General features: G+C 54.7%; 11 protein-coding genes across 11 annotated transcripts; 6 read left to right on the plus strand and 5 right to left on the minus strand.

Annotated features, from left to right (window-relative positions):
- Window positions 1-215: 215 nt before the first annotated feature.
- Window positions 216-4,073, plus strand: BESB_064480 (prenyltransferase and squalene oxidase repeat-containing protein; the record flags this gene model as incomplete). Its single annotated transcript, XM_029364843.1, has 6 exons — window positions 216-835; window positions 1,093-1,512; window positions 1,910-2,067; window positions 2,318-2,469; window positions 2,953-3,101; window positions 3,734-4,073. The coding sequence occupies 6 exons, from the start codon at window positions 216-218 to the stop codon at window positions 4,071-4,073; spliced, it is 1,839 nt and encodes a 612-aa protein (XP_029218426.1).
- Window positions 4,074-5,439: 1,366 nt separating this feature from the next.
- Window positions 5,440-5,985, minus strand: BESB_064490 (uncharacterized protein; the record flags this gene model as incomplete). The annotated part of the gene is made up of 1 exon (XM_029364844.1): window positions 5,440-5,985. The coding sequence occupies one exon, from the start codon at window positions 5,983-5,985 to the stop codon at window positions 5,440-5,442; it is 546 nt and encodes a 181-aa protein (XP_029218427.1).
- A 2,492-nt stretch (window positions 5,986-8,477) lies between these two features.
- On the minus strand, window positions 8,478-13,576 carry BESB_064500 (subtilisin SUB3; the record flags this gene model as incomplete). Its single annotated transcript, XM_029364845.1, has 6 exons — window positions 8,478-9,457; window positions 9,583-9,810; window positions 10,605-10,735; window positions 11,165-11,266; window positions 11,537-11,781; window positions 12,293-13,576. 6 exons carry the CDS (start codon window positions 13,574-13,576, stop codon window positions 8,478-8,480), a joined length of 2,970 nt encoding a protein of 989 aa, XP_029218428.1.
- Window positions 13,577-16,769: 3,193 nt separating this feature from the next.
- On the plus strand, window positions 16,770-17,525 carry BESB_064510 (uncharacterized protein; the record flags this gene model as incomplete). The annotated part of the gene is made up of 1 exon (XM_029364846.1): window positions 16,770-17,525. The coding sequence occupies one exon, from the start codon at window positions 16,770-16,772 to the stop codon at window positions 17,523-17,525; it is 756 nt and encodes a 251-aa protein (XP_029218429.1).
- Window positions 17,526-20,022: 2,497 nt separating this feature from the next.
- BESB_064520 (uncharacterized protein) lies at window positions 20,023-24,724 on the plus strand (the record flags this gene model as incomplete). Its single annotated transcript, XM_029364847.1, has 12 exons — window positions 20,023-20,334; window positions 20,807-21,118; window positions 21,302-21,443; window positions 21,742-21,967; window positions 22,339-22,399; window positions 22,538-22,618; window positions 22,788-22,849; window positions 23,033-23,180; window positions 23,510-23,657; window positions 23,956-24,110; window positions 24,237-24,289; window positions 24,559-24,724. 12 exons carry the CDS (start codon window positions 20,023-20,025, stop codon window positions 24,722-24,724), a joined length of 1,866 nt encoding a protein of 621 aa, XP_029218430.1.
- Window positions 24,725-26,435: 1,711 nt separating this feature from the next.
- Window positions 26,436-28,906, minus strand: BESB_064530 (uncharacterized protein; the record flags this gene model as incomplete). The annotated part of the gene is made up of 3 exons (XM_029364848.1): window positions 26,436-26,671; window positions 26,985-27,413; window positions 28,660-28,906. The coding sequence occupies 3 exons, from the start codon at window positions 28,904-28,906 to the stop codon at window positions 26,436-26,438; spliced, it is 912 nt and encodes a 303-aa protein (XP_029218431.1).
- A 1,363-nt stretch (window positions 28,907-30,269) lies between these two features.
- BESB_064540 (hypoxanthine-xanthine-guanine phosphoribosyl transferase HXGPRT) lies at window positions 30,270-30,962 on the minus strand (the record flags this gene model as incomplete). The annotated part of the gene is made up of 1 exon (XM_029364849.1): window positions 30,270-30,962. One exon carries the CDS (start codon window positions 30,960-30,962, stop codon window positions 30,270-30,272), a length of 693 nt encoding a protein of 230 aa, XP_029218432.1.
- Window positions 30,963-32,638: 1,676 nt separating this feature from the next.
- On the plus strand, window positions 32,639-33,842 carry BESB_064550 (uncharacterized protein; the record flags this gene model as incomplete). Its single annotated transcript, XM_029364850.1, has 3 exons — window positions 32,639-32,722; window positions 33,234-33,392; window positions 33,780-33,842. The coding sequence occupies 3 exons, from the start codon at window positions 32,639-32,641 to the stop codon at window positions 33,840-33,842; spliced, it is 306 nt and encodes a 101-aa protein (XP_029218433.1).
- Window positions 33,843-37,331: 3,489 nt separating this feature from the next.
- BESB_064560 (uncharacterized protein) lies at window positions 37,332-45,665 on the plus strand (the record flags this gene model as incomplete). The annotated part of the gene is made up of 13 exons (XM_029364851.1): window positions 37,332-38,172; window positions 38,550-38,631; window positions 39,046-39,391; window positions 39,828-40,016; window positions 40,417-40,502; window positions 40,930-41,046; window positions 41,641-41,719; window positions 42,452-42,644; window positions 43,095-43,231; window positions 43,460-43,566; window positions 44,182-44,347; window positions 45,091-45,220; window positions 45,550-45,665. 13 exons carry the CDS (start codon window positions 37,332-37,334, stop codon window positions 45,663-45,665), a joined length of 2,589 nt encoding a protein of 862 aa, XP_029218434.1.
- A 3,076-nt stretch (window positions 45,666-48,741) lies between these two features.
- BESB_064570 (rhomboid protease ROM1) lies at window positions 48,742-52,084 on the minus strand (the record flags this gene model as incomplete). Its single annotated transcript, XM_029364852.1, has 5 exons — window positions 48,742-48,893; window positions 49,127-49,303; window positions 50,021-50,290; window positions 51,215-51,409; window positions 52,012-52,084. The coding sequence occupies 5 exons, from the start codon at window positions 52,082-52,084 to the stop codon at window positions 48,742-48,744; spliced, it is 867 nt and encodes a 288-aa protein (XP_029218435.1).
- A 2,856-nt stretch (window positions 52,085-54,940) lies between these two features.
- BESB_064580 (WD domain, G-beta repeat-containing protein) lies at window positions 54,941-57,586 on the plus strand (the record flags this gene model as incomplete). Its single annotated transcript, XM_029364853.1, has 1 exon — window positions 54,941-57,586. The coding sequence occupies one exon, from the start codon at window positions 54,941-54,943 to the stop codon at window positions 57,584-57,586; it is 2,646 nt and encodes an 881-aa protein (XP_029218436.1).
- Window positions 57,587-58,676: the final 1,090 nt, after the last annotated feature.

The raw sequence follows: 58,676 nt of genomic DNA on the forward strand, positions 1-58,676 counted from the left end.
TTGGGGCAAATGAACCCAAGTCTTGATGCTGGCTGGTGGAGTTTTTTCGTCGCAACACCTTGGACGGCTACCGAAGACACAACAAAGTCGAAATACGGTTGCTGAGTTCGAGGCAGGGTTTTCAGTGAGACCGCAGTGCAGACACTCTGCATTGCATTATTCCTACAGAAATTCAGCTTTTTCTCTTGACTGTAGCACTGGATCTTCTTCCAAGAATGGCATCGTCGGGGGCTTGCGTCACGTCTTCTCCCCAGGGGGGAGTAGACCGGGAGGAGTCCGCTTCGGTTCCTCTCCCCGTATCGTGTGATCCTTCGTCTTCGGCGGCGGCCGCAGCAGAGAGTCCTTTGTACTTCGAATATGCTATTCCTCAATCTGCGTCTCTCTTTACCGAGACGCAAGTCGATCAGCAAGAGACGGAGCTCGCTTGTTTGAATTGCTATCGGAGCTTCTTCCACGGCTTCTGCGCAGACGCGGCGTCGGACTGTAGTTCTCCACGGTCTGCTTCTTCCCCTGCGTCGCCTCGCTTGCGGATCCGTCCGGTGGAGACGTCGGACACCTCAAGCGACAATGGAGAGGCGAACGAGTCGCCCCGGCCCGAGTCTCCTGTCTCTGCACAGAGCGGTAGCGAGTGCCAAGGCCCAGATGGGAGCGGCCCTGAAAACCGACCGCTAAAACTCCGAATGCGGGATCATGTTGCGTTCTCCAAATGTCACCTCGACAAGCCATTCACTAGCGGCATGATGGAGCTCGACGCTTCTCGCTGCTGGCTTGTCTTCTGGATGACTCACGCCCTCGACTTGATGGGTGCCTTCAATGCCGCGCGCTACCGAGACCGGTAAACACGGGGAGCCTGCAGACTTTGTTGCCTCGTCAGCAGTGGGGCTAGTCGACCATACACACTGAACTTCGGTTGAAATGGAACTCCAAGGGGAACTTCTCAGTCCGCGCACGGTGCTTCCGCAGACCTTGCGAGTGCGCTGGCCGTTCGCGCGCGGATGCCGCTCAGACCTCACCCTCAGTAGACTCAGGCGTACCACATGTTCTTCGCTGGCCTCATCTCCTCAGGCGGTTTGGCGTGCTTGTTGTATGCAGGATTCTCTGCTTCTTGGAGGCTGCGTGGGACCGTCAAGCTGGAGGCGGATGGGGAGGCGGCCCCGGGCAGCAAGCGCATCTGGCGCCGACATATGCGGCGGTGGCCACCATCTTTGTGTGCGGTGGAGCCGGCGAGTGGTGCGGCAGAATGAAGCAGGTGCTGCAAGCAGAACGCAGGGAGAGGCGCGGAAAGGGCAGAGCAGACGCAGCGTCGAAAGATGTTCCTAGCCACTCGGCAGGAGGCAGCCGCAGTGAAAAGGAACGAACTGACCCGCAGGGGGAGACAGCGGAGGGAGAGCGGAAGAGCGTCGAGGATGCGGACGATGCGGACCCTCGCCAGCGCATCTACGAGTGGCTCATGCGCGTCAAGAGCCCTCTTGGAGGCTTCCGCATGCATGTCGGTGGCGAGATCGATATGAGGTAATTCACCGGCCTTTCCTCTGGTGGACAACGGTTTAGCGGAACAGTTTTCTGATTCGTGTGGCGCCCATCCTCCGAGCTCCCAGGGCTTCATCGTGTTCTCCAGTCCGGGGTGTTGAGAGACTGCTAGTGGGGAGTGGAGGAGGAACCTGTCTACGATATGCGTTTTCCTGGTGCAGGCGAGGTAATTTCGCCCTGATGTAGTGAAGAACGTGTGCGATGTTCTGTCACACCGTTTGCCATCGGGAGATGAACTGCACTGTGTACGTGTGAATATTGCAAGAGTCTGGGTAGCAGTAGGCAAAACATTGGGCTGTTTCTCATGCGGCCTTGAGACTGTGTCTTCCATTCGGGAGTGTACCGAAGCCTCAGCTCGGGGGTGTGCTGATGCGTGTAGAGGAACCTATTGCGCAGTGGCGACAGCATCCATGCTTAACATGCTGACAGACGAACTCGTCGAGGGCGTCGCGGAGTATGTTTCAGGCTGTCAGACCTACGAAGGAGGCATTGCAGGGGAACCTGGTCTCGAAGCTCATGGCGGCTACACGTACTGTGGTGAGATCTGGCGCGTTGTTCTTCCGGTTTGTTGCTAGACCGCTGTCTCCGTGCGCTTTTTTTGTCACGCTTGACGATATTGCAACTCGCTCTTGTGTTCGTTTGTTAGTTCCTTCATGTCGCAGCCTCCTTACGCATGTTTGGTGCCACAGCCCCTGGGGTGTCAGTGACGTTTGAGCCGTCTCCTCGGTACGAGGCACCCGGCAAAAAACCTGAACTGCACGTCGGCCTGCGGTTGGATTCTGGTCAGGTTTGGCGGCTCTTTGCATTCTGGGGAAGGCCCATGAATTTCTGGACCTCGACCGTCTCCTGCACTGGGCAGTGATGCGGCAGATGGGATTCGAGGGCGGCTTCCAGGGACGAACGAACAAGCTTGTCGACGCGTGCTACTCCTTCTGGCTGGTGAGTCTGTGCCTGTGGACCTGTTGTGCGCGTGTCGTCCTCTGTGTCATCGTGAAGCTCCGCTAAGAGAAGAAATGAACCACGAAAGGGTTGAGGTTGGGCAGGCAGGAAACCGCGAAGCGGACGTGCTCCGGTCTGGGAAGCGGCGATTCGGGTGAAGGCATCCACGCAGGGGAGGCAGCACGCAGGCGAGCGAAAGGCGGCGTCTGAGGATGTCGACCTTTTCTGCCCGTAGCTATCCATACAGAGGTTTCTTGCGTGTGCAGGCAAGGCTAAGCCTCTAGACGTGCATGTTGCTCGCTCCTGTGTGCTTTGTAACCCTCCGATGTTTTGGAAGGGTGGAGAGGGGCTTTTTAGCTCTTGGAGGCCTGCCGGCCTTGGTGCCCGTCTGCCCTCCCTCGTTCCGCCGTCAAAGGAGACGCGCATGAAGGACGATATGTATGCGAAAAATCGCTACCTCCGTGGTTGTCTCTTTTCCCGCAGTCAGCTCTGTTCCCCCTGGTAGCCCACGCTTTCGAGCAGGCTGGTCGCACCGTTCCGGAGGAGCTGTGGGCGTCATCGTGCCATCTGCAACAGTACATCGTCGCCTGCTGCCAAGACGCCCGAGGCGGCTTGCGAGATAAACCTGGAAAGTGAGACGACACTCTAACCGGTCTTGGCAGTTTTCCCCCCCCCCCTTCGCCCTCTTCTTGTTCTAGAAAATATGAGCACGAGACACATTTTGGATCGTTCTCAGCGCGCACATTCGACCGCAGTGGCGCCTCGAGCCGGTGTGTCTTATGGGACCTAGGTATAGCATAGTTGCCTGCGTATGCGTGGAGACAGGCGTGGACGCGTGCACAGATACATGCGGTTGCATGTGGCTGCCGCCGGAGGATCGACAGCAGACTCGCAACTCCACGCGAGTGCTAATTTTGCGTCTATCAGTCGGGATGGCATTGTCTCCAGGTGAAGCTAGCTCCGATGAAGTCCGCGTCCTCCTTGTATTTGAACTAGAAATCAGACCCAGTTCTACCCGAACGAAAGATATTGGGGAGTTGTTTCTCTTGAAATAACGATACACACGCAGACATCTTTTCATGTACTCTCGTACCCAGTCTCCGTACTGGGAATCCAGAGAGCAGTTGGCTTTTGATTAATTTCTTTCGTTAGCATATTCACCATGCGGCATCGGTATATGTTCTTACCGTTTTCTCGGTGACAGTGGGATGTATTCTCGACGCGCGGTATTGTTTTGTTTTCCCTCCCGTTCTCCTCGTCTCAGGTCTGCGGATTTGTATCACACATGCTACGCGCTCTCGGGGCTTTCCGTGGCCCAGCATGCACTCCTGCAGTCTACCTTTTATTGTTCTCCGGCCTCTCCCTCCGGAGAGGAAGGCGTAGACGCCAGAAGGACCGATTCCCATGTTAAACAGGTGGCACGCACAGATGTCTTCTACAACGTAAGAATTGAAAGAATTCTCGTGGCGCGGCGCGAGCTGCTCACCGCTCTCCCTGGGTTTGTGGAACGTCGCACGGGATGTCACGGCTTCGAGGGACCCGGTGTTGTCGCATATTATTCCTCGAAGTCTCTCCATCCGCAGGAAGCAGAACACGAATTGTGACGGAGCAGCAGCTACCGCGTGGCGGGAAACCGGGCGCAAGAGTTTCAAGTGATGGCGCGAGTACTGCGCCACATGTTTCTGTGGCGTGGCACCTAACTGCCAAAGTTGGGTTCAGCGGCAGGTTCGACAGCGTTTAATAGGAGCGTTTACTTACATTAGCGCTTGCGTGTCCTTGCGCGCGTAAAAAATTCAAAGTTCACAATGTTCAGGAGGCCGACGGGAGAGCAGCAGCAGTGTCAGGTCGACACACTGAAGAATCCGCTGAAGCTCCGACCATGGCTCCACGGTATCTGCATCACGCTTCACAAGGCATGCAAACGCGTGGTTTTGTCAGTTTCTTGCGATTGGAAAATTCAACAAAGTGATAGTCTCTTTTCAGACAAGACAAACAGTGAAAGACGCGTCAACATGTCTGGAAGTCAACCACCACAAGACAAACACCTCTTGGGTAGAGTTCCGGCGTGCTTGCAGTGCCGGCACGATATCACGTGAGCGCACACTATCCACTACGGAATGACTGAACCTCCCGTAGATTTGGCTTGGGACGAAAAGGAGAGAAGACAAAAAAAAAGGTAGTCGCGTTACTATGACTGTTCAAGACTGCGCTTAGCGTTCAGCGCAGCCGAAATGTAGCCCCCAAACTTGACATGAACGAAAATGTGTCGTATGAAAGCATGGCCCTGCACAAAGTTGACGGACTATACCTAGCGGTACTGGCGCCCCGGTAGACCCTCTGCGGTGTCCACGATAGCGCTCCCTGCCAGAGGTCAAGCGACAAGCGCACGTGCATACCACATGGGCGACATGGTTGCCCGACGGTGCGAATCGGTGCCCAGAGGGGCGAAATCCCCGACTCCTTCCCGCGCACAGGTGATTGGTGGTCGTGGAGAGTCACGACGGGAAGCGATGCTAAACAAAGACCGCCGAACACCCCCTCTTCCTCTTCGAAACATGTGAAACACGCACTCCCACCTACTCGAACCCGAAGACACAGGGGAGCCGGCGTAGTAATGTTACAAGTTTTTGCTTTGCTGGCCGGTAGAAAAAACGGTAGAAATTCACCTGGAGCGAATCCTTGAAGCCTGGCCGCGGCGAAACCTCTTGACGAGGCAGGTTGCGAGGGTAGTCCTCGATAGAACCGCTGTATGATTGCGAAAGTCCCACAGTTTCGACAGTCCAGAAGAAAGGCAGTGCTTGTGCTCCAGTTGAGGAGTCATCAAACGCACTCGCCTTATATATCACCCAGTGGAATGCGGCACCTTTAGGCGGCTAAAAAGACATCCACGACTGAGGCACGCTTCCTGACAAGCGATTCAGTACTGTTCCAGGTACTCCTACTTGCCACAATCCCGAGGTAAAGGTGAATTCAGAACCTTTTACGCCACCACAACTTCATCATGTCTTTCATATAGCGTGCTCCACCAACAGCGGCAAACACCAGGGCAGCCAGACGAGCGGCGCCGATAGTTCTTGTAGCCGCAGACATCCTTTCGTCGTACTCAAGATCGGTTACCACGCCCTCATTGTTCCTATCGTAATAATTAGCTACCTCGGTACCAAATGCCGCCACCAGAGCTAACGTCGCCGCAAGTTTCAGCGTTCTCGTACCCGGTCTCTTTCCTTGCTTCTGCGCTCTTCTGGTGCTTCGAGAAGATCCTGCCGGATCTCCCTGTGCGCTATCGGGAAATAAGTACGGCATGTGGGCGAGTTGATCAGAGCCACCCGGAATCCAGAGTGGAGGCAGTATCGTGAATGGTGTGCCTTGGGTACCCAGTAATGTGGGTCCCAAATGGTGGAAATTCGGTATCCCGTCGTCATGTGGATTCTCTCCAGAAATAGCGTCATCATTCGCCAGCGCCTTACCGCAGTTCACGACATGAAATGCGATGAATAAGACCAGTGTGTCCTTCATCTTCGGATAACGCATGAAGAGCATACGGCAGCTCCAGGTTCCGCTACAAAACAGCAGTCCGGCGGGAGGGACCGAGGAATGAGGTGCACTCATAGAGCCACTACTGTCATAAAGCATGTGGGACCGACAGAGGAAGGAAGACTGCGTTTGCCAAGCCAGTGAGCTGGAAATGGAACTATGTAAATAGCACTTTGCAGTGGATCGCAGCGCGCCGGACGCTCACAGCGTGGTCGGGTCAAAGCGACGAGAGAGACGGTGGGCGCGACAGTTCCAACGTGTCGCGTGGTTGCTGAGCTACAAAACCCAGCCTCCGATTCAAAGGTCTCTACTCCCTATGATTGAAATGACGCCTAGTTTTTCGATGCGAGGAGTATAACGCCCATCGGCGGGCGTACAGGGGCTACTTGTCGTTTTGTACGCGCTCATACGAGGGACCCCAGCTTCTACCGGAAACAAAACGCCACAGGGGTTTATCCGGTGGCGCGTCAGGCAGAGTGCCCTCCAGACTGTGCGCTTGCGGCGGGTGTTCTCAACTATCTGGGAGACGCACCTGCCATTTGAGTTCTGCTGTCACTGGGGGCCTTTAGCTGTGGTTCCGTGCATGTTTTGTTGAGCCCCGTGTCGCCCGTGAGCAGACACGCAACTAGGTATTTTGGTTTTGAGGCACGTATAAAGGAAGGAGCCTGCACTGCTCTCATATCCGCCGACCCACTCGCTGGAATGCCTGTCTACAATCTTCATGGATTTGAGGGAAATCGAAAGTTCGAGGCAAGCAGCTTTTGAAGCAGGAGCCTGAACTGGATAGCCGGCTTCTATCCATGTGATACTGATTTGCTGGTAAGCGGAGAAGCGGACAGGGTGCTGCTCCCAGTACCGGCCTCACGACGCGGTGGAGGCAAAGGACCATTTAATATGTCAGTGGTCTTACATGGAATTGCTGAACGAAATTGCCTGTCTTAAGAGAACCTCGCTCTTGTACACATTATGGTCGGTATTTTGTCTATAGGCGGCCTGAACCCAGGCACGCATTTCTAGTGCACCACGATGATGGTACGATTTCACAACGGTTCGCGCGGGTCCCAACTAGTCCCAGCTGCTCCTAGTAGGTTTTTTCAGTTCACCTTTTTCTGTAGGCATCTCCAGACATCCGCACGTTGAACCCCCGATGGTTCAGGAGTTAGCTCGATGTTTTTCAGTTCTCGGATCCCACTTCAGTTTGCACAAAAGGGCTGTCAGGTATTGAAAATGCAGTCGATCTGCACGACTTAAAAACGATATACACGGCAATTGAGACTACTATGCTGCCGCACCTTTTGAACGTCACATTGCTCGAATTCCGGCCGATACACCATGGGACCGTGACCAACCCGGTGAGTGGTCATCTCCACAGACGCGAGAGAGAACCGCTCGGAATGACAGATCCAGCCACGTTCATCAATCGGCGTACCAGGTAGGGAGAATGGCGACAGGATCAAGGCGAAGCTCTAAAGTGAGAGTGATGCTCTCGAAACACGTGGGAGGGTGTGTCCTGTTACGATGCTCAGACGGCCATGATGCCAGAACGCTACCCGCGGATAAGCGCACCAGAAGTCTGCGGTAGCAGCCAGGACGCACCGTCTCTTTTTCGCTGTTAAATCTCCTTCGAAAGGGTAGCAGAAGCCGGATTTTCACGCTCTCTCCGTGCACTTATCTGCCCCACGAGACGCTTTCGTTGCGCCGCTTATCTTACGTGCCGCCGCCGTGCACGCCCCGTCCAATTGTAGCCTGATTAGCGAAGTGTGACCCATGTACGGTGCACGGTGACTGCCTGTAAACTTCCTCTCGCTCGAGTCTCTTTGTACGGTATGGTGCTGTACTGCCCCAGGGTCCTAGAGAGAGACTACTGCTCGTCGCATGTTTCCCATTGTCCCGTGTATACACCATTCACTAACCCCGATGTGGTCCAACGTCACCTGGTCGACAAAAGCACTAGTGCGTAATACGAAGGCATCTTTTCGCGATGATCTTTTTTTCCGGGAGGTGTGAGGCGGTTAGAGACAAGACATGCACGCCATGCTGCTGAGTATGGGACGAGCTGGTTATTACTTGTGTGGAAGCTTTCACCCGAGTCACAAGAAAGGGCCCATGCGTCAGGAGCACACCAGACACATTCAGAAAGCTACACCGGTGTTTGAGAGGATGGATGTCGAATGGTGGAGTCACTGTCAAGATGATGTATGCTACGTTTGCTGGATGCTAACCTGTATGCTTGGAGTGAGGCCTAATCTTGAAGGGAGACAGGAAACAAGTGGAAAAATGTTCGGTTTCTCATGTGGGTCCTATATTTCAGCCGCGTCGAAACTGGCGGTTATTCATCAGAACCCTCGACCCTAAACGAAGAAAACGGCCTCCCTTGCCTCATGAGGTTTGGCAGCGGCTGGTTATCTGGAGCTCGTCGGATTTCCGGCGCCGTCGTGAAATTCAGTTTGTACGAGGAGGCGCCGTCGTGAAATTCAGTTTGTACGAGGAGGCGCCGTCGTCAGCAGACCGCCAAACGTTAGCAGGTCTCTTCCGAGGAGGAGCAGGGGAGAAAATCCATCTTGCAGAAAAAACGCTTGTAAGGTGCTACTTTTCCTTGCCGTCAGGCGGCTCGAAGCCGCATTCTCTTGCACAGTTGCACTCCTTGCGCCTTCCCTTTCTGGGCTGGCGCGACTGTAGATGCCCTCGGGTTTCTTCCCACCCGGGTTCCCTTGTGGAGAATGCTCTTCGTTTTCACCTGTGTTTGAATTTTTTGAGTCTGGCCCGGTAGCTTGCCCGCGCGGGCCTACGTTCCGGCTGTCTCCTCCTACGTCATCTTTGAAGGAGATAGCCGTAGCTGTTCTATCCTGGGGCAGGAACTTTTCATTGAACAAAGAAAAGGACTGAGGCGGCTCAGCTCGCCAGGTTTCTTCATCCAGATACGGAGCCGGTTCTCCATCACTTATGGGAACACTAAGCTTGGTTGTGTCATGGGCATTAACTGAGCCGGACGATTGCGAGGGATCCCACCTTGACGCCGATACACCATCAAACCTGTTTGGCGTCGAGGTTTCGTGTTGCTCTGAATCAGCCGGCCTGTCTACTGCATTGACCGCCGACATCTGAAGCAAAGGGGTGTTCAATTTAGCTTGACGGGATTCTGCGAGCGGCTCGTGTCTCTTGTCGGGGACGAAGTATGGCGGATGCGCCTGTAGTTCTGTTCCCTTCTCTAGGTAGCCGGCTACGTGCTCGCGTGTGTGGCGGTAGCTATCCTCATTCGGAGGACTTGCAGGTATGAAGTCGCCTACACTCTCGTGCGACATTGTACGAACTGAAATAAAGGGTGGCTGGCCCGATAAAGAAGACACAATGCCTCTAGCCACATCAGGCAGTAGGGATCCCCTGGATACCGTTTCGAGATCAGCTTGCTGATGGACCCCTTCTTGCGTTGTAGATCCGGCGGGTATTGGAGCAACTGAGAGTTGGGCTGATAGCACAGAAAGACATGGCTTGTCTCTGGTGGTGAGGAGTGCATTATCATATCTCTCTACCAGACACAGCTCTCGTCAGACTAGCCTGGAGCAAACCCTGTGCGCTTACCGGCAATGTACAAAGATTTGTGGGCATCAAGGATTCCTCCGCATTCAGCAAGTGACGTAAGATGCACACTTGCCTTGCAGCCATCTATAAGGGCCTGTTTGACTTGACGATAAGTTAGATTGGGAAACGCTGACCACACCAAGCCAGCCACCCCAGCAGCATGCGGACAGGCGAAGGAGGTCCCACTGACTTTTGAGTACCCTGATAGTCCTTCCGTCGTGTGAATATCTGAAGGACGCCGCGGCACATGTATGGAACAAGAAAAATGAAGCTGGATCCAGGTGAAGTGAGCAGAACCGTTATCTTATTTCGAGTTAAAGCTGGTATTCAGTAGAACGCATATGGAGAACCGCATCGATGAGAGAGCCTTCATTGATCTGGCCACGCAGAATAGAAAAGCGCACATGTGATGTTTTGACTCCGAGGAGCTCGCTGGAGCTTTGAGCTTCCAGCATTCCTCGTGATGACAGAAGCCGATGGATGACACGAGGAATCTTCTGCGAGCATCCACTTTAATTTTTATCTGCAACCGGGAAAATTGTCTAAGTGGTTGGTGAGTTCGAACCGAACCGACTTACATAGGGGACACTATCACGCTGCTCGCAACCGGACATCGACAGTTCGTATACACGGTAGAGTCGTGCTGATTGTAGCTTATGTCGCCGTAACCCCAAAAGCTAGAATGTCTTTGTGCATTAATTCCCTGTTACCTACAAGAGTAGCTGGGCCTAGAAGGCCTCTTGCTGACGGGCCAGAGAACGAAAACGTTAAATGCGATGGTTTGCCCGAGTCCCGAGGTTCGTCTTCTACCCTCGAGTGGCCAAGCAGGCGCAATACCCACCCCGACACGCAGGAAAACACTGAAATCACTCTCCCGCGTGTTGTAGTAAAGGCGAAAGGTTTTTGGAGGCGTCACTTCCCGGATCAACTGCCAACGGTACTGTCGAGCAGCCGCTGCTACTAGAGTTGCAGAGCTGTGTGGGCATCCTGTGCTGCCGTATCCTCCCCAGCCTTTGTCTCACCTGCTCCAGGAGCAAAAATGTGAACCGTTGTCAGCCCATAGTTGGAAAAGGCTGCTTTTCTGCCGAAGTGCGTCGATGCGCCGACACTCAAGATGTTCGAGAGGCCATAACTCGAAGGAGTATGGTCGTTCCTGAGAAAAAGCCACCGATTATTAAGGTCCATTGAGTAAGCACGTTGGTACAGGCCGGCACGGTGCTTCCGTGTTCCCTAGACTAAGGAAAACCCCACAGGAACTCTGCAGGAGGAGCCGCTAACAGCGCTGGTGTGGGTCCGATAGAGGCTCTAGAAAAGCGGACACCAACGTTGGCCCTTCCGTTTACGGGTAAACAACGCCTATCAGGGCGCTGAGGGCGTTTGCGCCACCCACATCGCCCTCGTGTTTTACTAGAACTATTTGCAGAAACGTGTAAAACAGTTGCTTTCTGATCCCCCCCACGAGCGAACCTTGCATTCGTCAAAACTCAATTATGTTTCCTGCACTATGCGGATGAATCCGATGAAGTAAAGCCCTTGTAGCATGTTGCTCGTCAGCAGCAAAGAACTCTCAGCCCGTGCTCACTGCGGCAGATCCGTATTCAGATTGTGGTTGCCTGCAGAAGTGACAAACAGGTGTCCTGCGGTCTGTGCTCGCCGGATAGCGTCGAACTCGAGGTTCGAATACCTGGAAACAAATGCTCGCAGCACATGTGCCAGGCAAAGATGAGTTTCTCACACCTTTTATTGCGGAATGAGTAGCGCGGCTAAGCGCAAGAGAGTTCAATGTCAGACGCCACATGGTGTTCGAGAATTTTCGCAGCATTCTCGAAGAGGAGGAGCCTCTACGCACACTGAAGCGCCCAACGGATACAGCATGCTGAGTTTGTTCGGAAGCGGTGCTTGCAGAGCATTTTCTGCTCCACCTTCGCTATACATCTGAGTCGCGCTAGTTTACCCGTAGCCGCCGTAGGAGTTATTACTGATCCACGCTCCCATTCGCACAGCGTAATCAATAGCTTGGACTTGATTGCTAACTGTTCCCTGGCCACCACCAATGAATTTGAGACACATGATCTCGCAACCCCAGCACACTCCAGCCAGGCCTATCAAGTTGTTCGTCGTCGCACCGAGGACCCCTGCAGCTCCTGTTCCATGACCAGTGGCATCTGAGCGGATGTCAGGACGATCCGATGCAAAATCCTGTAGCGGGCCAAAAGGATCAACAATGTTGTGGACACCAGACACACACCTACCAACCACAGGATAGCGAAGTTCGGGTGGGAGGGTCTGCTGCAGCCAGTCTTTTCTCGGCAAAGGACGACGGGGGAATGATTGTATGCTCAGGGAGACTGAGTGGGAGATACGCCGTGGCAGAGGATCGGCTTTGCAACAAGAGCCATAGTGCGAGCAAGGGAGACCTTTACAATGAGTTGGGCCTGTGGCTCAGCCACACCCTCTCCGGTGATCCGCAGTTACATGCCTACTATCAGACGCCCATAATAACTAGTTACGTGGTCGGTAGTGTAGTGAGCAGAGAATAGAGAGATAAACGGAGCTCCAGCACCACCAACCATCGCCCCAGAGATATGTGAACCGTAAGACGCGAGTCCGCAGTGTGCATGGCAACGAATTTCTCAAAGGCCATGCTCTCGAAAAAGAGGCATTTCCACCGACTGTAAGATGCTACTCTTGTGTCCGGTTCTGGACCTACCCACCCATGGCAGTCATCAACGAAACCGTTTCCATCGTTATCAATATTGTCGTCGCAGATTTCACCAGGATTCTGCCACTTGTTTGCCCGAAGGTCGGGATGATCAAGGTCACAGCCACTATCAATCACGGCAATGACCATTGGGCGCTTTTCTCCTGTCCACAGCCGCCAGGCTCCCTCAGTGTGCAGACCAAACTCTGCCTTATCCTGAAGGTTCCACTGGAGACGGAAACTTGGATCATTCGGAGGAACCTGGACATCAGAGTCATCAGCTGGCGCACTGCCCCCAGTTTCGAACGCTTTCATAACGCGCACACCCAGGGAGTCGAGGGAATGAACACCAGACCCCGTCGTATGCAGCTGATGAAGAAACGGTACCCCTTCCGCCTCTACAGTGCTCTTGTCAGAGTTGGCAGCACCCGGGCGCCGCAAATACTGTTCAGAAAACTTCAAAGAGTCATGGTATGCCTTCTCGACGCATGGTAGATCGCGGGCGATTGATATGACCTCATCATCCGTGACTCCTTCTGGTATGGTCTTAATCACTTCCATCTGCAGAGAAGATAAATATCGAGTCTCCATCTCGACTGTGACCCTCAAACTGACATGATGATCCTGTCCATAACCGAGGATCTCCTCACGGGGTTTTGAATGAACAGATTCAACCTCTTTTCTTGTCTGTTTTGCATGCAGTAGCGACGATATCCTATCCTTCAGGAGGTTAACCGTACGATTGCTGGCTTCTTGCCCATACAGAGACGGCTGACGCTCAGGAGCCCGGCCCACTTCCAGTTTTTCAGGTGGGCAACCGGACAGAGCGTAGCTAAGTACGACACGTCTGCTAGTTTTTCTTGCTCCTCGGAGAAACCGAATCTGCGAGGCAACTTTCTTTGGATTGGGAGCTTCGTCGGCGTCCAAGGGCGACTCGCCGGTCCCGACGTCTGGCACCTCGGAAACGCGCGCATCCGTGGGTGTGGTGGAGTAGTAAGATTTATCTATATCATCTTGATCCGCAGCAATGTTTGATGTCAGCGTATCGTGGGCCAGCACTGCAGTTCCGGTCGATGGAGCTGATGCTGGTGTCTCTTTCGCTCTTGCCTCCGAAGCTGCAGACTCTCTCGCCCCAGTCGCAAGGACTGTGACCCAACTGCAGAGTACGAGAAATATCACCGACCACTGCATTATCGTCCGCTGACGAATTCCCACGCATTTCCCGTCGTTGCAATACATATGTGGTGGCTTCCGGCTTCCCACGTAGAGGGGAAGAAAGCGCTCGCAGAACATCTCGGCGACGGAGAATGGTTTTTCACGCCGTCACGGTGTCTCCTCGGACTTGCTCAAAGACGATGCCAGGGAGACGAGTGGCAAAATAAAAAGCTTTCAGATCTGGTAGTGGTGCAGCCATTATCAACCAGATCCGCAGAAGGGCCGACGAACAAGATGAAACCTGTATGTGATTCTCGGCCTTCTATGTACGACTTGACTGACCTGTTACCAGAATACTCTACACTGGCATAAAATTAGCACTAGCTTGCGAAGGCAAACGCCGAACAGCAAGCGTTGTGCACTAACAAGGGAAAACCGGAGAGAGGACAGGTGTATTCAATGCAGCGAAATAGACTGTTCGCTTATCATTGTTACACGCTCGAGGGTATTTATCCAGTTTATAGCTCTGGAAAGCTTCTTAGAATGAAGGCGGGGACGCGCCTCTTCCTCAGCGTATCAGACTGCATTCGGTTTGGGGTAAAACCATATGCGTTATCAAATCCAAAGCAAGTTTCGGTCGCAGTAACACAAGGCTTCCCGCGGTGCCGTGTACAGGAGATTTAGTCCTCTGCACCGGCCCGAGGCTCGTACTTAGTAAGGGCGGCAGACGCGAAAGGCAGGCCGCCCTTGTGGAATCAACGAATGTTCCGCTGTAGAACGCTCAACCTTTTTGGACAGACGAAGCGGTCACGCGACAACGCCTTAGTGCCGGGGACAGTCCACAGAGTGATCAAGAAAAGCCAGCACAGGTCGAGCACAGATACGCAATTTCGCGGGAAGTGACCCAGTCCACGTTCTACATCTAATAATAAGCTCTCTTCCCTTCTCTGGCCTCCCCTTCCTTTTTTTCGTACGGTCCGAACTTTTTGCTCGGCCAAAAGGGACCGACACTGGAAACGCGTTCCCCTGGTCAACGGGCCTAGTGGGGGAAATCGGTCAGTTTGAAAAAAAAAAGCCTGCCGAATCGCGCGTCTTGATACCTCAAGGAACTAAGGGCCTATCATGGTAGCCTTCTTCATTCCGTGTCGCGATACCGACGCTGCCGCACAGAGGATTTGCGTGCGGCGTTTGTGTTAGGCTTCCAGCAGACTGGTTGTTGCCGTTCCGGTCCGGAATGACAGAAACTGCACTTGCTCCAGTTAGCTGCTGAGGGCAGCAGTGCCCTTTCAACTCAAAGTTGTTGCTTTGTTGCTGATTTCTGTTACCGCCTTTGCTTCAGGCACCGCATACTGATGTAGGGGAGAGACGGAAGAGCTGGCATACTGGGGGGCGGCGGGGAGGCAGAAAAACGGTTTAAAGAATGACGGCAACGGGAGTCTGAGATCTGCTCTCATACTCTCACACTCGGATCAGAAACAGTACCAAGTTTTGCTGAAGCTTCATACCAGTGAACTGTGGCTGACTTCGCGAGGAGCACCACCCGATTTGCTCGCGCCTGATTTCCCCCTGCGAAGGCGTCGAGTGCTCCGAATGGAGCGGGCCTCATGACGACACTGCGACGACGGAGGTAGAATACAAATTGACGAAACACCAACGAGCACTCAATGGCTTTTATGAGTAATATACTCGCGAAGTGTCCGTCCTCGACTGATGCGTACGTATCACCCCAGCTAGTCATAATGCGTGCACACTCACACGCAGCCTCCAAGAGAGGAGACGGCAAACTTCGAAGGCTAGCGTGCCTCTGGGTGGAATGAAAAAGTCTAACAAGCAAAATCGAAGTCTTTGGCGTCAATCTTTGCAGTTCTGTCCCGCCTGTTTCCAACTCTTGAACCAGAGGGTCGCGGACGCATACGCGAAAACAAGACTCGCGAGAGCTCCTAAGCTATTTTGACCGTGATACCGCGATTGATGAAGATGAAAACAGGGAAACGTGCCAAGGAGTGGATTCCAGCATTTTCCACAAAGCACAGCTTCACCTCATATCGCTTCCATGTGTGCTGACGCTTTGACAGCTATTCAGCGAAGGCACTTCTTGACAGGTACTTGATGATGAATGAATATATGTCTGCGTCGGCAGTCTGTAGCCTCTTGTCCGTGTGGCTGGACAGTGATACGCCTGGCGTGATACTGCTACACAAGCACAGTTTGCGTGGAGGGAGGTCCCGACGTTCCATGTAAGGGCGATATTTCTTCCGGTGTCGCATTCGTTGGTGTCCTGAGCAACAATGAGAAAGAGGCAAGACAACAAGCGGTTCGTCAGGAACAGCTTCACGACATTCACTTGTCCTGTAGCCTGTAAAAACAAAGTTTGCCTCGCACACCGTTCGTGAAAGCGTTTGTATTTTTTCAGTCTTCCGAACGGGATAAAAGTGAACACGGCTGGGAAGGTGGCCGAGTAGACGTGCTGAATGCGGCTGCTTGGTGCCTCTTTCCGGAGTTACGCCACTACTGGCGTCCTGGCGTCACCTGCTCCAGGTTCCACAGGGCGGCCACTCTGAGAAGTCGCGCGGGCAGCTCCTCGTAGAATTCCGCTTCGTATCTTGGGTGTCTCTGGCTCAGGTGTACGTGACTGGGGCTTCCGCCGAGGGGTCTGCATGCAACATGCGTGTTAGTGTGTTCTGTGGTATTGCCGGTGTCGTTGCTTTAAACAGGCAGAGGAGGTCCCGGTGGCTGATAGTAAGAGACAGCGGGTGAGATGAAGATTGTGACACATCCGGGTGCCAAACACGTGCCAAGAAAATCCAGATTCCGGTTTGCCTTGCCGTGCCTTTCGAAGTCGGCCAGAGTCCCATGCATGTCTGCATTCCGCCTCAAGCGCACGGCGCGAGAAAATTGTTCCATCAGCTTGCGTCGCCCCATTCGAGAACTATTAGTCACACGAGGGCTTCGCTAGCTCTGTAGCACTGGGGGAGAAGGCATTCACCATCTTCAAGGGACAGCACGAAGCAAGACAGAGAATCTGTCTTCGATTAGGACGACCGCGCACCATGCATAAGTTTTTTTGGCGAAGAGGCGTCCTACTTCTCTATATGTCGTCAAAGCTAGCATTCTAAACGTGCTTATGTTCGATGAAGACGAAGAAGAAAATCGGTTTATGGGTCACGCTGGAGAACAGTACCTCTTACCCTATCAACACCGTGACTTGGTACGCACTGAAGAGTCGCGTAAGGAAAGGCGTCCACCTTAGGCGATGTCTGGCTCTCGACTCTCGTATGTCTCATCTTCATACATATGAAGGTCATCAGGGCCCTGTATTTGGTCCTTCAAGATGCATCGCGCAATCGTTGAAGGCAACCGGGTGTGTTACGAACGCCGTGTGGAACTGGAGCGCAAACTGCACGAGGAACGACTGAAAGCCGTCAAGCCCGTTGTAAGGCCCACTCCTCCCTGTCACACTCCTCGATGTGGCCGCAACCTCAAATATGAGACTCTCAACCACGAGCGGTTCCAGGAGATCGATCGAGAGAACAAAATGCTTCTCGACAAACTGTGCAAAATAATGGTACGGCCGCCCTGCATCGCAACTCTCGCAGAGTCAAGGGGTCCTTCTAGCTTAAACTGGAAAAACCGGAAAGACGAAGAAGAGCGCATCGCCTGCAACAATAAATTTACCCATCAAAAAATTGCTGAAGCAAAGCCCTTGTACACCTTGGAGGACTGGCAGAAGCACACGGCTTTTTACGCAAGGAGGTTCCGAAATGTTTGTGAATACCCTGCAGTCCTGGGTATGAAGGAGATACCGGGACAGCTCAGGCCTGGATCAGCAAACGTCACGTCGAGGCCAGATTTCACAAGAGGAAAGCCGAGGCTCCTGCGTAACTTCAGTGCGTACCGGATTCCAATAACACCTCGCTGCCGCCGTCCGCCCAAGCCCGTGCCCGAATCACCACCGCCCGCCAAAAGCAGGAAAAAATCTCCGGTTAGCAGCCACTCTCCGAGAGCAAGCCGCACATATCTCCACTCAAATGACAGAGAGTACTCGCGGTCGCTCCCAGAGGCGGCAAAATCTAAGCGGCACACGTAATCGATCGCCAATTTGCCGGTGCGAAGCGACTGGGGTGTACCGCCTACTGCACTTGCCTCTATCGAAGACTCCCACGTAACTGGTAACTTCTCTCTCGCAAACGTTTCTTGCTGTCGCAATATCGCATTCTACCCGCCCGCAAACATCGTGCGCCTTATTCATCACGAATTTCCGGTCCCCTCATAGCGCGTGGCAAGCCGGTGTTTTGTGTCAAGCCGAGGATGGAGACGTTGCTAAACAGGCAGCACAGCTTTATTGTATTAAGAAGCGAGACTCGGATAGCCAGTACCGGAGAGAGTGTCCTGGTGGCATCACCTCGCCGTTCCACAGAAGGAAGGTGCAGCCTAGTCGCTGTGGCGTATGGCGCCCCGTCGATGACAAACAGTCACGTGTATATTCTGAACAGCTAGCGAACATTACCACAGGTCGCTGTGAACCGGACGAAATTACACCCGCGGGCTGACTTGCCCATCCGGGAGTTGCGTCTTTTCTCAATGTATCAAAGTGAAGCGTCATGTGAGAGGCAGGAGGACGGCCGCCACATGCGCACCCGGCGACCGCGAGGCGCACGCCGAGGGGGGGCCACTGACAGAGCCGTTTTGAGGATCAAGGTCGTCCATATGTTAAATATACAGCACATGTTCGACAGATGGTCGTGGTGTGACAGTGGGACCCATCCTATGGAGAGAGTGGTTTACCGAGACGACAAGCCGTCATGACTGATTTCGCGAGAGTTGTCTTCCGGAAAGCTTGCCAAGTGCACCTCCTGTAGTATCACGTAGATAAATTCGAAATAGCACCAGGATTGTGGTATTTACCATCACCCCGACACAAAGGCTTCGAGAGGACACAACACATGCGGGTTAATGGTGAAAGAAAATAGGGCTCCAGTCGAACATGTTCGGTCAACCGCGGTTCCACAGGCGATGCCCCTTTTTCAGCTGTATCGGCAGCAGGCAAAAACTATCTTGTTCCTGCCTCTCTGTACCTCTGATTCTACCGAGGAATGCAGAAACCCGCATTGGGAATGCCGGTCTGGGTGTGCGCTAATTGCACTAGGCGCTGAAGGCCCGCACAAGTCCAGGTCCCTAACTGAAGAAGAGTGTTGCAGTGCGAAGCGGACTGTTCGTGGTCGTAACACTTCTCTACAGCTCCTGGCAATACACAAGAAGCTGCAGTATCAGGGAGCGAATGTGCGCCCCGCTTAGAGTTGATGCGAACTTGGTCGACTATCTGGCCCCAGCAGTTGGCACCGGTAGATGCGGGCACGCCCTGGAACACATATTTCAGCTCAGTGGGCACGAGGCCCCGCTGAAAAATGGATTCCGCCGCTGCCGTCTCAGGCTTCGGGAATTCATCCCAGAGCGGAGAGCCGAGCAGCAGCCGTTTTCTCCGATCCTGCTACCACCTATGCGCCGGTTGTGAAAAATCTCCAAGATTTCTTCCAAAGTGGAACCGCGTTAGTTGGCGCTCAAGAGCATCACATCTGGCAGTCAAATTCAAAGCAGCTAGAGAACAGGGGATGGACTGTCAGAAACTTGGTTTCATGACGGTTCACAGCCCCCGAAAGAACAACAAAAAAACAGCTGGGGACACCGCCTCGCCGCTCTCGAGACCACACACAGTAAGGTACACTCCACATGGCCGTGCATTCAACAGATGCGTCTTCATATAGGCTGCTTCGTTGATATTGATCCAGTGGTAATCAAGGCATGGGGCAAAGTAGAACTGCAGACCGAGGCTCAGTGCGTCGAATTGTCTAGCGGCGAGCAACTCAACTCCACATGGACGAAACGCTTTGGCCACCCTCGCAAAAACTCTGCGAACCGGTTGGGTCCCATGAAGGAGAGAAAGCTCGAGAACGTGGGAAAAGAGTATAGTGGGTTGAAAAATCCACGACAAATCCCCGTCGAGTTTGTGCAGCCAAACGGCGAGTTGTGGTGCACCGCTGCCAGCCACGGGTTTCATCGCCCACGGGCGCGGACAGCAAGCGCGATGGATTCTGCCACCGAGCTCAGGTTTGCCGTGGCATGCTCGCTGGAGCAGAAACTTCAGTGTGATGGTCTTACCCGACCGAACTGGATATTCGCCAACAAAGGAACCATATTCTTTGTGAAAACTCAATTCAGAGCCTTGTACCCGAAAATGATGCCCTTGTGCGTATGAGGCCCCCCGATGTCTTGAGAAGGCTGCGAGACGAAGGACGAAGGGTCATTCAGCCTAGTCTGTTTTTTCCTTTTTTCAGCGGTCCACCATTCTATTGCTTTTTTCCACTTTGTTCTACATGTAAAAATCCTTTGTGAACCCTAAAAATGTGCTCCATCTACTGCTGATGTCGGCACTCATCGGAGAAAATGCAATGAAATTTGACCATCGAACGTCCGCTGCCTCGCTGTACGGAGCGCCGATGAAGCCAGCCGCCCGCTTTTCTCCTTCCGTTGTTTCCACCCGACCTGCCCTCCGCATATTTCCTCAAGAATCTTAGCAAAAGTCCACCATGGCAGAGACAGGCTTTTGGCTCGATGCTGCAGCCTTCCAGGCCATGTGCCGGTCCGCGGATGTGCCGAGCCAGACCAAGGGAAATGCTTTTATGCTGCTGAATGACAGGCAAAGCGCTGCAGTTGACCGTAGCCGAACTATTGGCGATGCAGGGTACGCGCTGTCGTCACAATGGGTGAGGCGTTTTTGCGCCATCAAAGCGAACGTGCTAGCGTTCGCCCCTCACGCAGATGCCGCATGTGAAGGCGCTTATCTTTTGGAGGACGTCAACGTGGCTTGTCGTACGGCAAAGGACGCCCTGATAGCAGGAGTGAGTCGACTACGGACTACACGTTGCAGCCTTTTACGCGCTGGAGGCAGGACTCACTGGAAAATCACTTCTTTCAGAGCACACCGAGATCCGCCATCAAGCATGTGTTGCCCCTTTTTATGGCGGTTCAAGGGTTCCATCATGTTCGGAATGTCATGAAGCATCATTAAGGACCTCGGGGGACCGTCCACGATTGGGCGGGCTACGATTTTGCTACACAACGTGAAAGCAGCGAGATGGCGAAGAAATAGCTGCAGCACTAGTGGTTTCTGCATGTGCGAGGTAGACTGTTCCTTCTATCGATCTCCAAAATATCTTCCTCGCACCCTCTTGAGCGGCAGATATCACTCCCTGCCACGCATTCGAGGCTCCGCCCGCCATAACGCATCTTAGCGTTATGCAAAAGGCACGGATGCTTTGTGTACGACACGAGCGCGTTTGCTGCATGTGACTCGTCGAGTGTTGTTCTCAGGCCATACCGTGTCTACCTGGATCAGAGGGAGGGCAGTACGTCGTTCACGTGACCAATAAGAGGGATCAGATATACGGGAAGCAAATCCGGCCTCTCATCTTCGCCGTGTCATCTGCCGAAGCCGCGGAATCATGGAAAAAGGCCATACTGGAAGCAAACTTCCGCGCATCTCGAGCACAGCTGTCCCGCTTGACTGTGGAGTCGCGGAAGGAGAAATCCCTTGCACAGAGAGATCGAGACAAGACAGAAATATGTGCCTCCCAGCGAGAAGCAGAACTTGAGAGCATGGAAGTGACGAAGCAAAAACTGGTTGTGAGCTCGATCTCTGTCCATTCCGACTGTGCTACAAGTCATTCGCTTTTCACACGAGGGGTTTATGATATGCTAGAATGGCAACGGAGTCATGGCAATCCACTTGAGCGTTGCTCGGCGAGAAATTCCGCAGTTTGTTCGCCAGCGCACTGGAGGAGTCTTGGTTTCTTTCGTGATTTTCAGTTAGAAATCGAACGCCTCCAAGAAAAGGCAAAGCGACTGCAAACTTCTGGAGAGGTCACAGAGAAGGCGGCGGCCGAGTACATTGACCAGAAGGTGACGGAGATTTCTGCTTTGCAGTGTCAGCTTGCTAAGGAGTTACAGCGTAAGGCAGCCAGTGGCCCCTAAACTTGTTCCCTTTCGATCTCCCTTCCACACTCTCCGTGAAGAGTCGTCTGCGGCGCAGTCGTTCACAATGATAAGGCAGAGTGTGACAGAGGGAGTTGCAGCCGCTTAGCCAGCGTTCGGGACTTTCTCCAGGAGCGCAAGGTTGACGCGCCCATTTAGCATGGTGGCAGGAAGCCAACACGAAATGAGGACAAAAAGGGCAGAAGCACCCAGGCTGAAAGGATGCAGGTTCATGTGAGCAACATGTGTTTCGTCTGTCCGCTGCACGCATCCAGAGAAGGCGATCCTCAGGAAGACGGTGTCGGAGTTACGTGAGCATGCGAGCGACCAGCAACGCCGGATCACCGCTCTTGAAGCAGAGAAACGTCGACTTACTACGCAGTACACAGAGCTCCTTAGGGATATTGAAGAAGCAAACGACGCCCCAGCCCGCATTTCTCTCATCGCGGCTCGCAGCCGTAGCCGAAGCCAACGACTTGCGATGGAGAACAAGAAACTCAGGTACAGGAGGACGGGCAGGGGATCGGAGCACCGCGTCCCGCCTCCTAAGGGGCACTGCACACGGGTGGAGTTTCCCTCCTCCGTGCAATATTTGATCTGACGAAAGCTTTGCCGACTTTCTGCGTAGAGTCCGTCTCCGCTAGTCTTGCCGTTAGCATCCGAGCTTCACCGAGGTCTGGAGGCCATCGTTGGTTTCCAAGGCAGTTGGTTCGCGGGGCGTGCTTCGTTTGTCAGCTGGCTGCACATCCATCTTTCGGCTTCGTTTCCGTTTTCAAGCTGTATCAGATACGGGGCCGTCTCACGCCCGTTAAAAAAAGGAAGGAGGCCCCGCAAGATGTCTAATCTGTGCAAACCGCGTTTCCTGTCTTCAGGGAGGAAAACCGCGCGCTCACTCGGCACTTTTACGAGATAGAAGACAAATTCGAACAAAAGGTGAGCCACCGTGGTAAGTCGTGAGTGGCCTTCACAAATCGGTGAAACCGAAGGCTTGTGCCGCACAGCCGTCTGTACCCCTCCGACGCAAAATTCGCCTCGCCTCACTCCTTTTTATCTGTGTTCGTACACGTGCAGCTACAAATGGTGCGACGAGTTGCAGAAGCTGGAGACATCTTCAGTTACCTGAGGAAATGGTTGCTCTGCAGCGAGAACAAGGTGAGGCAGTGCACGAGCGAACTCGGCCATTGATTCCGCTGGGGTTTAGGGTTTAGGGTTTAGTTAGATTCCAGGGAAGCAAGTTGCAAGTATTGGCTGCGATATGCCTCCATTTGATTCTGAGTGTAGACAGCGCGACGTCGCGCCGGTCGTGCGAATGCGTGCTCAGATAAAGTTCTATGAAATGGGACACAAGATGACAAAAGACGAAGTCAAAGGTCAACGACGGAAGTAAGGCACTCATTGCAAGGCAGACACAGGGGGAGACCCTGGGGTGGGCAGAGGGGCGTGAACGACGTCATAGGGAATGCCTGCGTTTACTCCTCGATCCAGGTGTCGGATCGCGGGCGTGCACTTTTCAGAACAGACCACGGAAGATGTGGTGTTATCGAGACGCTTGTCACGGGCGTGCAGGATACGGGAACTCCAAGAGGAACTCCGCATTGCAGAAGCGGTTGCACGATCTTCATACATATCGGTGCGATCTATTCTTCTCGACGAACAACTAAAGTCGTATACAAAACGCGCTGAAGTTCCAGATGTTTACTCTTTTGTCAAAACGGTATGTGAGCGATTATTTTTTGCGATGTTCAAGGTCGCGCCCTTTGGCACCCCGTGATGTTCGCCCACGAAACAGCGAGGCCGTGCCTAGAATTCGCGCTCGATATCATTCTGTCAGGCCCTGCCATTCGTTAGTCAAACCCAGGCATTCGGCAAGACCTGCTACACTTGACGGCATGGCATAAAAACCTGCGTATGCACCATGTGCCGTGGAGGGTTGTAGAGACCGCAAAGGCACAGGCAGTTGACGGGCCGGGTTTTTCAATGCTGCAGCGTTGCTACCTCTTTCGATTTGTCGCAGTTTTCCGTGGCGTCTGCCGTTGTGCACAGTCCCTGGAAAGATTTGGGTGGATTCTTGGCGAGACAGAGATTGTCCAGCCTGTAGACCGGGCCTACGGCGTCGAGCTCCCTCACTGGCTGCATGGCACCCCTGACAGCTCGAAAGTGCCTCTGCTGGAGCGAATTTACCCTTGTGGAGGTAAGATGCCTGGGCATTTGCGCTTAGTGAACCTACTTAAACGGCATTTTTTCAGGCATTACATAAACCACCTTTCTCTGGGTAGTATGTAATAGTGGTTTCGACCTTGAAGACCTTCGTGTACCGGTTTTCTTGTGCCTTGATTACCGACATGTTATGTGTGCATGAAGTTAGTCGTATGCAGCCTATACTTGAGAAACTCTCACGCCAAGAGGGACCATTTAGACTGCAGGCAGAACATGTGTGCTGGCGGACTCTTCAGTTTCCCGAGTATAACGTTGCGCCTGTTTCTCTGCAGCTCTCGAGGGCGGTTCGCGGTTCTCCCTGGTGCCTGGTGTAGACGTGATGCAGCCAGTCGAAAGCATGGTACCCCTCAGCAGATTCGCTGCGCTTGAGACCTCCATGCGTCTCCTTGAGCTTGACTTCAAAGAGCTTCAGGAGAACTACGATGTTGTAAGTCCGTTTGCCAGCACGGGTGACCCCCGGTCTTTCCGTATGATTTACTGCTTTGCGTGAATTCTGTGGGGTGGAGATTATCTTTGTCTAACCGTATTGTGTTAACCGTGTCTGTGCATGCAGGCGAGCGAAAAACTTATGAAGTACTACGCCATGGTGCGCGATCTGCGCGACGGGTAAGAGAATGTGGCGGGACCTCGGACTCGCGGCGGATGTTTTTCTCGTGCATCCTGTGTACCTGTGGGTCCGCCTTCGCGGCAATCAACAGGAGAAAGTTTACTGGCGCATGTGATGGGATGGTTCCTCTCCACACAAAACACGGGCCAGCTGATGCTTCAGTAAGCAGCTGGAATGCTGTTTCCTCTATCTCCAGGCAGAAATGAGCGGCTTCCTCGTAGGAGCACGCGATATGCTCGGTCTTGTGCCACTAACTGTGTATATGCAGGTGGAATCAGACTGACCGTTTCGCTGCAGAACGCGAACGGGGTGAGAGCACGGAAGGAGCGGGAAGTCGTGAGGTTTCTCCCTTGGAAGCGCTTCGGAAACCCGGAGCATTTCTGGCCTCGATAGTCGGGGTCACGTCGCCAGTGTCGGCGACTGAAAAACCCTAAAAAGCGGCTCAGACGTGCTCACTGAAGAGTGTTGATCCCCCCACTGCGCGCTGAGGGCGCCGAGTGAGACGCAGACTTGACTGCGTCTCACGCGGCGCGGCCACGTCGTCGAATCTTCAGCGAAAGAGGAGCAAACGTCTTCGGTTCCCTAAGTATCAGGCGAAAAGTGCTCGAGTTACGAAGAATGCATGGCTCGTATAGGGGACCAATGCCTCATTTGGTTGCGTCAACTTCTCGATGGGAGACGAGAGAATCTGGCGCTTTGAGGATCTGGCGCGAATATCTCCGTGAATGCTGGGGGCCAAAGGAGATTTCACGAATCAATGTCAGAATCGATTTTTTCGTTTTAGCGTAGCATGGATGCCACTCTGGCCAAATCAACCCGTTCTGATGGTTTGGCTGTTGACAACGCCCTGACATAGTGATTGTTTAGCTGCACAAGCTCCTGGGGTCGCGCCACTTGCAGGGCTTGTCGGTTACGTCATGGTGAGCGATTCGAAGGCAGCTCGAACGAAGTAGACGAGTGTCCACATCGTCCACCGCACAGGCAGCGGAAGCGGCACTGTCAGCGCGCTGGGTCGTGTGCACATGTAAAACGACTGCAATGAAGTTCAAGTATCCTGGGCAAAACTGGGAGAGTTGCCTGATCGTCTGCCTTGCGTCCGTGCAGGGGTCGATATATATGTTTTTTGTTAGAAGCATATATCTTGTATACCTACTCAAATATGGATGCATATATACGTCTGCATGCGCCAGTGGGCAAGTTTTGAGAACTTCACCGCACGCCAGTGCTTGATGTAGGACGCTGCGTGGAACGCTTCATTCTGTTTTTTCAGCGAAACCGGATCCCGCGCGGTCCTCGAGTACACTGTCGACCCTAAACCTCGATGCATGTTCCCACAGGACAGCGCTGTCGGGCTGGCCTTCCAAGGCGCCATTGAGAAAGGAAGACCACTCTGTGCAGGCTTCTTACTCCAGCCAGTTGGCAAATTCCGTGTGCCTCACACATTTGCTCCATTGTAGAGGTTGCGCGGATTTCTCTGCGGGTGGGATTACTTTTAACACCCCATAATATCCTAAAAAGTACCATTCAGGTACGGTCGTATCTTGACAAATGATCCGCGATCCAGAACTGTATAACTCAAATCGAGTAAACAAAGACATTGTAGTTCCTAGAATACTGAAGATGACTCCGGTTAGCAGACACAGACAACCAAGTTCTTTATGATTGCAGTACACCATAGTATAACGGGACATTAGACCGAACCTGTGATAGATTAGATCACATGACTTCTGGTACTTTGAGATCATGCGGTGTGACGCACATTCGTGCCCTGCTCTGAACAGACAGGTAGCAACGCGAACGGGCCCGCGCGTCTGCATGCAACTGGATCAGCTGCGCACGCGTCTGCAGTTGGAGCCAACTCATCATACTTGTAGTTTACAGAGACTACGCAGAAACATGGTATAGCCCAGGGGCGGCTCTTTCAGAGCAGCAGCACCGCGAAAGATGCAATCCTGTGTGTCTAGAGTGGCAGTCCAGCGACACGCCAGAGCCTAACGCTTTTTCCCATGCGGACAACCGGACACTCTGCTTCCTCTGCATTCAGACTTCCCGATCAACTTACTCCAGTGTGTCCCCAGCTTGCGCTTGGCTCCAGAGTTTTTTCTCCGCGTCCTCCTGGGACGTTTTCTCCATGGGTCCTCACGGCTACACTGTTGTTGCCTCCCAAGGGCAAATAGTGGGAGGAGGCAGCAGCATTGGGGGCAACTGAGGCTTCGGCTCCACCCCAGGGGGCCATAACGTGCACTCACTGGGTTGGTCTGGGTGGACGTCTGGCTGCTCTGCGCCGATCTCCTCCAGAAGTGTCCGAAGACTCTCCACGTGCTCAGGTCGCGCTCCGAATACTTGGGGGGCCTCCTCATCTACTTTTACGTAAATAGTGTCTGCAGCAGACGAGCATAGTGGTACAATGTCTAGTTTGCATCTCCCTGTACGCAGCGGCTGCTTTGGTCTACGCGCCACCCGAAGTCCAAGACGCCTTTCCCCCGGGAATCGACTCACCGAGTGTGACTGCTTTGGTGCGAAATTTATGCTTGCAAAGACCGAAGAAACTTCCGGTCTGAGTCGACCGTTGTGCGACAAGAACTCCAGGAGTGATGCTGGAGCAGCTCGTGGAAACAAGCTGGGGCTTCTTCCTCAGCCGTGTACTGGCTCTTGTCGCACGGTAGAGTGTCCTCTTAGACGGGTTCCACTTACATGCGTTCATCATTAGTTGAGGGTATTTCTCAGCACTGATTATGAAATAGTGGGAGAGATAGGTGTTAGAGAACTGGTACTTCTTGTAAGTGAGCGTCACAGACAAAGCTTGTTGCTCCCTGCTTCCTCTGTCGTCAAGAGAGTGTCGGACCAACGAGCAGAGGCGCCGCCCCATGCAGTGTGCGTTGGCCAGGGCTTCAGGAGTCTCAAAGGGGGCGTCCGCAGGCTCGCTCTTCAGAGGGAGAGATGCGCGGTCGCCACTGTAGGTAAGAAAGTCTTGTGCGCCGACCCAGTAAGCGGGCACAGAGATCGTTTGAACCGCGTTTCCCGGTAGAGGCTCGAGAGAGATTAATTTCGTCTGTGGTTTCGCTGTTTCCTTCAGAGACCAGTAATACTTGAAGTACGCGAGGCCTGAAAACATGCGGAGCCCTGCCACAGAAAGCACTAGTGTGGTGGCGCGAACAGGATCATTCCCAGGAAACTGAGAGAATTTTTCAGGTGATTTCGAGTGACACAAACTACTTTCATGCCTGAGACGATATAAGCACGAATAAATTTCTCCGCATAGCGTCGGGTTTAGGCCGACTGGCCTAACACACGCGGATTTGGCATAGTTGCTGCATCCCTACGAAAAATGCTACGATCCTAGTGCTACACTGCATGTATGTACGATGTATAAATGTGCGTAGCTCGGTAGGGTGTGTCCTTTGTTAGCTATTTTGCTCGACACACATGATGCCGGTTCTCTACTGCTGCGTAGGACCACAAGTGTCATTCTTAAATTTGCAAAAGATCGCCCACACCGTGTCTCAGGCGCACACTCGAGAGCGAGATGCGAAGAAACAACAACGTTGTATGGTATGTCAGCCGGATAAGCAAGCATGGCGAATGTGGTGCCATTGAGTGTAGATTATCAGAAACAATAACAGTGGCTTGCTCGCGTTAGATTTACACCGGAGGGACTTGTACACAGAGAGCCCTATCGCCATTTTCCGAAGCGCGAGTACTGTGAATCAGTACGCTGACTTCGTGTTCCCCATGTGCAGGATGGGGACTATGTCACTGTGAGCCCAAAGCGTATCGATGGCAGGATCTGTGTACATGGTATTGAATATATTCTGGCCGGCGAAACTTGCCTGTAGGCAAATCTGCATGGGGCTTGATAATTCCGCTGAATGAGGAAGTCGTGGGACATCCAGCTACCAAAAGAAGCCAAACTGCAACGGAAGCACACAGCGGCGCACGAGTTAAGATGAACCACGCGGGCGCAGTGATGGCGGTGTTACGCTGGACTGTGACGCGTTGTCTCGAAGGGATCGCCCGGCTCTAGAATATTGAACATCATGTATCAAACTATTCGTTCTTTTCAGGCTGTCCATTGTCAGCGTTAACTCGCTTGTTGCATCCATTTTGTCGCGCCACCCTTGATGCACAACGGCGCTGCGGATGTCTGCGACAGAACAGCCCCAGGAAAATCTAGCGCCTCCAAAGCTGCGCATCTAGTGCAGTAATAATCTTCAGAGGGCGACGCACTGGCTGGCAACGACGTCTGCTAACAAGTGCGCGGGGGAGGGCAATTATGATTATGGCTCTCAGGGGTAGGATGCTAAGTTCCTCCAGCGCCTCGAAGTACCCTCATATCCTCCCTTCTTTTCAGCTTTTGGAAGACTCTAACCTGTCAAGGTGACGGCGAGCCCGAGGACTGCGACTAGGTACGTCCCCAATACGCACACATTTTTCGTCTTCTCGTCATGAAACTTCTCCAGCAACTCGTCGCCGAGGGCATGCAGTCGCGTCAACACGGTCCAGAAAAGTTGTTCGCCGTCGCCGTCACTGAGCGCCTGGTGATCGTCGGATTTAAGTGCGGCTGGGCAGGCCACACCTTGGCCCGCTACGGCACCTTTACAGAGGTTGCTTTTCATTTCGTTTCATCTGGAATGCTGATGATGACAAACGAACGGGCTTTTCCCAAACCAGGAGAGGGGCAGTCCCGTAAAAACTGCTCGCGGTACACGCAGCACGCGTTGCATACTTCGTTTCCGATGGGGCGGAGAGGTGACAAAGCGACCCGCGAAGCTCGTACCATAGCCGACACCATCTAGAATAACCTCCGTTGTTTGCAAAGACCGTGCACGTTACCTCCACAAAAGTAGTCACATGGCCAGTAGAATGCCAGCCAACAAGGCCCATGCGTTCTCCCCCACACAGCTGATCAGTTCGTAGCCCTATACTGCACCAAGCACATTCATCAATCCAAGCCTTGTACGTCACATATAGATCTCCAGAAAATTGAAATCGAGGCGGCCCCTCCGCCGGCAGACTTTCCCCGGCTCTGCATGCAAACTAGAAAGGCGCGGGCCTCCACGGAAGATAGTGCCGTTCACGCAACACACTGTCGACTTTTCTATTTGGCCAAGACCGCTGAACATTTTACACCGGTGCGCTTTTAAGAATTTGACCGTTGGCTTATTCCGTGAACAACCATCGTGCACAATACACCGTTTAAGGCGCTAGTATTATCCTGAGACTCCTGCGTAAGGCATTCTCGGATCGCAGCAGACGTGGGACAAGTGATAGAAAACGGGACCAGATGTCTGCTACAAAGGATCTACTTTACGTTGTAGAGAAAACCTAGTCTTCGCTACTGAATCAGACATGTGAGAAGTGGTTGGCCTGGACGTACAGATCGGTCCGAAAACTAAATGGCGTATATGCCAACGGGAAATCGCGGCAAATTCGAAAGACAAAAGTGGCCTTACACCCAACCTTGAATTATCTCTATATGAATTGCTTTTATTGGAAAATTTATCACACGGCTCCATCAGACCACCGCACATTGCGATAAGCATGATGAGCGCGGGGCGCATAGAAGTCGACAAAAGAAACACGCAGGAAAAAGCGACAAATCTCCATTAACTACCAACAACCGAAGCGGAAAAGCGACACCCTTGTACAATATCGAAGTATTCACGAAAAGTCGCAGACACGGACCGTGAGATGCCGAAGGCGTGCCAAAAAAAATTGATCTGACGCCTGTCCCAAAAGCTGGATTAAAAGCTATTCCCATAGCCCTTGCACAAAGCAGATACTTCTATGCGATGTCACATCACGCACTTGCTTGGCGTCCGGGAGACGAAACTATACCTGCTATCCTTTCGTCCTCTCTAGTCACTCGCCATATATCTTTACACTTTTTTACACAGCCAGGATACGCATTTTCGGAAATTCCAGCGAGCCAGCAACGGCTAGTCCATCTGGCATCACGCACAATGGCATACGTCGCGCTCATTGCGAGAATTGCTTGCGAGCAGCATCGCTTAGCACGGCGACGTGGTCGAAGTCGCGGAAGATCTCGTTGAAGTCATAGCAGCAGCCGACGATCCAGTGGTCGGGGATGTTGAACCCGACGAAGTCACCCTTGAAGCCGTTGGATCGGTCAGTTCTCTTTTCAACGAGCGTCGCAACCTTGAGGGACTTGGGGCCGACCGCCTTGAGCTGGTTGCCGAACTCTGTGAGAGTGTAACCAGTGTCGATGATGTCCTCAACAATGAGGACGTGTTTGTCCTTGAAGATGGACAAGTCGTCGCTGAGCACTTTCAGCTTGCCAGTGCTGTTGTCATTGTTGTAGGACTTCAGGCGCACAAAGTGCTCAAAGTACGAGGGGTGGCTGGAGGCGGCGCCGCAGTACTTCTGGATGCGCGCCAAGTAGTCGATGAGCATGTTGAAGAATCCACGAGAGCCCTTCAGGATGCAAATGATGTGCAGCTCCTGACCGAAGTAGCACTTGTGGATGTCGAAGGCGAGCTTCTCGACCTTGTCGCGGACCAAGCCGTTAGGAAGAAGGATCTTCTCGATGTACGGCTTGTAGTGGGAGGGGACCAGAAAGTCCTCGGCCTTGTACAACGCGTCATCGGGGATGAACATGGGCTCAATGCGGCCCTTGCCGGTGCCGTAGTCATCAAGGATGCTGGGCGCCATGTTCTTCACGGTCGAAGGACAGTCCTCGAATCTTTGGAAGTCTTCCTCAGCACCGCAGCACGCTGTCGCGTGGGTCGCGCACGAAGAAAACATAGAGATAAGGAGGGGGTTTTCCCGAGGTGAAACGTCAAACCAACATGGGGCAAAAGCGAACAACTGCGAGCAGGAGCGAGCAACTTTGCAGCTCTCTGCCGTTGACTGGAGACGTATTGTACAACAGTTGAACGCTACAGGCCGCAACACAGGCGAGGTACGACGGGAGACACGAGCTCGAAAGACGGCTAACGCCCACGAAGGGAAGAAAAACAAAATTTAATAAACCCGGAGTTCTGTTTCCAATCAACAACGAAGGCGCCGGAGGCGACCGAGACGGGACGACAACGGAGTAGAAACGGGGGGGAGAGTGCGTGTGGGGGGTGCAAATACCCGGGGACGCAGAGTAGAATCTTCCGAGGCACCGTGGACGAGACGGGAAAAAACCCTCTCCACAGCGACTCTGCACCTTCCTTCGATTATAAGGCGCACGCCGGTGGCAGCGCGCCGCCAGGTCTGCCAAGGCGCCGAATTTACAAAAACTACCACGCCGGGCGTAAAGGCGAGAAAAGGCATAACGCGCGGAGCAAGTTAAGAGCGCGAGCTTGCCAACCGGAGTCTGCACGAGCGCATGCACCATGGAGAAAAAGAGCCTGGCAGCTTTCCAGCATCATTCCTGGTGGAACATCGAAATGTCCACTTTGGTTGGATTTAGAACTACACATTGAAGGCTGACAAACACAACGAGACATTCATCAGCTGTCCAAAGCGTGCGTGGAAAACCATGGCTATGGTAAGACTCGACGGAACGCAGGCTTTCGCTCGTGGCGTCTGATGTCCGGAAGCATGTTGACGATACGTGACGGAGTCTCTCTGCTTTTTCGCGGGTTGATGCTGTACTGCGCACCCGGGAATCGAGAGATGGCCTCTGTGTGTAGGGCGCCTTGGTGCCCTGTTGTATACAGAGGACGGTGACGCTCAGAAGTCCTAATTCGCCGCGCGTACACATATGGTTCTCAGACAGCCGCGCGTCTTTTCAAACAGACTGTCTCTCTGAGCCTCTCTGCACTCGCCTCCAGTGCAGAGGACGAAATACGATTTGCAAAATATGCTCCCCAAACAACGGTCTTCATCGAGGCCCATTGAACGCGTTGATCCTGTCGGCTAGCGCCGTTGGTGAAGTGCTGGAGTAGCTGTCTGTAGGCGTTGAGTGAATTCTGTTCTCGTCTGTCATTGATAGGTGCGGAGGCGAGAGGCGGCCTATTCTGGCACAGCGCTGACGCTGGCTCACAGTCTCGAGCCTTCCGCTGACTGGCGCCGTCGAGTTGGGGGGGGGGGGGGGGGGGCCGGCATGCGAAACTACGCACGTTTCGCCTGCATTTCCGGTTCTTCTCCGCCTTTCCTCCTTCTTCCAATTCCAGCGTTGTCTCTCCTCGTGGCTACGTCTCTTCTGTGCGACGCCTTTCGAGCCTTTCCTTCTAGCAATCTCTGCATGCTCTGCTACTGATGCCGTTTCCTTCGCGTATTTTTCCGCCCTCTTCTCGCTTTTTTTCTCGTGTTCCCTGCGTTTTATGCGTTGTCGTTCACTTGCCCCAACAAGATCGGTACACGAGCCGTCTGCTAGAGCTGGTTGGTGGCGACTCATGCGCCGGCAGTTACGTGTTTTTCTTGTTTCTCAGCGGCTGTCGAGGCTTCTGCTCGGTGCGGCTCCTGCGCTGCCCACAGCGGTGAGTGAACTGATCTCGCGCGTGTTTTCGGGGGAAGAATCGAAAGGGTAGCGCCTCGCCAGTCCACGCTTGATTGAACACCTCGGACCGTTCTGCCGTCCTGTGTGTCGCAAGAAGGCTATGGCAGGTGTATCTTTTTTTTCTAGAGGTGCATCACGCACGCACTCTGCGACTTCCTATCCCGTTGGTTGATCCTCTCGTTCTCTGCGGCTGTGTTGGCGCCTCGCGCTCGTGTACCCACTGCTTGCCTCGGCGGGACTTCCACCAAGCGGAAGGGTTTTCAGTGAAGCCTGTCACTGCGCTGGGCTGCCTTGACTTTTCGGCTTTCTTTTTTTGAGTGTCAGCTTCTCACAGACTCCACTCTCCCCCTCGCGCTCTCTCCGCTGGCCCTCGAGGGAAGCCCTTTCGGGTTGCCTTCTTGCTAATATGTCTCGTCGTTTCCCTGTCCACGGGTGCTGTGCAGGGCCGTTTTTTCATTTTTTCCGTTCGCACTCTGTCATTGTGTGCGCAGCCTGCGGGCACAGGCGTCGTCTTCCACAGTCGAATGCTCCCCGTGAAGTACGCGCTCAACGGTCCCAAGTGGATTGCTGTCGTCGGCTCCGCGTTCACCGGCGTGTTCGCCGGACACTTCTTCTACAAAACCTGCGTCCTCAACAAGAACCCTCCCAACGTGAGTGCGCGAGACAGAAACGCGTATTCGTGTAGGTTTCGGTAAAGCAAAGCTTCCCACGGAAGGACAGGCTGACGGAGAGGGTGACCGCATCGTGGTAGTTTCCGCGCACGCCTACCGCGGGTGTCATCAATGCTATGCGCTGTCCTTCCGCATGGACCTGTCTGAGGAGTTTCTGCGGCGTCGCCCGCGGCTTCAGAGGCCCCCTTTGAAGTGGTTTTCACGAATATTCTAACGTGGATGCATGACGTGTATACAGTCTGCGGGTCAACTCCACTCCACCCTGAAAGAAGCGCGTCCAGGTCTTTTTTTGCAGTGTTGCAACTTAAAGTGGTGGTTTCTCGAGGTGTGCATTGATTCGATTTCGTGGTTTCTTGTTCTGTTCAGCCCCCCCGTGACCCCAACGAGAAGCCACCTGAGCGCCACCCGCACGCCCCTGCGGATGAGTAGACGTCCTTTTTTCCGCGCCGAAGGCAGCGGAAGCAGAACTAAAACATTCCAGAGAGAGATGGATACGGAGGGAAGCGAAGAGCCTAAGCGGTGCTAGAACGAGAATTTATCCAGTTAGTTTGTTACACGTCGCTCTCTTCATTGTTCTTGTGTCAATGGGGAGCCACCTGCGCGTGCGTGAGAGGTGCTATAATCCCTGCTTTTTGAGTGTCTTTTGTGCATTTTTGTTGTGACATGTTTCTCAGCTAGTCGACAATGTTTGCGGGGTTCTCGTGCATCCGAGAATTCCAGCTTCTATGCCAGCCGCCGCAGTACCGCCTCGCATCTATCCCACTGCATGCATCTATTGCATGTCTTCGGTGCAATGACGCTCTACATGTGAGAAGGTGCGGAGGAGCACAGCGTGCGTAGTATTAATATATATATGTAGTATACAGCTATGCGGATCATATGCGTGTCCATAGACGTTGCCTGACGGTGTGCATGCGGCGGGCTCAACTCAGGACTTGTCGGCGAAAGTCCTCAATACCCTAGTCTTCCTAAATGATCAGGGCGTTTCCAGTCGCTCTTCAGTGCACGCCGTTAGCGGCACAGCGCCGCGCTAGTGTGAAGCCGCGCCGCCGAGACATACTCAAACACAGACGGGGCCTCCACGAATGCTCACCTATGTGGTAGCAGACCGCTCAAGTAGCACAGCACACGTTACTTACTTGCCGATCGACGCTGGCTAGCCGTGGACGAGTTTCGTGCGGTAGCATCAACGCGAGGCGCGGGCAGCGCGCAGCACAGGCGGAGAGATGTCTGTGCACGAGGGCAATAAACTAGTCAGAGATAGGCTCATCGACGGAGGCAGTTGTGCACGGAGACACCGCGACTGCCGTTGGGCAGCGCTGGTGCGTACGATGAAAGTCGCTCTACACTGAATTGGGAACCTTATGGCCACTCAACAGAACTAGTCCATGAGTACGGAACCAGGGACTCCACATTTCGCGCTGGACACATTAGATCCACTGAACTTGTGTTCGACATGTAGCAGCGTGCCCCGAACGCGTTATTCGACTGATGATGTTTAGGGTGCAGTGCTCGCATATCTATCGTCCGTGTTTGCTGTTCCGTAGAACCGGCAGAGCAGGACCATGGCGAAGTTTCATGGCACCTATGGATGCGTTACGCACTCGCACATGCACCGTGGTTTGACGGAGGAAGATACCAACTAATGCGCAGAAAACAGGGCGTCATCGTAATGGTGTTTCCGCCTGATGCAATAACGGCGGAGCGGACGGTACAGTGCCTGGTCCTGCTTTTTGCCATCATACCCCCGCGAACACTGCTCGTCGGCGTGCCTTTGGTAAACCGATTTTCTTTTTCTTCCAGTGGACGGGTGACAGAAAAAATCCGTAGGCGACGAGAACTCGCGACACCAGGTCCCTAAAATGCAAACCCCCGGATATAGAGAAGGTCACAAAAACACCGGAGGGCAACGCCCTCTCTCGAACTGCCTGTTATATTGCCTTCGTCCCATTATCTGTGCTTCAGACAAGGACCAAACCTGCACGCTGCTTCCTTAAGCAGCAGTGCCGGAGACTAGTAGTATACACACATTTCCAGCATTCACTGAGTTCCTCCTCTGCCGCTTGCCTTGGGCTTGCTCTGCCTTCACCCTCCTCTGTCTGCGGTTTCACGAGAGGAAGTGTGAAACTTTTCCCTCGCCAAAGATGCGTACTGGGGTCGCGTCAGACCTGTCTTCAGGAAATGAATTGTTAAAAAGACTTGCAGGATTGCAATTGTAAACCCCTTCGCTGTCTGTAGGTCACAGCTTGGATCTTGGGATCTCTTCAGAACCCCGTGCAGCCAAGCAATGCCGCGTGACGGAACTTTCTCGCCTTTCTCTTTGCTTCCCCACGTGTTGTTGACCGAGACGCCCGCCGCCCTGCACTGGTTTCGTTTCTTCACCCCACCGAGACGAGAATACTTGCACGAGGGTTTCCGCGTCTGCGCGGGTGCACGTCCAACGGGGGCAGCCCACCCATCCCGCCTTCCCCGCTCTCCCACCGGCGCAGTTCGGTTCCTCTCGGTTCCCCGGGGTCGTGAGAAGGAAGCTTTAGCAAGATAGCGAACCCACTTCCGTCATCGGGCTTCCGGACCAGCAACCGGAAGTAAACGGTGCTGAGGAAGATGGAAAATCAGCGTTATCTCTGAAACGGCCCTGCAGCCTCGTCCGACGATGCCGCTGTCCTTCTCGAGTCGTTTGCACCGCTACATCAGAATTCAACTGCATGCAAACCAGACAGGACATTCGACTGCTTCCGTTATCGGCGTAGAGGGGTCGAAACTTACAGAGAAACTTCTGGTCCAACGTCCAGCCGACACTGAAACCGGCCGTTTTTCAGTTAGTTTAGACAGCAAGTCAGCGCATCTCTGAGGAGCTTTTGGCGCATCGAGAGAACGCGCTATCCGCGGTGCGCCTACCCTAGTGATGCGGAACGCGTTCAGAAACGTGAGGTTCCAGGAGAAGCCCGACAATTCGAAACTCTCTGATTCCTCCAATTTTTTGGGAAGAATCATGAGGTTTTTGTGAGTGACTCCAATGGCGGCTTCTTAGAAGCGTGTTGCCACGGTTGGATCTGTCGCGTCTGCAACTTTCCGAGTTTCCATCGCCTTCCCTTTCAGATCGCACCAACCACTTTGAGCTTGAAGGTCTTTTTGCTGCCCTACCAGAATGAAGGCTGGCTGTCAGAGAAGGGAACGAGAGGGGTTTTCTAGTGTTACCTCAGAACAGCCACGCCCGCAATTAATCGCGTGTCAGCATAGCCCGGGAGTCACCTGGGACAGCTCAGCTCAAGCGCCCCTCGGGTAGAGCGTGTGCTAAGGCAAGAGGGGACCTTTGGGTCGAGGAGTATTCTTCTTTTTACAGGGCCTCAAGGGCGTGAACTAGGCACCTTATTTGCATTTTTGTTAATTTTAGAAGCCAAGCGTAATAGAGGTGCTGTATACAGGGTGTCGGTATTTAAAAAGCGACTTGCCGTGCTGCGGAGGAGAGGTTGCTTTCACGCGTTCGGACGAACTCTAGGCATTGGAGAGAACCGTCAGGCGTTCTATTAGAAGCGGCAGGGTGTGGATGGAAAACTGATGCTACCGACGACGTCTGCCGCAGATGCAGACAGGCGCGTTTTTCCTGGCGTGTACCCCTTGGAGGCCCGTGGCCGAAAGCGGCAACAGAGAGGAACAAGCCCAGCACGGATGCCGCAATACCGGTACTAACTCAGGAAGCCATACCACATGTCTACCAGCCTGGAATTGCAACCGCAAAGAATGCATAAAGGGACATTCTCATTACCAGAGTAGCAGACGGCGGCACGCAGCGTGAGAGAGAGCCTTGGAGGGAGCTTTGGTTGCGAGCTAGTGGCCAAGAGAGTCTTCGCATAGAAACATATAAAAACACTGCAAGGGAGGCTTCTTCCTGTGACACGGGACGTCTGGGTGACGAACATGGGACGCGACATTTGCGAACCCGATCGAGTGGGCGAGGAGATACGGCAGACCTCAGAGCATTCGCACTTCCGCAAGGCAAACGGCCGAGTGGAATCGCGCTTGGAACGAAGCAGCGAGGAAGAAAGAAATGCGGGGGACGCAGAAACGCCGCGCGCGCGCGACATCAGAGCAGAAGGGCGCATGCAACTGAGCACTGGAGAGGCCGAGGGGGGAAGACAGGCACGGACCTCCGCAGGAAGAACCTGCGATCTCGACAGTCACGGCTCAGTGGAGGAGGCTAAGCACTTCGCTGGCAGAGGAAAGAAGGGTGGGCAAGAGCTCTTGATTCGGTCTGATGAACCTTCTTCCGACGTGGACCCAGCTGATGGCGCCAGCGACTTGGCAGAGTCCTGCGAGAAAACCGCGTCCTGGAACATGGGAGGTATCCGTTCGCTGGACTGCAGTGGCGCTACACTTCAGTTCGATGGGAACGACGAGGAGGGCGACGCAGTAAATCCGCCTGAGTCGCTCAGCGAGGGAGGGAGAGAAGGGAAGGCCGCGGCCGCGCATCCACATCGCTGTGAATGGCCATTTGCCCCACCGAGTCTCTCCGCGAGAGATTACGACGGGATGAGCACCTGCCACACACACACGAGAGGCCGCGGGCGCCCTCTTCAGCAAGAGTCCGCGTCCGAAGCGAAGCTCCAGACGCTCGTTTCGCGAGTCGGTGCACTGCAAGACGCCCTCGAGAGCTCGCGAAAAACGATTGCTGCACAAAAAGCTACGATCGACATGCAGCAGCAAGAAATCGAGCAACTGGGAAGCGCAGTCGCCACACTCAACTCGCAGGCAAGCTTGCGTCCCGCTCCCACACCCTTTAAAAAAAGCGCGAGACGCTCCGGAGACAACAAACTTGGACAAGATAACACCTGAACTGACATATTTATATATACGTGTCTATAGCGAGACTCCGACGTATCGCTTGCACAAGCGTGTAGAAATACATCTGTAGAAAACAGAGGACAGCTTCAAGTCTGTGTGCGATCGCCGGCCTCGCCATGTAGTCGCATTTGCGCACCACCGTCAGTGTTGAATCTGCTTCAAAGATTCTGCCGGCCGCATTTTTTCTACACTCGTGTCCGATTATGACTAATATGTAGCTTTACTCGGCCTATTCTCTTCTGAGTGGACAGCGCCAAGAGAACACCCCTGTTTCGGCATGGAAAACTTTCGCAGGTTCAAGAATTGGAGGAAGCTCTGACTCTGCGGTGGCACAGGTTCTCAACTCTCAGTTCATTCGCATCCACAGATGCCGGAGGTACGAAGAACGCGTCTTTGTTTGGAAAAGCGAAAGAACGGAAACCCCATTCGCAGGCTATCTGTCGCATCCTAGAGGTGTAGCTCCATCGCTAGGCTTCCGCTCTCTCTAACCATCGCCAGCAGGCAACGAGGAAGAAGCAGGCTCTTGAGTGTCACACTATACCCGTCGGGCACGTGCAGACGTATGGGCGTGTTCTTTAGTCGCAGAGGGCTGCAAGGCGGCGCGCGCAGAGGGAGAGAGACGAAAGACTGGAGAGCGAGACTGCCTCACCCTGGTCTCGCGGAGGCGCACCAGCAGCTTGGGGGCGTGTGTGGATAGCCGCGGGAGCTCCGCCGGGCGAAGCTCGTTATCAGTTGCAGGTGGGAAAGCCAAGTGCGCTTCCGCGCCGTCGAGGGAACCATGTCAAAGTAGGTGGAAGCTGAGTCTGGCGGCCGCCACAGCGCAGGCTCTAACTATCTCGCCCCGCACGCTTCTGAACTCCCTGAAAGAGGAAGAAAAAGCGCGTCTTCACACGCCACGAGACGGCTGGGAGCCTCAGAAGCACCTCTCTCCCGGCTTCAAGTTGCCAGCGGAAGAACGCGACGCAGGCGAGCGGAAAGCGAAAAAACCCGGAAATCCTACGAAAACACAAGGCAGTGCGAGTATTGCCCCCGAAGAAACTGTGACAATATGGGATGGCGTGCCGCCAGATGAAGAGGCTGATGACGCTCAAGGCCTTGCAGAAACCTTCGCCGTAGAAGGTGTACACATTTTAGAGGTACCTGAGAGAGTACAGAGAGCCGACATGAGCCACGCAGCACACAACAGAAAACCACCGAACTAAACCTGCCCTGCCGGGCTTTCTGCCTTCATCAGTCTCGTGCGCGTCCGTCCAAGTTACCTTGCCCTAGTCTTTAGAGTTCATCCAGAGCGCCCGCTCAGGCGAACTCCGCGTAGCAAACACGCAGACGGCCGTGGTCTGGAAGAAGTCCTCAGGGGGTCTTGAATCTGTGCTTTCGCGTTTCTCTGGTTGAGCCACACCAGAAATCTGCCGTTTCGAATAGCGCCGTCTGCGGGCTGGGGTCAGAGGTGCCGCTACAAGAGCACGCAACTAACATGCTCAGCTTCTTCCCTAGGCGCTCCTTCATCGTACAAGGACCCTTCGCTCCTGCTTCCTTCCGGAAAGTCTCATGGTGGATGTGCTGCGGCTTCAGACGATTCTTGAGATAGAGATACGGCGGCACAGAACCCGTCGGAGTTTTGGGGCGGTCGTGGTGGAGCTCGAGACGCAGGCCACGCTGTTTCAGCAGTTATGCTTCAGGATCGCGAAAGAAGCTCTAGTCTTCTTCCTCGTGACCAGGAACGTCCGCCTTCTGAATGGACCGAAAGAGTTCGTGCCCCAAGTATGTGCCTGAGCAGAAGGACGCGCTGTGCCTCACCCCGCTGCAGTTACACAGAAAGTTCAGAAAGCACCGCTCCAACGGAACCCCAAACCATCTGACTCTCTACCGTCCAACGAGTTTTTTCTCTCCCCCAAGTCTCCGCTCGGCCGACGGTTAAAAAACTGGGAAAGGCCTGTCTCCTCGAACGCCGCCCTCTCCCTGCGGTCTTTAGTCTCTTCCCCCCTGGCTCGCGGCTACCACGCAACTAGGGGATCGCGCCGTGCGCACGCCTTCAACTCTCCGTTGCTCTCCGTTCGTGTCAGCAACGCCTGCAGAGAGCCGAAGTGGAGGAGAAACTCCTTCTTTAGCTCCAGATGTGTTGGTTTGCTCTCCCTTTTGTCACTTACCTGGGATTTTTCAGTGGCTTCAGATCCTGACGGACATCCTCGAGGTGGAGCGCGCGACGATCTTTCTGTGGGATGCCACGCGAGGCGAGCTGTACTCCAGGTATACCTTGAGTAGAGAGACTGCGCGACGCCATGCAACCGTGATAGCGCTGTCAGAAACGCCCGCAACGCCTTTTGTAGGACAGAACCGACTGCCCGAAAGGCAGCGGCCAAAGTCGACTACAGATATCGGGCAAAGACACTCACACAGCACACTACAGAGACGCTTGAGACATCGTCAAGCACCTGAGGGGCCCAGATACGCGGCTCGCCTGGAAATGACCGTGCGTCTGTAGATACTTCTTTCACGGCCATGGAGAGAGAGGGCTGCGAATCCCTATGCACTCCTTATTTCTGGAGCCAGAGTCGCAGGTTCTGCTCCTGTGCGGCTCAGAAGAGAGAGATACTAGCCCCGTTAGAATCGTTCTTGCGAGCCCCTGCATGAGTCTTTCCTTACCGACATGCGAGTGTCCCCTGAAATGATGCAGATGCGCCTCAGGAGGCCTTTCAAACGCCATTCGGCTCAAGAGCGGCTCAGGAATTGCCAGCTTGGTCTACGCGACGGGAAAGCCTCTCATTGTAGAGAAACCGTATTCTCACCCTAGGTGTGACACCCCCTTCCACCGTTGCCCGCGTGAACTGCACCATACATGTGAAGGTTTGCCCCCTAAACAAACGCCGTATAGCGTTCTGAGAAGGCTGCGTGCAAGCGTTCTAGAAGCTGAAGCAGCTTAGACCTTTCGCTCTCACTACTGGACACACGGAAATCGTGCCTTGTCGTGTCGCTCTGCCTAACCGTGAGGGACACTCCTCCATGCCTGCGGAGTTTGTTGTTCTCGCAGAAACCATGGTAGCAATGAGTGCGACATGTCACGGGGGTGGAGCAATAACACTGAGCCCACGACCTAACGGAGTGCAGGGAAATGTTTGTTGCAGAATGACGCATCCGCGGCTCGTACGGTTTCGAGAGAGATGAGATGAGCACGGCCTGAGCCTCGCGCTTCGGCAAGAGCGGCTTCCCGGCATAATCCCTTTTTCGAAAGGAAAGGGTGATGGGGTGCACAAGACCTGCGCCTTCAGTGCGATGCGATACGACGTAGATACACTGGGTACTAGCGGCTGAGCCAGATGAAACAGCTCTCGATGTCGTGGGCCTTTCACGCACGGGAGGAGAGTGCTGTTCGGTGTCTGGGTCTCAGATTCAACCCTGTAATCGACAAAAGAACAGCCTTTCGGACGAGAAATATATGCTGCGTCCCCCTGCACCTTGGAGACAAAGTGCGTAGACTGCCGCGCTCGTCTTGCGGGAAGAACCGAGAGCGGCGTCCGTTGACGCTGAGTTGCCTGCGTGCCTGCGTCAGCGTCGATTCTTGTTTAATTGGGAAAACACAGAGACGCGCATGAAAGTGAACAACAACATGCGCTCGCCTTCCGCGTTATCCTAAACACACACGTGCAGATCTGCCCGTGTTGCTGACTCGTCTTCCTTCTTCCAAGACCTGGCGAAAGACGGCCAAAGGGTTTGCTGCAACCAAAAGCCACCTTGCTCGAAAGTAGAGAAGCGACGGCGGACCTTGGAAGACGCTTCTCTTTTCATGCGCATCCCTTCCACGCGCGGGATGTGGCTCAGGCATACCTGACCACCGTGGTACACAGTATCGCGAGCATTCCCTTTCCTGAAGGAGCGCATTCAGTAGTGGAAGCCCTGCATGCAAGTCTGTGGATGTCTTGCGTTCTCAGTAGCTTGTGCCTCTACTAGGGTCATGCGATGCTGGATTTCTACGAGATATCGTGGCACTCCCGCGGGAGATAAAACACCCGAGCGAGAGTGGTTTCGTCTTCTTCAGCGTCTGTCTGCCGCGCCCGACGCCGCCTTGGACTCCCACAGATCCGACCTCCGTGTGCACCTCTAACCTTTGTCTTCCGGAGTCGAGTGTGTCTCTCGCTCGTGATGCGCCGCTTAGAAGCTTGTACAGCTGCGCGAGTTGTTGGCGATGCCTACGCCTGTAGGTTGTAGGCTGCATCCAGCTCTTGAACAAGCTCCACGGGCTGGACTTCCTTGCAGAAGACATGCACTCGCTCCAAACGCTGAGCGACTACGTCGCCCACGCCTTCGTCTATTCGCCCTTCATCGACGACGGCCTACTCAGCGAGAAAGCAGACGCCTGGACTGCACACGCTCTGCAGTCCATGGCTCCCAACGGTAATAGTCGCAGCCGCAGCTGTCGGCCTCTCACGCAAAAAAAGAGAACAAACTGGCCACTTGCCGCTGCTTGCACACAGCTGCACTTACGAACTTACGCCTGGCGGCAGGGGTTGCGGCCCGGAGAGATAGACACCTTCGTTATACGTATTGCTGCATGCTTCTGCGCATGCGTGCACCTGTGACATCTTTCTGAGGCGCGACGTCCGCGGAGCGAGTCACGGCATGCCGGAGGCTGGCTAGACTTCGATCTATGCTGCTGTATGCGTACGTCCTATACGTGAGACGAGCAGTGAACACGACGAGGCAAAAGGCAAACCCTAACGTTCTTTCTCAGCGCTGACCCACACATATATTCACGTATGTAATACACGTATTTGGAAAGAGCTGGCATCTTGCATGCGTGAAGATCGCCGAGCGCTGACGGCTGGGGAGTGGTTGTGCGTGCAGAGCCGCTACGGTCTCCCGGGACGAACCCCGTTTTGCACTGTCTCGTCAGCGCGATCGCGAGAGCCCTCGAGGCTGAGCACTGCTCGCTGTGGATGGCGGCGCCAGGCAGTCCAACGCTGACGCTGGAAGCGACGACGGTAAGGGGGAGTGACCGGGGTGACCTCGCGCACTCGGGTAGCATAGTACGCCTCTAAACGCCCGAGGCAACAACGAAAAGGTCGCCTGAGGCCTCACGCACTTGGGGTTCAAGTGAGGGCACACTTTTTCTCAGTTTGCGTGTTTCCCTACCTTGGAGTTGCTGCCCGTTCTCCGCGCTGTCGTGGCTTGACAAGGCACGCTTGCCAGGGCGAGCTGCTGTCCTTCAGCTGCTAGAGGAACTCACAAACAACCCACGGCCTCGGAGCGGGATCGCCACGAGAGTCATGGACTTTGGCGCCAGAGTGAACATCGTGGACGCTGCGCGAGACATTCGGTGGGGAGAATACACCAGGGCGTGAGGGACGTTCAGGTGAAACGCCTCGCTCCTTTTCGCAAGGCATGCACATTCCGAGAAACGGGTTACGGCGTTGAGCACGCTCGCCCTGCGACCTAAACCAGGGGAACACCAGAGCAAACATTCTCAAAGACGCCGAAAGCCGAAAAAAGAGGATGGCGGCGAGCGCAGGCGATCCACTGCGCCATCTCCAGAAAACACATATGTGAAAAAAGGACGCTTCGGCCTTGCGTCCCCGCCGCGGGTGGAGCCTCTCGCGTTTTAGACTCGTCCTCCTCTGCGTTGTGTTCCAATTCTTCCGCTTCCTCCATGCGGTCGCCTGTCTGCCAGCCGCCGTGCCAACACCTCCATACACGTTCGTACATGCTTAGCGCCGTGGCCAGGGACGAGACCCTGAAGATCATCCACAGCCACGGGCATCCCCTTTCAGTACACGCATCGAGAACTGTCTGCCCGAGCAGCGGATTCGTAGGCACGGAAGTGTGAGCAGATACGAGAGAACGCAGGGTGCTCACGCCTCCGCGCGGCGAGGAGAAGGCAAAGTAAGGGAGTGACTCCAGTTATGCCACGGAATGCCCCGTCTGGTTTCCGCAGCTTTGATGCAGACCTCGAGAGCCCTGTGCCGCAGCGCGTCAAGACCATGGCGTGCCTTCCGCTCGCGCGCGCGTCCCAGGACGTTGACGAGCAGCCAAAGGGGTGCATTCAGCTCTTCAACAAAGAGTGCGGCGTCTTTACGGCCGCAGATCTCCAGAAACTGCAGGTAAACGGAGCGAAAAAGGCAAGCGCCGCCGCGCATCAGACCTCGACGTGACAGTGCCCTAAACGTTTGATGCCGGTTTCGCGTAGATGAATCCCGCGATCAGGTCGCCGGGAAGACTGGCGCACGCCACCTAGACTCTGTAGTACGCGCTCCGAAAGACGACACCTCACTATCTGTGTACTCGCATCTACTTTCACATGCACACATAATTCATGTCTCGTCGTCATAACTCGAAAAGATTAACGGCATACCAAGCTCCCCGCCGGAACGTGACGGGAGGAGGCGTCTTGCTATCCACTTATCCATCCCCACGCATCTACACACAGGCATCACGAGACCTACTGTGTAAATATGTGTTGACTTTACCAGCGCACGTCAAAAGATGGCTACCCTCGCGTGGTCGCCGCAGAGGACGAGGCGATGTCACCAGTTCAGAGTCGTGCCTCGGCGAACCGAGCCGGTATCCTATCCTTGTAGTGACACTTGCGCTCGTGGCATGCTTCCTCACCCGCCGTCCAGGGGAAGTCTCGTGCCCGCGATGCGCCGCTTGTTCGCTTGTATCTCTCTGTCAACTACCCTCGTGCGTATGTCTGGCTCGTTCTCGAGCTTTGACTCCACGTACTTGAACCCCGAAGTGTCTGAATACGCCTGCGCGTGGACTGCGCGTGTCTCCTCGCATCGTCTCCGCGACCCCTGACAGCATGTTGCGTCGCTCCTCACCTTGTTCCCCGCTGGCGTTCCAGGCTTTCGAGCAAGTCCTCAGCGGCCTCTACGAGGGCGGGTGCCGCGTCCTGTCGCTCTCCTGCTCCGTCAGCCACATGAAACACATTTTCTCATCGCTGCCCCTCGCCGCATTCCTCGTCGACCGGCGCGGTAGGCACAGATGACACACGAGCCTCGCACCGCAGGCGTGCGGATCGCCTCGCCTGCTTCAGCTAGGGGAAGAGCGCTTAGCTGCTCGCCCAGTCGGTCCCAGAGAGCTTAGCGGCAGCTGCCTCCGCGCACACTCGACAGAGTTGACCGAGACGGGTCGCCAGACTTCACTCGGCCGGGGCGAGAGGATTACGCATGCAGGTATCCGATGCGGCTATAACGAAAGCACACGCGTGTGCACACATTCATCCACTTCTACGTATTCATATATAGACATCAACCTACGCTCACATGTGACAATGTCGCTGGTGGATTCGCACTGCCCGCAGGCATCGTTATTCAAGTCAACCAGGAGGCTGGTTGGCTCCTGAAGAAGCTCTCTTCACACAAGAAGTGCGCAGCCAGCGCTCTGGGAGTTGTTCGGAGTGCGTCTTTGCGGCTCTAGATCCCGTGAACAGGAAAGGCTACGGATCGTGGTTGCGCGCCAGGCACAGGGTCGAAAGCATGGCAATAGCGTCGCTCACACGAACGCGAGTGCCCGCCCTGGACGCGTCCCCCTCAATCATGCTGAAAGAGCTTGGAGCGGAGCATACATACACTCCACATATATAGTATCCATATATATATTATATGTACCAGGCAGTGATACAACCGTCTCTGCACACGTACCAGGACACCACTGATACATGCCTGTATTTACTTGTACATCTGCCGTCATGATCACATATGTCTTGCAAGACGCCTACCGAGCATATATACGAATATATATATATATATATATATATATATATATATATATATATATATCGAAAATTGGGCTGCTTGTTTTCATGGACTGCGGGGTAAATAATAACAATACGTTTCCGGCCCTTAGCCTTCTACGCTGCGTACGCCGTGACCTCAGCCTCGCTTGCTGGACCGGGAGAGCAAAACGTGTTTTGTCTCGTGTTGCGCGCAGGCGACACCGTTTGCCACGAAAACGCTTTCCCCATTGGGTTCAGCTTGAGCGATCTCTGGTGAGTCATCAAGGTTCGGCGTTTGCCCCTGGCGAGCAGTCTACGGTTTTGCACTGCATCTGCACTGGCCTGATTCGTGTTGTTCTTCTGAAAGGAACTTTTGTTCCGTGAAGCTCTCAACTAGGTTGCAACTAGAGATGGATTCGCCTTCTGTAGGAAGCCCCGTCATCGATTTTACCTAGGGCAGTTATGCCGACTGTCAAAGCCAACGCTCTTTGGGCTCGGCGTCTAGCATACTCGTAGCGAGGCATGTTCGACGTTTAGGGCAACGCGAGCAAATCGTGACAAGTCACTGTCAAGCCCCCCGCACGCAGTTTTGCTGTTGGACTGTAAAGACTCGGTAGAGCTGTAGTTATGCAGCCAGTTGGTAAGGATTGTGACTCGAGATTTCTTCGCGCCCTCTCTTCTTGCCAGGCTGCCTGAACAACACGACCTGTACGAGCTCTGGACAACTTGCGTCAACTCTAGAAGGGAGGTCACGAAGCGCCTGCAGCTCGCGCTCCCCCATGTAAGACATAGACAGCGGTCTTCCCCATTACGCAAGATGCTTTTCTTGATGCTTGATGGTGAAGACAATCGAAAAAGATCCTATTGGGTGCAGTAGCTTCTCCCTCTCACGCTACGGCGCCCATTCGGTTTCGGTGCTTATTCATTTTCTAGGGTAGCTCTTGTGGCGGTCGCACTCTTTCGAGAATCATTCCTCTCACGTTACTGCAAACCCGCTGTGCACGCCTATGTGAATCTCCACACCCGCTTCCCGACTGATCCGTAGAAAATATTTATGTTTACAAGACTGTTCCTACCGTATACTCGCCTTCACGCAGATGCACATACGAGAAAATGGTTCTACCTTTCCAAATCCCTTCTGTTGATTCGCAGTCACGCACACACACACCGATGTGACTGTGTTCATTGACGTATCGCTTCTCCACGCGACCGTATGCCCCTCAGAGAACGGTTCGCTGCTGTGCTGATCATTGCTGTAAGATGCCTTCGACAAGCCTCCGTGCCCACCGGCCCAGGTCAGAAAACGAGGGATCTTCACCGTCTGCCTGGATTGCCCGGTGAGTTCGATAAATCTAAACAGAGATTTATAGAGCTCGCTGGAAGTCCACCACGCGTACACCTGCAGGAGTGATGTAACTCTATATTCATATATAGTTACATCACTCCTGCAGGTGTGGGCTGCACAAAACTCCGCTCCCTCCAGTTCGGTTCTCGTAGCTGAAAAAGCCAAGAGTCACCTGCAGTCCGCTGGAGGGGAGCCGCACTAGTAGCAGCGCAGTCGTGTGTACGCAGACCCCCCATAGCGAGTGTGCGTACGCCAGTGGATATAAATATACATATATACATCAGCAGTCACCTGCACCGACCCTTGAATTCCTGCTCCTCCCGTTCGCTCTCCATCTGAAAATTACTGGATGCTGCTAACGACGTATCGTAGCCCCTGTGTTTCTCTGCGCGTAGCGTCCTGCCCTTTCCGCCGCGACTAGCTGCGAAGGAGCCTTTCTGCTGCCTGTTTGCTCTGATGGACGGGAGCTACTGGAGCAGTTCGTCTTGAGCGGACGGTTCCAGTCCGACGGCGCAGAGGGACTCGCGTAACCACCTCTTGAGTCTCAGCGAGTGCGGCCTGGCAGCTGTTGGGCACATCGAACCTTGGACCAACCCCTCAACTGCCCTTCGATGAGGCAGGCTTCATACTCTACTCGCCGTCTCGAAACGTTAGGTTGCCTCGCAGTTCCGGGTCCACCATACTTCTGGCCTAACTCCGGCGAATGACACGAGGTAGTCGCTCTGTAGGGCCAGCCGCGAGAGATTTCTCCCCGTTCTCGTGCTAGTGTCTAGATACACATAGAAGACTTTCTACTCGCGAGTGCATACTTGCTGGGGAAAGCTGACAGGCTGAAACCCGAGACACACTCGCATTTTCTGCCGAGGAAGCTGGTCGTGGGCCGTGGCTTCCCCTGCTACTCGCGTCTACGCGTGCCTTGAGTTGGGAGAGTGTGCCGCGTTGTCGAGAGAATGAAATAAGTTATTAAGGCGCTTTTACACCAAAAAGCCGGCTTCGAAGCATGTTCTCTATATGGTCAGATTCTCTGGAGCCCACATTTTCACTTCGCGGCAACTCTCCAGCCACAATCACACACAGAGCACGCGTTCGTTCCCACAGGTGCATTCAGCCCGCAGGTGCTGTCAGTCCTCAATAAGACACGAAAATTGTGTACAGACATATCATATATGCATAATTGTGAAAAAAGGCATCTCCATACCGATACAAACGTAGATATTCCAAATAAGAGAGACGCACAGATACTTGTAACGGACACACTGACAAAACAGGCGTCCTCCAACATCCCCTCTTCTCGCACGCTGCACCGAAGCCGCGCGACTACCCGCGGCAAATGACGACAGGAAGAAACCAGCACGGAGAAAACTCCTCCAGCGGCTGGAGTGCAGCTCCGGAAACTTCAACTCGCTTCGGAAACTCAAAAACACGGCACCGTCTCAGATGTGGCAGTGCCGGTTTACAGCGTACAGAACCGGGAAGCACGTGGCTGGCAAAGCAATCAAAGTCGCAATCGCTGCTCCGGTTGCCCAGGGGTACCAGTGCGGCTTGTCGTTCAGGTCCCTGTTATACAGGACGCCGATAGAGAAACCTGCGCCGCGGAAACACACGCGTCACACGCCTTTGAAGGACACAGCTGAAGCTACAGCAAATCTTCCCAGAGGATACACATATATATTATAGACTCCATCGTCCACACACACGGAATACACATTTATATGCCTGAGTCTCAACGGACCTGTGTGTTACCTGCGCCCGAGACGGAGTGAGCGATCCTGGATTCACGTGTCGGGCCGCAAAGAAAACCGGGAATTTCGCACTTACCGCACAGCAAACCGCCGAGATGACCCATCTGGTCGATGCTGCCTCCGTTGAGCGTGAACATGAGGAGCAACATGAGAAGAACGAAAGACGCCATGTTCATCAACATGCGGTCGCGATGACGCATGCGGTGCCACGTCAACGCCATCTCGCAAATCTGCACTCCAATCAAACCGAAGCCTGAAGAGAAAGCCACGGACCCACACACACATTCTCACAACCGTCGATTACGCACGATAAACTATCTACCTGAGACGGGGAGCTACCACACTCGACGTAGACCAGCACCCGACACTGTGCCTTGTGCGGCCTTCGGCGCGCCTGCGACGATAAACAATCGAAAAAAAGGACGGAGACATCTCTCAGTGCGGGAAAACGGACACGCACTCCCTCGTGTAAAGCAAATCCACGAGACGCCAGCAGTATGCGACGTACACACAGTCCAATACGCTACGCGCACACACATATAGATCGAAGTCTGAATTGTATACAAGATCCGCGTGTGCTCTCTCACTTTCACACGGACGGAAAACGCCTCTCTACTCTTCAGCGGTTGTGCCGGATCACAATTGCAGAGGTTCCGCCTGCCCTTTTTTTCTTGACAGGTGCGCCGCAACTTTCGCCCTCCCCCCTCAGTTCTTTCGCGTCGCCAGTGCACGTGAACGTTCTCCGATCGCACCGAAACACCCCGAGCGCGAATCACCCACACTCCACAAAATCTAAAAGTCGGCCGATCGCTCTCATCACGCTGTGAATTCAGAACAAACTGAACACCACGAATTCCTTTAACAAAGATAATCAGGGTAGTCTGATATCCTTTTCCCTAGTTCCCTGGCATGTGCTCCATTCGATACCCTGGAGTCGGGCACCGCGGGGCGGAAACCCAGCGCCACTGACCTGCCGTGCTCGCGCCGACTTTGAGCGAGTTGCAAAAGAAAGCAGTGGCTGAGAGGAGATTTCCGTAGATCGCCGCGACGAAGTAGAGCACCAGGAACTTGAGCAAGCCGTAGCGTCGCTCGATGGTGAAGCCCATACGCAATTGAAAGAAGACGTTGAAGAACACATGGAAGAAGTTCGCGTGGAGAAACACCGGAAGCAGGAGACGCCACACCTGCCCCTGCTTGATCATAGGCGGGTAATTTGCCCCGAAATCCACCAGCACCTTGGCTGCGGGAGGCACCACAGGGCCGCAGAACGATTCCAAGACACCGATACACATGCCGCAGCCACACCGGCAGAGAAGGCACGCACACCCCCTAACAAAGTGAAAAGCACGTGCAGATGTGAAGTTCCTGCGCGGTCACAAACGCATACACACCGCTGGCTTCTCTGACGCCCACACAGACTTGGCCTAGAGACAAAGTTCTTGCTAAGTCCGCCCCGCCTGTGACCGACGCGCGAACTGTTCACGCTCAGACCAAATATCGCGGGCGCCTCCAGGAAACCCCACGCACGCCCCGCCATTTAGCTTCGCTTCGTCATCTTGCGATCTCGTTAGATCAGACTGCAGCGACGGAAAACGTGTGCAGACCGTGGGAAAGCCCACGTGGCAACTAATCCTGCCGCATAGATGATGCTCCAGGTGCGACGCTACTGATCATCCTAGCATCCGAGCGGCAGTTTTCTCTCGCTGTCAAGATGAGTGAGACACCCCGTGGCGGTCGAAACCCCGGCGACGCTCCAGGCTCCACAGTGAACAGGCGGACCCGCGCACAGACGCACTCGCAAAAACAAGCTCTATCTTCTGCGCTTCTCTCGCATAGCCCCAGTCTGATCCGCATATAAATATGTGGTACGCGAGCCAACACGCCCAAGGCATACGGTGAGGAGACACACTGCCAGGACGGCGAGTTTCGCGGCTGAGAACTGTGGCGCTTCGCTCGCTGCGTGCGTCCATACGCGTTGCCGGAGTGCTCCCACGGAAATACACAACTTCCGCGTGGCGCCCCGCTACAGTGGAGCACCTGGAATCTAGAGGTGCTTCTTTCGCTCCTCCAATTTGCTCTTTGCGCATGAAAAAGCACACGACACGACACTTCTAGCCTCCACGCAGCTGAGAAAAAGCCTTCGCACGCGGAAAGAGACGCTTACGCGCGGGAATGAGTGGCAACTCGGTATCGAGGCAGACGGTGACGATGTAGAGGACCCAGTCCAGGATGCTGATGAGCAGGACGGCGCTCTTGAGGTGGAAGTGAGGAAAAAGGAGCTCGAGGAATCGGATGGGCATGGAGCGGGGCTCCGAACCCCCGCTGCTCGTCGAGTCCGAGCCGCGACTTCCTGCCTCCGCTGAAAACAAACACACGTTCTCTCCGGGGCCTCTACACATACCCTGTCCGCATATGCAGCAGACAATAAACACATCAAATCTCTCCGTTTCAAGCAAAGTAGCCACTGATTCGACTGATTCGCGCATTTGGCTTGCTGTACGTCGGACAGAGGGCCCCGGGCGTCGGACCTCGGTTACAGGAGACGGAGGACGAAAAAGGAGGTCGCAGTTCTGCATGCACGAGAAACACGCTTGCGAACCCAGTCCTTTTTTGCATACATGCTTAAACACGCACACTTCTAGATGACGAGAGAGTGTACGCAACGTTTCGACGTCTCGACGCAAGCCCCCCGCTACTTGTCCCCAGGGCAGTTCTGCACACGTCTGTGCAGACTCTGGAGCAGCCTACACGTAGGCCCAGATAAATCCATATACAAATATCCATACATGTACGTATATATATATATATATATATATATATATATATATATATGCAGAGCCCCAGGTGGAGGAGAGAACGGAGAGGAAAATGAGACACTCGAACGACACCCTACACCCCCTTGGAAGCTGAGTTCAAGCGGTTGCTTGAGCCAAGCTTCCAAATCGAACTGTCGCTCCATACCGTTGAAGAGAGGCGTATTCTCGTCCGCCTCGTCTTCGCGACGCAGGTCTGCTAGCGTCCGCACGCGCGACATAGTGCCTGCAGCCCGAAAAGGAAACTGAAAAAACTCGGGACCCCAGGACGGGGCGTCAAAGGCAGACGAGGAAGCAAGACGCTGCAGAGCTTTGGTGTGTCCTCTCCGAGTTTCTTGGCTCGTATGAAGAAGAAGGGACGCAGCTACCGAAAGCGGCTCGAGCTTGCGTGTTTCGATGCTAGGGCGCGGCGCGCGGCTTTATGGATTGCGACGACACGAAAGTAAAGAAGAAGCTCTTTTGCACCCGCAGCCCCGCCAATAAAGCCATCAAACACTGGCGTTGTCTCGTGGTCTTTCGCGTTGTTCAAACGCACAAATGGAGAGCCAGAGAGCAGAGAACATTTCCGGGTAGCACCGAGAGACGCGAAGCACCTGGCAAATACGCGCGCGGCGCTAGGCCAGGCGAAAATCTAGAGATATGGAGGGAAAAGTTAACCAGATTTGCTCTTGTTCCTCTGGGCTCGATGACGAACGCCCCTGAAGAAAAAAAAAGGCCCCCCGACGGAGCTACTTTTCCATTCCGGCAACCTCCGAGAAGTCGCACCAGCCACCACACCTAGACGATTTGCAGTTCGCCGGGTTTCTTCCGAGTTTTTCCCCGATGAGAACGACCTCGCGGACACGTTTCGCTTAGAAGGGGAAGGAGACTGGGAGGTCATATTCGATGATAAACTGGAAAAATGAGCATGCAGGAGGAAGACGTGCGCCAGCGCCTCGAAAGATGTACCGCCCGTCGATCCCAGTCCCATCAGTTTCACCTGTAGAGCAATACATCGCAACTGGGGCGAGGTCGGAGCGGCTAGCTACACTGCCACGGTTTTTTATCGATCCTGGATTCGACGGTTGTCCAAGTGTATGGCGCCCTCACTAGACTAACTATGAGCTGCAGATTCATGCATGGATATGCAAATAGCACCTGGTGTATTTTTTCACCCAGCGTTTTTTTCTGCTGGGGCCGGCTGTCGCATAGCGGGGCGAGACACCTAGTGCTCGACACTCGCCGCCAGTCTTCCGTATGCGAGACAGAGTTCTCCCGCAGCGCCCTTTCGCGCGTCATTCTGCGTAATTCGTCTATCTCCGCCGCTCAGCATTCTATTGTTCGTCTTGCCTTGAGCTCCTCGCCACACACCGGCAGATGCTTCGCTTCTCTCACGGGGCGAGTGCTCGAGGAAGCTGGCGTGGAGAGAGGGGTGGCGGGCGGGGTGAGAGGCCGAGCGCCACGTAAACTGGTAGACGCGAGACTGGCACGTGAGCAGAGCTTTTTTTTTTCGCCCACTGGGTCATGAAAACGCACATGCGCGCCTGCCTTTTCACGCTAAAACATCGTCAAAAACGCGGATAAATGCGCTTTTTCTGCCCATCCTTGCACGCACAAGAGTTCTGGTCTTCTTGTGCCACCAGGACTTCCGTCCTTCTGTCCATTTCTTGAGTGCGTCCCCTCGTGTCTCGGTCTTTCTTTGCTCGGCTGCCCTGTGTGAGGTGTAGGTCGCCCTTACAGACGAAGCTTCGTGTTTGTCCAAAGAGCTTTCTTATCCCAACGCACGACAGCGTTTGGGCGTTCTGTTGAGTTTCGCAGAGTTCTTCCACCGCCATTAATTCCGTTGGCAGTAGAGGGCAGCTCCCAGCTAGAACGGGCAGTTCTGCTTTTCTCCTCTTCCCGTTGCAAATCGGAAACTCAGCCTGCAGCTTTCAGGTCTCGCCCACGTATACAGCTGCGAGTGTCTCCGGTGTCTCCTGCTCCGTGGACGCAGTGTCTGTATCCCCTTCGGTTCTTATAGCTCGCGTCCGCCACAAGCGATCCGCTTGTGCCGTGTCCGTTTCACTTGCGCATGCGCTTGAGAACGGGGACGTAGGGATGGTGTATCATTCATAGGTGCGCGTGTCGCTGCCTCTCGAGCACCCAGGCCACGCCAAACACCGTTTTTGGGACTACGCCTTTGCTCTGAGACTGGCCTAAAACTTCAGACTACTGCTTTTTGCCGCTAGCTGCGTGCGGCGGCCGATTCATGCTGTGAAGCCGACGAGGGAGAGCGCGGCACCGTAGTCCCAACTAGAGACGTTGAAGGACCACTGTTCTCCGGAGAAGTCGCATCTCGCCTCTGTATACTTCCGACTTGTCCTCTGTTTGAGCTTCGGGTGCCTCCTGTCTCTTCGTCGGCAAGAATTCGGCACGGATTTTGCCGTTTCGACTGGACCGAGATGTGTCGATAAATGGCTCAGTCTGTGTAACTCAGAAGCGGTGCCCACGGTTATGTGGCATCAGTGATTGAGTTGACCGGTATCTCTGCTGTTCTGCTCTGATCTACCTCGGCGTGGAATTCGAGACATCACTGCGGAGCACTCCGCCCTCTCCTGCACGCACACGCAATCTCGTTAACACCTTCCGCTTCGTTTTCCATTCCCAAATGCTTCCTTCTTCTTGCAATCTCTCAGAGAGGGCAGCCAAACGCTGCCGATGAGTTGGTCCTCGCGGACGGCAACAGCCGTCACCATTGTCTCTTGCCTCGTCTTTCTCTCCCCCCCCCCCCCGCCCCCCGTCCCATGCTTATCTCCTCGCCTTGTCTCTCTGCTGTTTTTTTGATTCTTTCACGAATCGGATTTAGCACGTATCGCCTGCCCCTCAGAAACGCCCTTTTTTCGAAGGCAGCCATCTTGTAGGAAACGCGCTGCCTCTTGGAGCTGCACGGCGGCGCATGCTCCCTTTCAGTTTTCTTGCGCATGTGTCTAGGCCTCCACGGTTTCGAGTGGACTTTCGCTCTGCGAGGCCGGAGGTTTCCAAGGGCGCAGGCGTTTGGCGTACGAGGCTCTGGTCGGGTCAGCCGTGCGTCGAGCGCGTAGTAGCTCTTTGGTGCCCCAATGCGACTTTCGAAGAGCGCCTCCTCGTCGGGGGCTTCTCAGGGGCGCGTGCGGCCGTGCTCTTCTTATTCGCGGACGTCGCGGGCGCCAGAGGACGCCCTGGAGCTCCCTGTGTGGCAGTATGTCTTCCTGCGGCGAGCCGCGGTTCGCGACAGGGTGCAGTCGCGCTGGTTTCGGGACGTGTTGGCCTCGTACAGCTCGGTTGCCGAAGAAAACGTGCATCTGCTTGTTGCCAACGCCTCCGCGTTGTCGCCCTTCGCGTCCGGCGCCGGTCTGCAGGTCCCACCCTTCGGCCCTCGCCCGTTCGATGGCGGTCCCCCCGCAAGTTCGAGTCGCACCTCGCCTCGCGTGAAGGGCTCCGACGCCCCCAGCCCCGGCGCGCTCGAGGCCGGCGCGCAGGAGGAGGCCGCTGGAGGCGTCGACATGGGACGCGTGATCGGCGCGCTTGAAATCCGCCTCGCGGAGACTTTGCGGCGGATGGATGCGGCCGAGGGGAGCGCAGCGGCGCTGACTGCGAAGCTCGAGCAAACGCGAAACCAGCTGGAGGAGAAAGTTCTTGAGAGCGACGTACTGCGGCGGCTGGTTGGCGAGCGCGAAGAAGAGCTGGGGGACCGCGAAGCGGAGCTCGGGGAGGCCCGGAAGGCCTGCGCGTTTCTGCAGAACGAGAGAAGCCAGTTGCAGGCTGCGCTGCAAATGGCGCAGCAAGAAGTGATGGAAAAGGCTCTCGAGAACGAGCGCTATCTCAGGGAGCTCTTGAGGTATAAGGAGGCAGAGGCGACGCGCCTGAATGAGATGCAGCAGCTGTACGTCTCCATCATGGAGAAGCAGAAGAAGCGTGAACCGGAGTCGCGCGGAAGATCTGCAGCGGGTGGAGAGGAGGAGGAAGCGCGACGCGCACTTCTTCTCCTCTCGAGTCTCGAGCGGGCCGCGTCCCCAGGAGACGCCGGCGCACCAGTCTCCCCGCAGGACAGCGGCGAGCAGGGGCCTCCACACTGCGCGCACAGCTCACACAGCCACGACGCCTCTTCGCCAGCCGCAGGTGGCGCCAGCAGGGACGGCAGAAGCGAACCTAGAAGCGGGGGTTCGGGCATCAGCACTCTCACGCAGCTCCTGTCCCTGTCTGCGAGCTGGGGCCGAGCGAAGGCCCCGGTGTCAGACTCTCAAACGAGTTCCTCAAGCCAGGGAACGACCTCAACAAGCTCTCCGAAGCCAGTGGCGGGCGCGGGTGGGGGAGGATTCCTCGCGAGGGACGGCTCGGGTTCGGCCGCTGCGGGCGGGTCGTCCGGTCCCGCCTCCTCGACGCGGCGGATTCCGTCGTTCGGGGGCGCGCACGGAGCGACAGACCCCGATCGACCTCAAGGGAAGAGAGGAGGCGAGCCTGGGTCTGAGACACCACTCCCGTCGGCGAGGTTGGAAGGCGACACCGCCCTCGACTGCGCACGACGAGACTGGGATTCGTGCCGTCCGCCCACGCGCGTTCACAAGTCGCTTCTGGCTCACCGCGGGAGTGTGCATGCGTGCTGTGCGGTGCCGCACGTCTGGGGTGCGGAGGCTTTGCCTTTCCAGCGCGGGCCGCGGCTTTTCGAAAAGGGTTTGGGCTGCGCCGATCACGAGCTGCTTCTGACCTGTGGTCAGGACGGTTTTCTGGCGCTTGTGGACGCTACGGCCCCGGCGCTGCTGTACTCGTTTCTCGTCTCGCCATCCAAGGCGCCGCTCCTCTGCGTTGATGCGGTGCCGGATCAGCGCATTGCGCTCGTCGCCGCAGCAGACGTGAGCCTGTATACTGTCAACGCGTGCAGTCAGCGGGTAGTTTCGACGCTGAAGGGACATAGCGGACGCATCACTGCGTGCGGCTTTCTGCGTTCTGTCGCGCACTCCCAGACACCCGGGAAGGGCTCTGCGGCGAGGGGCCTCGGCGGCGCCGGCGCGCTCATGACCGGCGCCGGCGGCCCGAATTCGGCGACGCTATGGAGTTGCAGCCTAGACAGAACAGTGCGCCTCTGGGACGCGCGGCGAAGCGCGTGCGTCAAGACAACCAGTTTGAACAGTGCAGTGACTATGGGCGCCGTTTCTCCAGATGGAGAGTGGCTGGCGACTGCTCATCAGAACGGCAGCGTGTCTCTGTTGAACGTCCGCACAGAAAAGTGTGCACGCGTTGCCTCTCTCCAGCTGCACGAGGACGCGGCGACCGGAGTCGCATTCGACCCTAGGGGATGTCTCCTTGCGACGCAGGGGAAAGACAACCAGGTGAAAATTGTCGATGTGCGAATGTGGAAGGAACTCACAATTCTGCTCCATATCGAAATGCGGTACAATCTCATTCAGACTTCGCCGGTCTTCTCAAGGGGAGAAGGAGCCTTCGTCGCAGCAGCCGCAGGTCCGCACGTCTGCTGTTGGGCTTTGCAGAATGACGCTTCAGCCTGGGGGGTCACAGGGCCTGGGATGATGGCAGGCCACGGCGCCGGCGTTCAGGCGATGCAGGCAGGACGCACCGGCGGGTTGCGTAGAGAGAGAGCATCTGAAGCGCGGCCAGAAGTCGTCCTGCGGACTCAAATGACAGATGTGACCTGCCTCAACTGGCAGCTTCGCAGGGGGCTCGTAACAGGGGGCAGGGACGGATCTGTCGTACTATGGGAGCACGAGTAGATCAGCACACATTCACATCCCCACGTTGCGACGGAGGAGGGGGTGGTACGCAGGCTCTTGCGAACACTCAAAGGTCGTGACGGCGTCACCGCTCACGGCTTATTTGTATAGTAGAGGGCTACAGAGAGGTCGGCGTGTGGCTGACTCCGCCCCCACAGCACGCGATTGCCACGGGCCTGATTTCTGTGTTGGCGCTGTCTCCGGCGTGTCTGCGGCTGACTCCAGAAGCCTATTTGGCATGACATGCCCGGCTTTCCGCGGAGATTCCATGTGCGCCAAAAGCCGCAAGGTGCTGGCTGGTGCGCGTCGGGCTGTTGTCGTTCGTCGGCTGGGTGCGCGTTTTGGTGGCGACGAGGGGATAGGCAACATGAAGGGGTAGCCATGGGCTGCGCCGATTTTTGACTCACGAGGGAACCGACGCATACGTACGGTGCGCTGGGGAACAAAACTATCCCTAGATCAAGACACTTCGAACAGTGAATGAATATATGCAAGGGGAGAGTGCGATTCATAGCACGCGTTTTGCTATGGATCGACTGCGGCGCAGTTGGTGGGACTGGTCCACTTCCTGTGACATGCGGCATCTGAACAGGCAGACCACTGCCGTTGGTGGTGCCAGTGGAACGTCTTCACAGATGAGTCTTTTCCTTTTTTGCTCTGCGGGTGTTGGCTTCGTAAATACTCCAGCACTGCGCTGTGTGTACAGTTGTCCTTCACACGGCCACTGGGCTCCCTTGCAGCACGAAGAAGTCACCACAGATTCTGCCAGCAGTAGGGATTTCAGCTGGAGAGCGTGACGGTGACTCTTCATGGCGAGCGTTACAAGCTCGAGCGTGTGCTTAGGACAGCAGTCCCCCGGAAGGCTGGCAATACTCACGAGGCGCGGGTACTCTCGAAGACCATGCGTCTCGGCAGGAGTTTAGCGGAGAAGTGGTGTGGCGTCGCAACACAGTCGAAACCTTGCAGCACTTCACAGTGTCAAGGTGCTTAGAGGCGCTTCAGATGATGTGAACCACTCATGCACGGGTAGTTTTGAGGTGGCATGGCGGCCCCATAGTGCGACGGTAGCGGATGCCCCGCTCCATCCTTG

Source organism: Besnoitia besnoiti, chromosome VI (assembly GCF_002563875.1).
Source record: "Besnoitia besnoiti strain Bb-Ger1 chromosome VI, whole genome shotgun sequence".
NCBI classification, from domain to species: domain Eukaryota; phylum Apicomplexa; class Conoidasida; order Eucoccidiorida; family Sarcocystidae; genus Besnoitia; species Besnoitia besnoiti.